At 42.2% G+C, this 70,573-nt stretch overlaps 6 protein-coding genes across 7 annotated transcripts in view; all 6 read right to left on the reverse strand.

The window, feature by feature from the left end:
• The window catches only part of arhgdia (Rho GDP dissociation inhibitor (GDI) alpha), a 35,133-nt gene extending 27,371 nt beyond the window's left edge, over window positions 1–7,762 (reverse strand). Inside the window, exon 1 of the mRNA XM_067382750.1 lies at window positions 7,607–7,762. The gene's annotated coding sequence lies outside the window, so the exon portion shown is untranslated. The remainder of the gene's footprint in view (window positions 1–7,606) is intronic.
• A 3,290-nt stretch (window positions 7,763–11,052) lies between these two features.
• On the reverse strand, window positions 11,053–15,664 carry alyref (Aly/REF export factor). Of its 2 annotated transcripts, none has more exons than XM_067382747.1 (6): window positions 15,286–15,664; window positions 13,452–13,613; window positions 13,225–13,372; window positions 11,736–11,802; window positions 11,444–11,642; window positions 11,053–11,353 (listed from the first exon to the last, which is right to left on the reverse strand). In XM_067382747.1, the coding sequence occupies exons 1-6, from the start codon at window positions 15,532–15,534 to the stop codon at window positions 11,339–11,341; spliced, it is 840 nt and encodes a 279-aa protein (XP_067238848.1). In that variant the 5' UTR covers window positions 15,535–15,664; the 3' UTR covers window positions 11,053–11,338. The 2 variants fall into 2 exon arrangements, with proteins under 2 accessions (XP_067238848.1, XP_067238849.1); XM_067382748.1 differs by lacking the exon at window positions 15,286–15,664 and adding an exon at window positions 14,521–15,279.
• Window positions 15,665–16,223: 559 nt separating this feature from the next.
• Window positions 16,224–26,639, reverse strand: mcrip1 (MAPK regulated corepressor interacting protein 1). Its single transcript, XM_067382752.1, has 5 exons — window positions 26,540–26,639; window positions 26,002–26,084; window positions 23,939–24,054; window positions 18,193–18,297; window positions 16,224–18,047 (listed from the first exon to the last, which is right to left on the reverse strand). The coding sequence occupies exons 2-5, from the start codon at window positions 26,007–26,009 to the stop codon at window positions 17,983–17,985; spliced, it is 294 nt and encodes a 97-aa protein (XP_067238853.1). The 5' UTR covers window positions 26,010–26,084; window positions 26,540–26,639; the 3' UTR covers window positions 16,224–17,982.
• Window positions 26,640–27,606: 967 nt separating this feature from the next.
• LOC137017939 (tripartite motif-containing protein 16-like) lies at window positions 27,607–46,444 on the reverse strand. Its single transcript, XM_067382735.1, has 6 exons — window positions 45,801–46,444; window positions 38,704–38,799; window positions 38,374–38,607; window positions 30,080–30,239; window positions 29,331–29,378; window positions 27,607–29,088 (listed from the first exon to the last, which is right to left on the reverse strand). The coding sequence occupies exons 1-6, from the start codon at window positions 46,377–46,379 to the stop codon at window positions 28,568–28,570; spliced, it is 1,638 nt and encodes a 545-aa protein (XP_067238836.1). The 5' UTR covers window positions 46,380–46,444; the 3' UTR covers window positions 27,607–28,567.
• Window positions 30,311–34,384, reverse strand: LOC137013989 (trichohyalin-like). Its single transcript, XM_067378071.1, has 9 exons — window positions 34,189–34,384; window positions 33,240–33,770; window positions 33,102–33,187; window positions 32,896–33,054; window positions 32,490–32,848; window positions 31,875–32,074; window positions 31,737–31,822; window positions 31,372–31,704; window positions 30,311–31,296 (listed from the first exon to the last, which is right to left on the reverse strand). The coding sequence occupies exons 1-9, from the start codon at window positions 34,382–34,384 to the stop codon at window positions 31,072–31,074; spliced, it is 2,175 nt and encodes a 724-aa protein (XP_067234172.1). The 3' UTR covers window positions 30,311–31,071.
• LOC137013995 (trichohyalin-like) lies at window positions 35,015–37,358 on the reverse strand (the record flags this gene model as incomplete). Its single annotated transcript, XM_067378082.1, is given in 11 exon segments — window positions 35,015–35,206; window positions 35,254–35,384; window positions 35,553–35,983; window positions 36,039–36,075; window positions 36,128–36,282; window positions 36,315–36,381; window positions 36,413–36,578; window positions 36,613–36,694; window positions 36,726–36,867; window positions 36,903–36,965; window positions 37,016–37,358. Coding segments are annotated over 11 exon segments (1,809 nt in total), but the record flags the coding sequence as incomplete, so codon positions are not given.
• Window positions 46,445–70,573: the final 24,129 nt, after the last annotated feature.

Below are 70,573 nucleotides of genomic sequence, written 5' to 3' on the forward strand. Positions count from 1 at the left end.
TAAAATGAAAAAAAAATAAGATTTATATTTAGATTTATAAATGTATATATTTTTTTTGCCATAAATGCCAACAAACTGTGGTTTAAAGTTGGCATAGTGAAAACTCACCAATTTATTTTCTAAATGCATGTTATTGATCTTGTGAATGCATGCTGCTTTTTAATTTTTAATTTAAATACTTTTTTGTTCATTTCACTGTCACAATATGAAAGAGAATATCTGTTGCTGATCTGTTTCATTGTGACTTGATGTTTTTGAAGGTATCTAAAAGTACTTTAAGTAAGAAATACTACAGAAATTCAATAAAGTAAATGAATGCAAAATAAAGACACCCATCAGACAGTGTGAGACAATGCTTTCACAGCTTAATGCACTTGTAATAACATTTTAATATCAAGGATGTCCCAGTTTTGCAACTACAGAATGAATTTTACGACAATCACATGTACGAACTGGTATGAATAATTTGTATCGTTTTTTCCATTTAAACCACCAGTATTGTCCAGAATGTTCCTTCAAAGGCGGATGTAAATGACAGATAAATACATTGCAGTCCTCTGTCTAAATGCTTAACGTTCTTGTACAACTGGAATTAACTTGTGTTTCAAGATTTTCTTCAAACTGTTTACTGACTGTAGATGAGCATTTACGCACAGCACAGCTGCAAATGCAAAATATGAATTTCACTCTGACAATCTGTGAAATCGTTTCACCTTTTTTTAAGTTGTTTCAGAGCAAATATATAGAATATAATCACCCACACAAATATAACACCCACTAGGGCTGGTAACCGTAGATCACTGACAAGCTACGCAACATCGTGTTCATTATCGAAGGCGATTCATCTGCGATATGAATTGAATGATATTGCGTAGCTTGTCAGTGATCTACGGCTCTGTCTATTAAATGCCGCTCCATTTGAAAGCAGGTGATGGCGATTTAGCGATAATCAGGGAACCGGCTTTACTGACGAAATGCGCGTGACAATCGCATGCGATATATTGCCCAGCCCTAACACCCACACAATCTTATTCCTAAATGACAGTGATCCGGCTTTGTCTAAACCTTTGAGAAGTACAATCACTGTGAAAATTCACAGTGATCTGCATTGGCGCTGCCGCTGAGCCAGAGAGAGCCGTTGTCAAAAATAGATCTATAGCTTCAACAACAGTCTTTTCAACCACACAGTAATTCTTACAGTAATTCAAATGATCCCAGAAGTACTTCGATAAAAGTTTATAGTTCAGATATAAACACTGCTGTCTACAGTAGTGATTAAAATAGAGCAAATCCCCTTTTTCAAGTAACTTGGCACTTCAAATAACGATTGTATGAATTACAACATTACACCAGTAGATGGAGACAATTTATAAAAAAAATATTTGTCATTGAATCAATTCAAGAGATTCGTTCACAAACACAGATTCATTCAGTAATGAAACAAGTGAAGTATTTTTAATGCCTAGAGCAAAGACAAATATTTTTAAAAGATCCTACTGCAATTAGACTCCTTAATCGAAAGATGATGTGATGTAGTATCTTTTTTTTTTTTACTCTCTCCTTTGTTGATTTGTGTGAGGTGTTTGTATATGGTATTACTGGTGTGGTCAAAGACAAATTTCAACCACAGCAGACAATAAAGATGTATTATTAGTATTTATAAGTGAGTCATTGATTCAAACCGATTTTTAAAAAAATAATTCATTCAAATTAATCAAACATTTTAAATAGACTGCAGCAATTAACAATTTGTCAGAACCTCTAGTAAATTAAATGTTATTTGGTTTAGTTGTATGTTCAGAATTGCGGGAGAAACATACATCTCTCTTTGAAATGAAAAAAAATTGTGATTCTCAATTCATCCATAATGATGCAGCTCTAATAGTTTGGCCTACATCTACAGAGATCAGACAATGAAAATGAAACACTGGTGTTGGAGGTTTCGCGCTATATATGCAAAGCCTGGTTTTACATTCCATCAGTAAGAGCAGAGAGTGATGGTTGAATTATCGGAGTAATAACACAGCTGTACATAAAATACTGCAATCCACACAACATAATGGGAGACATATCAGAGTTGAAAAGAGGACAAATTGTAGGTGTGCGTCTCTGGCTCATCTGTAACCAGGACAGCAAGTCTTTGTGGTGTATTGAGAGCTATGATATCCAATGCCGGCATACCTCCATGTAGGACAAACCACATCCAACAGGAGTAGCTGTCGACGCAAGAGGAAGCTGTCTGAAAGGGATGTCTGGATACTAACCCAGATTGTGTCCAAAAAACATAAAACCACAGCTGCCCAACTCACTACAGAATTAAATGCGCACCTTGACTCTCCTGTTTCCATCAAAACAGTTTGTCAGGAGCTCCTCGGGGTCAATATTCATGGTCGGGCTGTTATAGCCAAATCTTTGGTCTCTTTTTCAATGCCAAATTTCAGTTTCATTGGTGCAAACAGTGAAAATCTTGAGCTGTGGACAATGTGAAATGTTTTGCAAGTAATAAATTCAGAATTGTGAGAAAAAAGTTAGACTGACTTTATAACACGCAGTTGAGCTAGTAACCATGGATATCAGAATAATACCGTTATTAATGCAGTTAGAGAGAGAGCAAGAGAGATAAAGAATAAGCATATGTGAATGAGCCTACCCGAGTCTGTGCGTCTCTCACTGTTCAGCAGCTGTGTCTATACTAATCGCGGAACTAAGTTTATCGGCTTCAAGAACAGCAGCGTTATTACTGCGCTGGTGAGAAATGTCATAAGTTGCTAAACTATTTTACTACTCAATTTATCAGAGCGTCACTAACAACACTTTCTGTTTGAGTGTGTCCATACTGTATGAGTGAGCATTTGAGTGTGAAAGAGGGAGAGTGGAAGAAAAAGAGTATGTGGTTTCAGGACATAATAAAATGTAATTTGGTGGCAAAATTCATAATAATGTGTCATTTTTATTCTATTGTTTACCATATTTATTTGCTTGGTCAGTGTTGTTGTGGGTTTTGTTTCTTTTGCTGTTTTAGGCTGTAAGTACCTAGTGAAATTAGGGCTGAAACGATTGGTCGACATTATCGACAAAGTCGACAAAAAATTTGACAAATATTTTTGTTGTCGAATAGTATTTTAATCTCATATGATCTATTTGAAGGGCCTGCAATAACAAGGTTTGACCAGTGGGGCGCTGAAGCGCAATACTGTAACGCAGCCCTCTCGGATCGAATCCAATAGAACAAGACACAGTGCTTCGGAGTGCATAGAGCAAACGAAGTTGAACCCATAAAATGTGGCAGTTAAAGAGCGATATCTATTGTTTAAACTTTGTTATAAAATCGACTGAATTTGAAAGTTAAACCTTTTTCATATTAAAACTAACAAAAGCACAAAGAGTGTTGCGATTATTGGGTATCTTCTGATATATACGGTAAGCCTGAAACAGATGATGGCAATATAAAGAAGCAAACTCATAGGATTTAATATGAAGCGTCCATAACGGTCACGTCCGTAACGCTTATTATGGTTGTTCAGAGCAATGTAGTGAAATAAATTGTTGATCCTAATAAGCATAAACATAATTTAGCTTTGCATATAAAGTTTCACGTTATTTGCATTTATAGTTGTTATATGACAAACTTAATCATTAAAACGTTACGGACGTGACAGAGCACTGAAGCGTCCTGACCTCTTTATTCCAGCCCTTATAAATTCAACAGGCAGTGCGGTTATGACCAAATGAGTGTATTTATTTCACACAATGCTTACTGTTAAAATAAAGTTTAAAAAAGGGTGGTCTTTGATCCTTTTTTGAAAGCATGAAATATGGTTGGTTGAAAATTTAATTTAAGCATTGTTGCTTACCACATATATTGTGGATAAACAAGGCAATTTTCTTAAAATTTCTGTTAGAGCACATTATTACAGAATATTACAGACCTAAATGGACAATTTAAAAAGGGTTTTGTTCTTTTGGTTAAAACTTTTTTTTTTTCATTGTAAAGATGACCTTTGCGTGGAACTGCCCATGAACGTTTTGTATGATAACTGGCGCTGTCTGCTTTAGTATTTTTCCTGCTCGCGCTGCTTGAGCTTAAATGCTTTTGTTCTTTAAATTTTAATGCTTTGAACTAAAATAAAACCTAAAGATGTAATTTAAGCTTGTTGTGTATATTGCCTAATCGTAAGCTCGTTCAGAAATGGTTACAAAATCTTGATGAACATTAAAAAAATAACATCTTTCTCATTTAACGTATTTGAATATTAGTTTTTTTTTTTTTTTTTTTTTTTTATACGAGCCCAAATATTCGAATACAATATTTTGGTAAAATGCCAATCCCTAACTTGAACCTATTATCTCTTCCTCTTTTCTGCTATTACAGCATGAAATAAACATGAATAAACATCAAAAAGTATGTTGAAAGATACAGTACAATTTACTGAAATGAATATCTCTCTAATGTAATCACTTCATCTGAGTTTCAACCGCAGAAAGACATCAATAAAACAGCTTGCAAACAAATGTCACAAAATGTAACATTTACCTCAGGAAAGCCATTCATTGACCATAAACAATAGTTAGTAAAAAAAAAAAAAAAAAAAAAAAATCAAGGGGAGCATTTTTCTGAAATTTTTGCACAATATTACATATTCATATTTTTACTCTTATTAATAAGTTATTACAATTTCCGTACTTAAGAACTCAGTACCAGTCATTTTAACAGTATTTTAAACAAATTCATTAAGAAAATCTTAAGTGGTTTACTTGTTTAATTATTAATTAAAGTATTTTAACTAACTGCTAGTGGATAATTGAAAAAAGCATACTGATTAATCGATGATTGGTCGATTAGTCGTTCCAGTAATCGGTAGGTTAATCGATTAACAATACAATCGTTTGTTGCAGCCCTAATTGAAATAACTGAAATCATTTGGCGAAGTGATATGGAACTGTAATGCGGTCAAGACCTGCTAGAACTACTTTAGCCGTGCGTTTCCCTGAAAATAATTGCACACCTCGTCAAACAAACAGATTTAAGCGTTCAAAAGCCCTGTATAAAAGTTGCAATTACCTTTTTTTTTTTACCTTTTCTTTTTTAAATAAGCTTCCATAGTGAAATGATGCTCTACTGGCCACAAAAGGAGGCTCTACACCATACTAATAAACTATTGTGGTCTAAAACCAGGTGTTGCAGTTTAATTATCCAACCCCTGTGTCTACAATGAAAAGCCAAAAGGTTGATAAAAAAAAATAAAAAAAATCAAGCTATAACTTTTTATTGCCCAGCCATAGCATCTAGCTTGACTGGGGTCAGTAAACGCCAGTAGTGCCCACGGGGGCCCTTATAGAGTTGGTCATATCAGTGATGGCCCATCAGGCCTGACCTTTATGTGGCTTCTCATCACAACTCTCTGATGTCTCTCGCACTGCTGTGCTATCAGCCAGAAAGGCTTCATAAAAAGGAAATCTATTATTCATTCAATCGGCTGAACGATACAAAATCAGACAATGACATTGACAAAACCCACTAAGAGACCATGTTTGTTTATTTCTTTACATACGCTTGTATATGTACTTTGGGTGGAAAAATCATTCAGAATATTCCAGTGCTCGCAAGTAGGCAGACAAATTCTGGATATAAACCATAAAGACCATAACATAATAAATTTGCAACCTACTTTCCCTTCAGTTTCCCCTAACAGAGCTGAAATATTGAATTGTGGTCACGTATATATAGGACGACAGTGACAACTCCCTAATTTCACGGCAATGTTTCACTCTCCAGTTATTTTTTATAACAATACAAACCAAAATATTGGTGCACAGGTGAAACATCTGCTCAATCTATGTCTTTAATCTGTAATTCAACTTTAATTAAAACAACATTTCAGTATAGACAAAGGACATTATTATCAAGGCAACATATGAATTACTTTCACACTTTTAAACAGTACTCATTTTTAAAGATTGTATGAGAAGCAAGCTTTGAACAAACTACACAGATTAACAAATGTAACCGTTGAGACAAACACTGTATAATAATCCAAATGGCTGCTCAACACGCTCAAGGACAAAGTTTAAACACTGCAGACACCGCCCTGACTAACTCCCGATAGCCAAAATTACGGATACTATTGCGACGGCTGAGCTCATGAATATTAATTTAATCCTGCCGACGTATCTTTGAAACGCAAGGATGCGTTCGGTCACGTGACCTCATTAATATTCAAAAACCAATCCTTCATTATAATAGAACTCGTTCATTCGTCAGCTGCCTCTGCCTTTCAGCCAATCAGCTAGACGTACATGGCGAACGTCACCTTACGTATTTAATATTCATAAGCCAATTCTTCACCATAGTAGGAATCATAGATTCGCGTCAGAAAAAAAGAAGGAACTAGAATACATCGCGCCGCTCACACACTAGACAGGAAGGAAATCGGGGGTTTCAGCAGAGGGCTTCTTTTGTTAATCAAGTCAGGAGTCTCTGAAGAAAACACAAGAGAGGGTTATGTAAAAATACTTCCTAACATTCAATCTGTGCTCTGGCAAAGATTGCGTTAATCTCCACTTACTGTCAGATTCAGGTAGATTTAACACCCGGTGCCAGGCGCGATTAAATTGACCGGGATTTACACAGGGAAAAAAAAAAATCATGACGATGGACCTTTTTCTACCACCATTAACAGCAACATTAGTCACCTATTATGCCAGGAAATGAATATAGACACAGCAAATTAGCTATATATACACACACACACACACATATTATATATATATATAATAAATATGTGTCAGGCTCAATTTACAGCTCTACAGGAAGTTCCTCCTCATGCTAGCAGGCTAATGCTAGTATTCAACTATAATTTCCAACGGAATTAAGTTCAATAAACCCCAATAAAAGTTCAATATGCTTTCAGTCATACTCCTAACATTCATAAAAATCACGAATTCATGCAAGAAAACAGTCGATTGTGTATCTCAGCAGCAGAAAACAAGTTTTGAAAACTGCTTCCGACTTATTGGCCCTTTCACAGGTCAATATCTAATGTCACAATTGTTTTATACGCCTTTACATCATCTCATTGGTTACTTCAGGGGCACGTCTAGATTTATGAATGATTTCAAAAGACGATCTGAATTGCAACTTTCCCGTGCACGAGATCAGAAAAAACATGCTGTCAAAATATAGATTCTAACGCAATCCCTGATTTAAGTCATTTTGAAGGAAAAAGGCAAAATCTCGGAGTTAGAAATGATCGTTAACTTTGATGTTCCGCCACAGGCTTTCGGACAACGCCTGGCGATCAATTCAGACACAACTGAGAGATCAAAATGAAACTGGAGACACAAAACCCTCCAGTCTGGTCCATAACATTAAATGCATGCTTAATTCGGCATTGTCGTTTTTACAAAGGGCTGTGAATGTGTTTAGTGGATCAGGCAGGAAATGCATGTATCAACTTGCTGTCTTGTGTCAACCTGCCGTTGCTACCGAGCGACGAAAGATGCAAAACTACCCGGAAAAAATCTCAACGCACGCGAAAACGCTGTAGTGTCCTTCCCCGTGAGCGTTATGTGAGATCTGCGCGATGTTTCTGTTGTGAAAACTTACCGTGGACCTGCGGGTACTGCGAGTCAATAGGTTAGAGAAAGCTTCCCTGACTTCTCAATGGCGCGATGAGGGAGCGGCGGCGATGCCAGAGAGAGCGACACACTTCCGGGAATACCGCCGCGCGAGCGCGTCACGCGCCTGACGCTTTCCGCGCATGCGCAAGAACCCGCTTGTTCTTTTCGAACTCAAACGGGCCGTTGTGATGGGAATGAATTCGTTGAGAGTAATATAACAGCAGCACGTTGTAGTTTCTTTGTACACGTCAATGTTATCTACCTTATTTGAAGATATCGTACATGCTTACTGGCCTTTCTATGCTTCGAAACCTTTGCGAATCATTTGTTTCGAGGCAGTGATTCGGAGCGCTTATCAAACTGCCAAAGTCACGTGATTTCAGTTAACGAGGCTTCGTTACGTCATAACTGTTTCGAAAAATTCGCTAGGAGGCGATAAACCAGTGTCTAAATGATTTTTACTTGATCTGGAATCAATTTTATACATTGGTAGACATTGTAATGACACTTTTGTAGAATAAAAAGGAAGAGTTGTAGTTATTAGTCTCTTATTTGTATGATTATAACCAAGCTCGCCAAAAAACAATCAAAACAAACGCTGCAATTTAATAAAATGAGATTAAGACATTTCATTCCAATGGTATTAGACGATTTGTTAAAGGGATATTTCACCCAAAAACTCACCTTCAAGTTGTTCCAAACGTGTATGAATTTCTGTCTTCTGCTGAACACAAAAGAAGATAGTTTGAAGGATATGGGTAAAGAAGAGTTGATGGGCCCCTTTGACTTTCATTGTATGGAGAGGGAAAAAAAAACGATTTAAAGGGATAGTTCTCCCAAAATGAAAATTCTATCATTTACTCACCCTCAGGAGAATACAATGCTGAATAAAGTAGTAGTTTTTGTTATTTTTGGACAAAATGTATTTTAGATGATTCAAAAACTTCTAACCCTCTGATGTCACATGGACTACTTTGATGATGTTTGTATTACCTTTCTGTACATGGACAGTATACCGTACATACACTTTCAATGGAGGGACAGAAAGCTCTCAGATTTCATCAAAAATATCTTAATTTGTGTTCCGAAGATGAACGGATGTCTTACGGGTTTGGAACGACATGAGGGTGAGTCATTAATGACATAATTTTCATTTTTGGGTGAACTAACCCTTTAACTTAAACGTTATCAATAGACTTCCATGCCTGGCCAATGAAAATGCTACAGGAAATCTTAATGGCTAAAAGTGAAATGCACCAGAAAGTCTCAACAAACAAAGGTGGATCTTTTATTTCTTTACAATGTAGATGTATGTTTCAGAATGGGGCATTTGTATGATTTTTACATATAAATAATCTAGTCTGTCTAATAACCTAAACTGTATCACTACATACAGACATTACAGGTCAAACCATTCTGATGTTCTTTTTATCTAAATAAACAACATATTATATGGCTCTTAAAGGGTTAGTTCAACCAAAAAAATGAAATTTCTGTCATTAATTACTCATCCTCATGTTGTTCCAAACCCGTAAGACCTTCATTCATCTTCAGAACACAAATGAAGATATTTTTGATGAAATCTGAAAGCTTTCTGACCCCAGACTGCAATGTAATTGCAACTTTTGCAGGCACAGAAAGATAGTAAAGACATTTTTAAAATAGCCCATGTGACTACAGTGGTTCAACCTTAATGTTATAAAGCGACCAGAATACTTTTTGTGTGCAAAAAACAAAAATAACGACTTTATTAAACAAATTCCTCTCTGTGTCACTCTGACGGTGTTCGTGTGAGCACCACAGTGCATGGCGTGCATGTGATGCTGACGCAGAATCCGGCCAATGAGCCGACGTTCTGACGTATAACCTGGAAGTGCTGCACTGTGTTTACTACGTCAACAGTGTCAGAGGCTGACATGGAAGAGAAGAAATTGTTGAATAAAGTGGGTTTTTTTGTTTATTTTGTGCACAAAAAGTATTCCAGTCGCTTCATAACATTAAGGTTGAACCACTGTTGTCACATGACTGTTTTAACTATGTCTTTTCTACCTTCTGGTAATAACGTTGCAGTCTATGGATGGTCAGAAAGCACTCAGATTTCATCAAAAAAATCTTAATTTGTGTTCTGAAGATGAACCAAGGTCTAATGAGTTTGAAACAACATAAGAGTAATTAATCACAGAATTTTCATTTTTGGGTGAAACTAACCCTTTAAGATACAGGGCATATATATTTAAGATATAGGGTATATAGGGTATATTTCATATACCTCAAATGAATTGAGGTCATTTGTTTTTGTTATTTTATTATTGACTGTTTACTTGTCTTTTTTGTAAATTCAATTCAGTTTGAAATCAAGCTTTCTTGTGCTGCATGTGAGCTAGTGCAACAAAGTTACCCTATTGTAAAGACAGAAATACACAGAGTGAGCAAATATTTAAGTGAGATTACTGTAACGTTATTGGTTTTTAAACTGATTCTGAATATTGATCATTTGTATTGTATTGAAGTTAGAAATTCCAGTATTGTGACTACTAATTCATGCACTTCACGAATAAAGTGAAGAGAAGTTTTGAGAAGAGTACTTTTTCTAGTAATTGAGTACCATTTCAGCAATGTAAAAGTACTTGTAGTGGAGTACAAATTTTCAGTACTCTTTCCACCACTGGTAACCAGGCCGCTTTGGGGCACCATTGACTTCCATAGTAGGAAGAAAAAAAACACTATGGAATTCAATGGACTGAACAGAATTATTCAGTTTCCCACATTCTTCAAAATATCTTCCTTTGTGTTCAACAGAAGAAATTCATACAGGTTTGGAACAACCTGAGTGAGTAAATGATAGAATTTATTTCTGGGTGAACTATCCCTTTAAGTCTACTGTTTGGTTACCCATATTCTTCCAAATATCTTCAGCAGAAGAAACTCATACACAGTAACAACTTGAAGGTGAGCAGAGTTAGTTTTTTTTTTATTTTGGGTAAACTATCCCTTAACAGATAACCCCTTTAGATAACTACTTTTAGCCACTCAAACATGTGAATCATTTTAGTGAATCGCTCTCAGGAAAGTGGCAGCCTAAACTGCAAAACTTACAGTAATAACCTGCTCTTAGTCACATTTGTAAAAGACAAATGTTCTGAAAGCCTCTTACCATTATTTTAGTTGTGTTACAACTGCTATTTTGAGGCAAAAACATTGCATCTTTTTAAATACCCATCAACACTCAGACTTACAAAAGCATTGCAGCCAAATATCATTTAAATAAAGTCAGAGGATAGAGATGTAGACACCTAGTGGTTGGCAGGAGTAGTGTGCCTTGTCAAGATAAATGCTGCAAAAACTTGACTACTAGAGTTGATTATAATAGTTGTAATAGCAAATAGTATAATAGCAAAATGTGTGTACAAAGAGAAAGAGACAGCATGTGGTTACTAAATACTGCAGGTTTTTATTTAAATGATCTACATAAGGATGGGTTAAGATATGCACATCCCTTAAAATCCTACAGTCCAACCAGTTCTCAAAAAAAAACTGAAAACAAAAATAAAACAAGGTAGGTAAAAAACATGAGCATTTTAAAAGGAGAAAGTTTGTTACACAAATTTAAATCACTTTTGAAGACGTGAGTGTAAAACATCCGGCATGTTCAAAGCTATAACAATGATGACCACTCTCCCGTGTAGGAACAGTGGGGAATGCAGCTTGATCTTAGCATTTAGCTGGTATCCATCTGTGTAAAAACAAGAGAGGCAAATAGAGATTACTACCAGATTGTGACAAAAACAGCACTTTAAAAGCCTCTTTGAACGAGATAACACACCCTGGCATTGTAGGCGTCTAGCTGGGCGTCCAGCTCTTCAGCAGAGAGCTGCTGTTTGCTGCTGCCACCCCGACCGCCTCGACCCCGACCTCTGGATCCTCCACCGCCGCCACCACCACCACCACGTCCCCCACGACCTTTCTGTGTGCCAAAGCCACCGATTCGGTTTCTGTTCATGCCACCACCTCCACGATTTAGACTGTTAAGAAGAAAACCAATTCAGCTCCACCAAACAGAAAAAAAAAAAAAAAAAAAAAGGCAACAGACCAAACAAGTCACTTTTTATCCTTACCCCTGCATCGGAGTCCGCCTCTGTGCATCAATCTGTGATGTAACAAGCTGAATGTTCATTGGGCGACCTAGAAGAGAGAGTTTACACAACTGAAAACTGCTGCTAAACTCACAAACCACCAATTTAACAGGCTTTCCCAGGGCTTCCAGAGACTCATGATTATTGGATAAGGATTTCCTTCTAAAGGGTCCAACATGCTTCAAGTGAAGAATGAACTGGTGTGATGTCATTTTGAACAAAATCATACCAAACTTTGGTTTTGTTAGGCATTTGTTTCAGGAGTTCAAAACCTCTCCAAAAGCAAACTTTCCAGAAATGTTCATTCTGGCTATTAAACGCCTTTGAACAAATATTGGTCCCTGACAATGACATAATAGATGTGGCTCTGAGGCTCCGCCTCTTGACATGGAAGTCTTCTTTGGTTCATTTCCTTGAAGTCCGTTGGAAATAAAATTATGAACACACTGGAGAGCTGCTTAGAACCTGATTGGCTATAGTGGAAACTGATTGTAATTTTTAGTTGAAAGCGATACCAACACTTCATGTGATTCGTCATGTTATGTCGTCATAATACTGTAAAGCAATCTATTGTATAAAGAGCTAGGGCTGGGCGGTATATCAAGTTTGTATGATATATCAATATATTTTTCGTATACGATACGGAATGAGGCAAAACCATATATCAATATGCAGTGGTTTTATACAAGCACATCTGAAACATAGCGGTGGATGTCGCAGAATGCTGCTGCGTGGAAAATACATAATACAATTTGTCCTAAACACGAGACATGCTTAATATTAAGGGCTTTAAAAACAGCGCTGTTTAATGCGTTTGTGATGCTGTTTTTCTCAGAGCATTACTTTCATTTCACAAGTGTATTCTCCATCTGTACATGTTAGGAAGTAATACAAATATTTCCATTATGCTGTCAGGAGTGGACAAGCCATCTGCTAGCAAATCTCCAGTAAACTTTGACTACCGTGAATGAGCGCCGCCAAACAGACAAAGCGCAAAAGAATAGGATCGCCATTATTCCGACTAAAATATACATTTTGCTTAGTAGGTTGTAGTTGAATGTAAAATTTTGAATTATGATAGCAGTAAAGTGACTATTTGGGGTAGGCTAATCAAAATAGCCTAATATAGCCAATTAGTCTGTGCTTTTGTTTTTATTTTCCTTTTTAATCAAGTGTTTAAACTTCTGCTTGAAAAAAAGCATGTTTTATTTTTAAATTGACTGGAGGGTGTGAATTGCAGAGCTGGTTCAAAAATATCCACATTCCCAAGATCAGATGTTCTCTTAACTGCAGTTTTATCACTGCTGCTATTTTTGTTGTGTGTGCATATTCATCTAAACATTGCTCTCAGCATCTGAAAGTTCGCCAACAGTAGATCGGTGCCAAGAAAAAAAAGAAAAAAAAAAGAACTTTACCAGGAGTACATCAGGCCTTTAAAAATGTACTGTGGGAGTTTGTAGGACGCACATACCGTCAAGGGGAACACCGTTGTACTGCTTCATGGCTTTCAGGGCGTCTGCTTTCCTCTCAAAGTGAACATCCGCAGTGCCGAGGCTGCGTCCTGACCGATCGTAATGTACTGCCGCTTTCTTTAGAGTGCCAAATTCTGCGAAGAGCTCCTGTAGCAAAACAAACCATACATTAGCTGCAGAAACGACCCAAGACTTTTCAATCGCACAACTTAAAACGGACGCCTACCTGAATGTCTGCATCAGACACGCCAAAGTCAAGATTGGACACAAGGAGTTTTCCTCCCGTCTCCACGCCAGCTCCGCCGCCGCCACCGCCTCCTCCTCCGGCATTCGCACTGTAGCCGTTGTCAAACAGGTCATGCTGCCACTTGTCTGGGAGCTGCTTGGGCTGCAACAGATGAGAGAGAACGCACCTGCTGACTTCGGGTCCCCAGTCTGTCACTGACAGTCCACTCGGCTGGGTGTTGGGGCAAGCAGGGGGCTCCGCTTCAACAAGGCCAGGGGCACCCAGTGCGCTTACTGCAATTTCCAGCAATCCCTGCCCACCCCATCACTACAAACAAGTAAACCATGCCAGCTCCTGAACAGAGTTTGAATAATGTTCTAACTTCACTGGATGTGCAGTTCACTAGATCTCAGTGGAGGCAAGCTTAACCCTCTGGTGGTCTTAAGTCATTTTAGACCAACAACAAAAAAAAAGTGGCTTAATTTGGTGTAGTGTTAAGAAATTAAAGCCTTTGGAATATGGAGAAAAAAAAAAGTTGCTTGTGAATATCAAAAAAATGACCATCATAGGAAGTGACTGGGAAACCCAAAACAGACTTTTGAGGGGGAAAACAACAAATCAGCCACAATGTAGTCCAATAACTCCTATATAGCCAAAATGATATAATCTGATTAAAAACAATTGTATAAAAATACTTAGCAATCAAGAAGTATTTCTAACTTTAAAAACTTTTCTTAGTATCCTATATGAACAACAAAATGTGCATAACTTTGAGGTAAATCATGTAGCATCATGAAACAAACTCAAAACATTAAAGAATAATAATAAAAAAAGTACATTCCATCCAAAAAAGCTTAGGTTTTCTGTGTTTTGAGCTTTAAGTATTAAAAGTAAAACCAGAGGGTTAATTCAAAGAAGTGCACATGCATTATAGCATAAACGGTTACAAAATTAGGTTAACAACAAATGAACCCATTGTGGAAACCACCAATATTCCCCTCAGTAACTTCCCACCCCCTTGGTAGCAAGCTCGCTACAAGCAACCCCAAGAGTCTCTTGCCGTTCATACAAACGAATCCCAGCAGGCCTCCATTAGGTGGGAATAGGTGTTCCGCTGGTCTCCGGTGAGGAGCAGCACAGTAAAGTCCAAAATAGACGATGAAAACAAGGAGGTAAAAAAACAAAAAAGGTCCATGTTGTCGTCTGAAGCCGCTTTAGAGCGTCCATTTTGAGCTCACGCCATTTTGACGTGCTTATATAAATACAGCCCTCACTAAAGCTCAAACTAATAATTAGAAGAAGGGAACCTCCATATTCCCGGACAAAGATGGTCAAAGTCCGTTTTCCTGTACGGCTCGGATACTATAACTATCTTTCTGCTTTAAGTGATATTTGACCATGAAACCCCTCCCAAATAAAAGCCGAATTCCACCGAGGAGAAAGGGCCTTCTTTAAAGTTGGGCCTTAAAGCACAAAAAGGCCGAATCTTCAACCTCTGAAGGCAGACCTCGTGAAGATGGATGTTGTCGAAAACAAAGAAAGGTTAGGCTGAATGAAAGGGATCCGCCGTCCTCAAAATGGCGTCGAGGGTCGTTAGAAGAGCCGCTTCTTCAGACGCGCCACTCCTCGACGCTCACACGGATGGCAAGACAACGGGCTTAGGGAGAGAACACATTATGCACAATATATATCTAACGAGCTTCCCCGAACTACACCGCCAGAGAAGCTCCAGGGGCACGAGCTCGCCGCCATGTCTGCTGGCAGCCTAGAAAGATAAAAACGGGACTTCACCCAGGATGTGGATGCGCCCATGATTTTCTCCGCTTTGTCATACCCTGCTGTACGGCGTAGGTCTGCTTCTTCCGCGGCTCAGGTTCTGGCGGTTCCTCATGGGGCCCGATCCGCCGCGCTGGCCTCCAAAGCCTCCGCCTGTGTTTCCGAGCCGTCCGCCGGCGCCGCCACCTCCTCGGCCGCCTGTGCCTCCGCGGCCGCCGCGGCCTCCTCTCCCGCCGCGCCCGCCGCCCCCGCGCTGCCTGTTTTGCTTGATGATGTCGTCTAAGGACATATCCATCTTGTCTGCCATTGCCTGGCCTTTGTTAACGCTAAACTCTGTAGTCAACTAAAACAAAACCAGCACGTTTGAAGTACTACACTGCCCCTGCGCTACTGCTCGCTCACAAAAGAGGAAAGAAACAACGTCCTGCCGCCGGGTGACGCATTTATAGCGGGAACGCTAATGACGTACATCTGCGCTGCGAGCGCTTCCGGTTTAAATTCCTCACGGCAGGAAAGCAGTGTTTATTTATTAGGATTTAATAGCAACAGTAGGCTTCACTTCACAAAATATTATAGGTTAATGTAAGTTGTTAAGATTTTCTCACTGACTTCCAGGCGTATTGGACTTTCCAAACTTACAAATGTAACTGTAAGCCTCACTAAAATATTTTTTTATGAATGAGTATAATCATTATAACCACTGTATACACCTATATAGATGCAATTTTAATCAAGACCATTGTCATTTGCTCTGTTTTCAAAGTATTCTCTTAATGCTTTTATTCATTAACTTTAATTTAGACAAAGTCTAAAGGCATAAAAGTTTGTACATTCTGCAGTATTTTGAATTTTTTTAACAAAAGCCATGAAAAAAAGTGAAATATTGTAATAACCTTTCAATAACCTCCTCATCACAATTAATGTCTGAAACACCTAAATAGCAATCTAATTTTAATTTTATATATTCTCACTGACTTTTAGGCGTATATTGGCTTTCGACCTTTCCAAACTTACAAATGTAAGCAGAGATGGTCAGTATTTTAAATACATATTTAATTACTTTAGTATTTTGTAATTTGTATTTTCCTTAAAGAAAAAAATCAAATGCAATCCTCACTATTACTAAAATTAGTTTTTATGAAAGAGTATAACCACTATACATATCTATAATGTATAGATGCAATTTTAATCAAGACCATTGCAATTTTTTGTTTTCAAAGTATTCTCTTTGCTTTTATTCACTACCTTTAATTTAGATCATAACAGTTTGTAAATTCTGCAATATTTTGATTTTTTTAAGCCATGAAAAAAAAAAAGTTAAATATTTGAATAACCTTTGTTCATTTTCCCTGAAATGACTTATCCTCATCACAATTCATGTCTCAAACACCTAAATAGCAATCTAATTTAATTTTATATATTACAAATTTTAGCGTATTAATAAATACAGACAATGAATATGCGCCCACAAAATGCATAGTATTTATGACATAACATAAACATATAGTGCTTGTGAAAAGGGCTTTTGAGAAAGAATAATATTCATATAAATCATATCTGCAGACCGGAGAGAATCACAATTACTTACCTGAACTTTTCTCAATTTTACAGTACTTTTTAATCAAAATATAATATAATCACCAAATGTTATGGCTTTACAAAACGTAGATCCTTCCTAAAATGAGTCTTACAAGCAGATGGCAGAAAAAACTAACATGGATTTATGGATAGGGGAACTGAAACATTTGTCAATAATTTTACACTTTCCTTCCTCATTTAATTCATCTCAAAACGGTTAATCCTTTTAGTTTAGTCAGACATGAACCATGATTTGTAGCTTTCCATCCTAAAGAGTGTTTGCATAGACACACATTTGTATACGGCATTGAGATGAAGATGTGTCGAGAGGATTCTCCAATTCATTTCCAGAAAAGAAGAATTCAGATTGCATATTTCAACATTCATGCTGTTAAATGACAGAAAAGCATACAAGCAACCTATAAGTCAGTCAGACAAAAACTCCAGGAGAAATACAATGCAGAGAGTCTGAGATAACATAAAAGTAACCTTTATTTTAATTTTATTTTAAAGTCTGGGAACGATAGATGTGGAAAAGTCTAATTAAAGTTCTTGAAGGTATCAATTCATAGTTAAAAATGGAGGTACATCTACTAAAAATCTTTGCTGAGCCAAACTTACCTGTCCTATCAGACAAAACTTTCTAATTCTTCTATTCAATCAATCAATCTATGACACTAACTGAACAGTCAGTCAGTCGCTCCTCTGCGGTTGATGAAGATGGTTTGAAAAAATGAGTAAATTCCAGGACTGCATCATCTCATTTAGAGAAAGTCTGTGTAGAGTCGGTCCAACAGTTTAACTGTTCTGTGCCTTTCCCGTTTGTCATCTCAACATAAAAAATGCACGTGAAGAATCATCTAAACTCAAAATTAGGGAGAAAGAAAAAAATCCTGAAACAGGTCTTTGTTGTTTTCCCATTTGTAAGATCAGAGAGCCCGGATGAACATGAAAAACAGGGAATGGCCACTCAAACGGCTCTTGAAACTGTAACTCATCAATAGACGTCAGCCTGTAAGTCCAGACCACAGGTCCATGAGGCAGAGAAGAAGCTTCTGGACTGGGATGGCCAAATATTCCGGCTCTTTGTTGGCTGACAGAAGACTGAGAGAGTAAAAAGGTCCCAAATGTAAAATGGAGGACAAAAAACTGCTGGATCAGAAAGAGAGGGAATGGTCTAAGACTTCTTGGAGTCTTGTGTGTTCCTCTTCTTAAGGTCAGTCAGGTCCACTGGTATAAAAGCTGAGAGAAACAATGGACAAGAAATGAAGATGACCGATTTAAAAACTTGGCATGAACTTTGTCTGCATAAATGGGGAAAATGTAAATGCTTGTATTAGTAGCAAATGTCCTGTCTTGAGGAACTTTTACATGAAAATAAACTTACAATGTAGGTTGGGATTTGGGTTTTTCTCCACATACTCCTGTGGTCCACGATCATTACGTTCACTATTTTGTGGGGATTTAATGTCTCTCAAAACACAAAGCCATGCTGGAAAGAAAACACAAAAAAAGTATTGCAACATTTATGTCTTGAAATAAAGAGCTCCAACACATTTTGACCAATGAATTTCCATAACTTAAAGGGTTACCCTTAAATTGAAAATTCTGTCATTAATCATGTCGTTCCAACCCCGTGAACTAATCCATATGAAATGAGTGGTTTAGTCAACATTTTCTGAACAAAATTGATCGCTTGTTATGATGAATAGATTTAATTTAGGCTTTTACTCACATGTAAACATCGATCATGGAACATCAGCAGAAGCTCAACTTAACCTGAATAACACACAAGAACAAACCTCTTGTGCTTCGTAACTAGGGTCGGGTATCATTTTAATGTTAGCGATTCCGATTCCAAATCCGGTTCTTATCAATTCTCGATTCCGATTCCAATATTTTTTTTTTTTTATAGAGAGAAAATAATATTTTTTACCTTTTATTCTTGCCACATTACATTAGGCTAAACCAGTAGGCTGTAACTGTTTTTGTACCCGAGTGTGAGACTCTGCTATTGCTAATATTATCTGGTGCTTCAATCAGGACTGGCGGCTGAGTTGACATGGCGTATTTTGCACGCGAAAATTCGCTATTTCAAATGTAGGCACGTTATTCAAATGTTCATTATTTTGTGTCAAATTGGTGGATTTTGAGGTAAAATCATGCCGTATATATTTTATTGTTATATACTGTGTTGACAACTGATCAATTAAATATTTGTCATCTTACCATTTACCTAGCCTGACTACGTCAGACTTCCTACTTCCGCTCAATTTCATTTCGCTTCTGTACTCAAGGCGTTTCTCAATGTCAAGGAAGGATCCTCGGAAGCCAGAATTTCGAGGATGCTACGTCATCGACATCCGTCAAAGGACTGTTCCAATGTCGAGGATCCTCGGAATTTCAAACAAGGACTGAGTCCTTCGTTCGAAAAATATCCCATACACAGGAAAGGATGCATATGTGTATCCTTCGCGCTCTCAAATCACCCACAATCCTATGCGTGCAACTTTGCAATCTTGTTCAAAAATGTTTTTAAAAAATGTTGGACGTTAGCGGGCAATATGCTTTCAAATGTAAGTATATTTACGTTACCAAACATTTGTTATAACAGTAGTAAATATGTCAGATAAATAAAGTTTAACGTTTAAATGCCAGTACAAATTACTACCGTATTGATATTATAAATTATACAAATACAAATTACGTTATTGATGGCTAACTGAACCGGACCTGTTAGCTTGTTTGCCATCACCGGCATCCTTTATAAATAACTAGTTAAGTTGTCTAAAGTAATTTAACGTTAATATTATACCATTTATACCATTCACAGCGTTATTCATAGCTTTCTCGTATTTTTTAACAGGGACCAAGGAACAAACGGAGGCGTTCATACGTCTCCGTGTAGAAAACATAGACTGTAAAGGTAGAAAACAAGCAGCTGTTTACCGGGGGTAATGACGCAATGACGTGCACTTGCTAGTCTGTTCCATTTACGTGTTCTCTGAATGCTAAAGAGGAGCCTCTCCTAGTCTCTGAAGGAAGTGACTTGGAAGGACCAGTCCTGCCAAGGAAGTATCCTTGACATTGAGAAACGCCTTCAGTCTGATACAGCGTCAGAGCTTTCTGTTTGCCACAGGTCTGGAAACAGCCGGGCCAATCAACGAACAGAGGGCGGGCTGAGAGCCGTGACGTATATGCTAAGCGCCGAGTTTTACATTGTAGGTTAGAGAAATCGAAAACCGAAACGACCGCGGAAATGGGAAACAAGACACGGGATGCAATTCGCTCTGTTATGGAGAACATTCAACTCTTTTTCAAACTGAAGCCAGAACAAGAAGAGTGTTTGATAAACATTTGTTTTATCATGTGTTTACAACAGGTTTACAGTGGAAGTTCAATCATAGATTTGAGTTCGATGCATGATGTCTGTGCTTCGATGCGGCTGTACAGGCACAAAACATACGTCATAACTAAACGTATCTGATTGGCTTACGGGTAACCAATGATTTTAAACTTCAGACAAGCGCCCCCTAGCGAGAGAGAAAACACTTCTCTATTATGCCATTCCAGACTCTGTCTACGAAGCAAAGTGAAGTAGCAGAGTCTGGTATTACCAGGCTACCATTTACCATCAGGCACATATAAATGTCAGGAAACACAATTCCTGGCTGCATGTCAATATCCATGGATTAGGTTTATTTGACAAGATGTAAGGAACACTATCGAGCCAAACCTTTAGTGTAATTCGTTAGTTTTACTGGCGTTTTCGCAGATTCCTCTAAATCCAATCACGCAGCAGGTTCTTTTGCCACTCAGTCCAGCTGAGGGAGCGCGTTCTGGTGGGAAAGTGACCTCGATGCTTTTCAGAATGCCTCAAGCAGGTCATGTGACAAGAACCAACCGATCAGCTTCGGCCTTTCCGTAACGAGATCAAAAGCTCAACCGGGTTTTATTTCTCATCTCCGTAAATACATCTAGTAAAGCTAATGCAAGGGCTAGAAATCAATTAATCCTTTGCTGATACTTCCTCGTCATTCTGCAGAGCGCGTTTCATGGTTGCATAGCAACGACAGACGCCACGGGAGCGAAAGCGCTTTGGAAAGGAGGAGAAAGTGGCGCGGCCGCGATTTCACGTGAACGGCCCCAAACACGGTGCATTCCTTCAGATTAATGCCGTGTTGAAGCAAAAGTCAGTGCCAATTGTAATGAACTGCGTATGTGCGTCCTTGTCGCAGGTCCTAGCAGATAGATACAACTGTAAAATGCTCACTGCTGTTCACTGCATAGACTGTAAAAAAAGATGGAAGACGCGACGCCTCTTCCTTCCATTGTAATGAACTGAAGGTAAAACGGACGATGATGGGCGTTGACATGTTGGAACCTGGGCATGTGCAGAAAGACTCGTCAGTGAAACCAGGAGGCGGAGGCGGAGTCGCGGTATCAAACTTCCGCCCAGACGTCTGCGTCATCAAGATCAGATCACCTATTTGTTTTATTATCTATTGTTTATTATATTTTTCTTTTCCTCCTCCCTTTTTCATTTGGCTTAAACGATGCTAATTACATCTGGCAACAAGGAATTTACATTTATTTGAATGTTTATTAATGCACATTGTTCAGTTTTAAACTAAATTACTCATAACTAGGTCAAAACAACATATCGTAATTGATGTATTTTAAAAAAATAAATTATACACAAATTAATATTTGTAAAAAAATATTCTGTTTCTAGAGCAATAATATTTTTGAAACCTCGGTAAAGCTGAACTAACTCTACAGGAGATCGATTGCTGTAACGTTAGACAGTGCTCTTTAATTAACTAGAGTAGGATTAGTTTTGTCCTGATAATTATTATTTTATACCCATAAAGATAATTAGTAACTGCCAGATTATGATCACCAGCTTTTTCCGTCATTGCTAACATTAGCCGTGTTATCTTGGCTAATAACATTTAGCTTATAAAGCCCACATTTAACGTGACCGGAAAAAACTCAGTGATCCGTCAGATCTGTAGGTCGGTTAGGACAGTTTACTGCTGAACAACAACTTTTGTCAGTGAGAAATAACACAGAAATCGAAAAATAATAGTTATTTATTCATCTTCAATCTCCGACAGTCCTCAGAGAAGCTGTCAATCAACTGTAAATCGTGACGACACGCCCCGTTTCTATAGCACCAAATTGCTTGCAAAAATCAAACTGATCACAAAAATGAACTATTGAATATATATCAGCATGATAACAACTACCTTAAATGACCAAAACCATCTTTCGGAAAATTTTATTGTATGTGTAATTAATTTTTTGTTATTTTGACAAGTGCCATTAGTTTGCATTGAGAGGGCGGGTTTATGACTTGTACTGCATCCAGCCACCAGGGGGCGATCAAAGAGCCCGCGGCTTCACTTTTCAGGACGTATGAGACACACCCGGTTCACTGTGCGAGAATGACTGAAAAAAAGTCAGGAATCGATAAACAGAATCGAAATGCGCGCATCGTATCGAATACCCGGTTCTTTGAAATTTGCAACCAGTTCTCGATACCAAACCATATTCGTAACTCAAGAGAATGAACCTCATTTGTTACGCAGCACAATTGAGCTTTGCTCTTGCACATGTAGCAAGTTTAGTTGAGTTTCTCCTTATGTTCGCTCATTTCATATGGATTTGTTTTTCAATCTCTTTATGAACTTTTTGAAGCGTCAAAGTGTCAGTTGAAAAGGCAGTCAATGGAAGGAAAACTGACAGCATTCTGTCATCTAAGATATCTTAATTTGTGTTCTGAAGATGAACGAAGGTCTTACGGGTTTGGAACGACATGAGGGTGAGTAATAAATAACAGAATATTAATTTTGGAGATAACTAACCCTTTAAACAGTTGCACTATTACAGGATAAGGATTGTTAAAAACGATTTTGTAAAGATTGAATCATAAAGCAGTGGTTCCCAAACCTTTGTAGAGAAAAATATTTTACAGTGTAGACAGCATCACTTATTATAATGGGTTCTTTTTTTATGGCATCACGCCAAACGCGTCTGTGTAGACACGTTGTTTTGGTAGTTGTGAGTTTGAAGTACCTTTATCGTCTGCTTAACATTTATCTTGCACTGGTAATACTTTCACAAACATACATCATTCTTTAATATTTTTACACAGCTCCCTGCGATACTAAATTCTGATTCTTCAATTGCACCATCTAGCGGTCTGTTAAACGTGCTCAGACGATACTGCGAGTCATTTTGAGGTTATAAAATATATCAAATGAATATTTTGTGTTAAATCATGTACTTATATGTGAAGTAGCCGCATAATAAGGGTGGTAATTTCGGGGTCTTGTATCACCCTGCATAGGTTTCTTTTGCATAATCTGCTGACTGTAGCCTACACTGTAGCCTACACTGTCACTATCACTTAGCCATGAGGCACGCCCCCAAGCCATAGAAAAAAAAATTACATAACAGTGGAGCATAAAGGTCCCAATATTCTTCAAGTGAAATCGAATAACGAACTGGTGTGATGTAATTTCAAACAAAATCAGGCCAAAAATGAAGTTCAATTGGTGTTAATTTAAGGAGTTCGGAACGTCTCAGCAAAGCAAACTTTCCAGAAAATGATGTAGTTGTAATTCTAAATGAAAGCGATACTATCCCTTTTTCATGTTTAATACTGTAATATATATATATATATATATATATATATATATAATATATAAAACAGAGCTGGTGTAAACATATCCACATCACTATGATCAGATGCTTTCTTAACTGCTGTTTTCTCACCGCTGTCATTTCTGTTGTGTTTATTTTGTTATTAAGAGGAAACGTGCAGCACATATTTACATATTCATCTAAACATCACTCTCAGCAGTGTGTGCAGCATCAGGATGATTGCTAACTGCATATCGCTGCAAAGGTATTTCCAACTTCTTTTTACCCCTAAGCGAAGAATGAAAAAGAACTTTGGTATGAGTATATCGGGGCATTAACGAACTTCAACAAAAATGACAAATATTCCCATGCTTTTTATAGAATTTTTTAGTGTCAGTGATGTCCTCAGGCCTGGGGATCACACGTTTTCAAGGATAAAATGGTGCTCAGCTATAAAGGTGTGTCATGTGTCGCAATCTTACTGTCATGGATGAAGCGCACATTTTCTTCATGTGCTGGTGTGAAAAGCTCTCCTGTATTCGTTGGTGATCGAGGGCTGGAAGTCCTCTTGTACGTGTGCATTCTAGGGGTGGAGGAGCTGGAAAACACACACAAACCAATGAAAAAGATGTTTCATTATGACAAGATGCTTTATAAACCTAAGAAACTGTATTTAAGTACTTAAGTACTTTCACTTATTTTGTGTAGTATTAAAAAGTTTTGTTTTTTTCCCCCGAGCTTTAAGGTATGTTTACACAACAACAATGAACTAAGAATGGAAACCTGTTTTTTCTTTTGTGTTTTTTCATGTACAGACATCAACATCAGCTGTTAAAATGATCCCCCTTCACACGGATCCGTGAAAATGTTTAAAATCGCTGTATTATTCATACCAGGCCAGTTGTTGGCGATGTCACTTTGTGAAGAAACACTATGCTATGTCAGGGATGACATGTTTTTGTAAGCCAACCTGGAAGTTAGCGGCGCACAGGTTCCCTCGATTGAAAGCCTATGCATTTTTCTCAGACTTTTGGAAAATTGCAACAAAAAAAGCTCTGCGTTTAACAAAGGGTTGTGACACTTACACGTTTTGTCTATCATTATAATCTTTACAAGTTAACACAACATTTACACATTTTGAAGCCTAAATAAAGTGGTCCAATATAAAAAGCTAACAGTAGGCTATAAACGCACTACATCACACCATGGTCGCGGATCAACGTCGTCACCACCAAGCTTCCTCAAACTATATTTAGAAAACAACTCTATTTAAAAACATGCTCACTGATTATGATCTGCGCTGTGTATGAATACTTATCCACTTTTCCATGAGAAATGCTGTCCAAATGTCCTGTTTGTCATGATGACGTTTAAAGTCCCCACCAAAGGAAGTAGTCCCTTTTAGCAACTTGTTAGCAACCGCCATTTTTAAGACACAATTAAAAAATCACAAGTGGGTTATAACTGGTGTGTGTTATGTCATAGATCAAAACGTGAAAATATTAAGAGGCTTTGTTAACCACAGACCTTATTTCAGGTGATTTAGCAAAAACCCATTAAAAAAAAAAAAACATTGACTTCGGGGCGATGGAACCGGAAGTCCTAAAATACTAACTCACTTCTGGGTTTTGCCTACAAAAACACGTCATCCCTGAGGTACTCTATAGACTGAACACATAATACATATGATGTCACCGTTTTCACAAATTCACTTTTTTTTTTTGTAGTTTACATGGAGATGATAACAGTATCGTTTTCAGGCCACCAAAATGCCATTGTCAAGTAGATGAACAGCCAAAACACATAAAAAGTTTTCCTCTTTAGTTGAAAACAGTGTCGTGTAAATGAAACCTTAGAAATGAAGAGCATGTCAAGATGTTAGACTGAAAGTTAAATTCAGCAGAAGCTGCTTTTATAGTAGTTTGACATGAGAATATGAACCGTTTGCAAATTTCCGGGGTTCACAGAAGTCATGATAGAAATTACTATAAAGATAAATATGAGACTACACATATGATTATTGTTCATTTTTTGTAGAACTTTTAAGAACTTTGTAAGAACTTTTAAACTTTTAACTTCCACAACTTTTAAAAACAGGAAAAGAAACAGATGGACTGATTAAAGCTGAAAGAGAAATGTCCAATTTACCATCATTACCTCAGAAACATCCTTGAAGCAGCTTTTTATTTATTTTTTTTTTTTAATGTTACTTGTTCAAAAGTTTGGAATCATTATATGATTTTTTTTTTTTTTTTTGAAAGAAGCCTCTTCTGCTCACAAAAAAAAAAAAAAAAATACTGACCTCAAACTTTGGACCAGTAGTGTAATTTAATGGCAAGGTAATATAACACAAAATACAGTCTTATAAATGTTCATTATTAAAAAATAAAATACAAATAACTGAGGAAACCCATCATTACAGTCTGTGAAAAGGGCCCATTGTTTACCAAATGTGTTTGCTCTCAAGTCAAGTTTGTTTTCAGCAATGGTTATATTTTAATGTCTCTCTTTGTTGTGAAGTGCCTTCAGGAACTAATGACTTTACCTTGTCATTCTGTTACAGTCTCTTGCCTCACAATCTCAGTATGAGGCTTAAAAGGGAAGTTTGCCTGTTCTTCAGTGTGTTTTCTAAGGGGAAAGACACTTCAGTAAGATTAAAGGAATTCAGACGAAACACATCAGTTGCCACAAAAGTGCATTTGAGTAACAGATCCAAACTAAATCAATGGCACACAGGGTTTATTAGCTGATATGATCAGTGCAGCAGCACCATCAATGAATGATATATATATATATTATATATATCAGCAATGTGTACATCTTTGCACAAGGCTGAGCGGAGAAGTGAAACGTGCTACACAAACACCTGATACTATATTTCTGGTACAAGCGAAAGGATCAAAAGGCAATTCAGAGACTCAGTGTTTGTTATTGTTTATGGTAGACTGGCAGCTAGTTATGTTAGCATTGTTTTCATAGCTGTACTGATGCTGACTTCACAAGCAATCAGAGCAATTACACAGCGAATGCATCGCGAAACATTCAGACTAACGCTCACATAATGGAAAACGAGAGTTTCAAACCTGTCTGTTTGTTTCTCTTTCTTCTGCTCTATCTGTATTCAGGCCTGGCTCGGCCGAAACGTTGCTAATGCCAACCAATTATTTCCGGGGCAGCCGAGCAAGCTGAGCGAGAAGCGCATGCGCGAACAGGGCCAAAGTACGTGTTTTGATTTAGTAGACCAGTGTTTTCAAAAAGCCTATTCGCTAATATGAACTGCTAATGATTCTTCATTATAATGATGTATAGCATAGGCCTATGTTTATGTATAATTTGATATCTCAGATTTTCTCTCACCATCACTCAAAATGTGCACTGCAGTCTGCGCAGCATTTTTATTAGGGTGTTTGTTATATGAACTAAATATCCCACTGATGTATATCCCATTTCTGTTCTGTTTATGGGAGAGTACACCCATATTAGTTTTTTTTTTCCGATTGCTAATTAACACACTATGACTGTATGATGATTATCATTCATTCAGTTCTCAAAACAAAGACACATTTCTCAAAACATTTAATTTATTTCACCTGTTTTCACATATATTCCAATTTTCTTAATGATTTCTGCAAAACTCTACACAAAACAAAATGCCCTCATTTTACACAGGTTTAACCATGTTATCGTGAAAATCCGACTCTAAACACACCCATATAAATACCAGCAAGAAGATATAAAATAATGACATGAAATAAAAGAAAAAGAGTAACTATTTTCATGAAGCTTGCACTTTACTTTTCCTCAATTTTATTAGCATCTTTTTTAGCTGGAATCTGTTCTTTTTATCCAGAACTTCAGAGCTCACTGTTGTTGTTTTGTGTTTTGTTTTGTTTTTTTGCAACAAAAACACCTAAATTTATTCATATTCAGAAAGAACTATTTTACATCAACAACATTACTAAACACTGAGTAAAGAAAGTCATTAATTTCTTCTAAAGTGAATGAAAATGAAAATTTGATGTTTATCTGCTTGCCCCCAAGATGTAGGTGACTTTGTTTCTTCAATAGCATGCAAATGAGGATTTTTAACTCCAACCGTTGTGGTCTGTCAGTCGTATAATGCAACAAAAAACCAAACAGTATTTATATAATTTTTACCTCTAAAAACCACTATGTCCAACTGCCTTGAGTATCCATTGTGTGAGCTCTGAAAGCACTCTGACGCCGGACTCACTCATTAAAGTATACGCGCAAAAAATCACTTCCGTCATCTGAGCGTGTATTCAGACCTCACGCACTGGATGTGGTGGGCAGTTGGACATTGATGTGTATTAGAGGTAAAAAATTATATAAATACTGTTTGGTTTCTCACACAAACCGATCGTTTCATGTCTTAGGACATCAATGTGTCGTCACGAGCCGCAGGGTTTAATTTGGATTTGTCTGTGTATGTTTTTTTCTTAACATACTTCTCTTATAGATGGAGTTCCCAATCCCATTGACATGCATTATAAGACTGACAGACCACAACGGTTGGAGTTAAAAATCATCATTTGTGTTCTACTGAAGAAACAAAGTCACATACATCTTGGATGCGCTGGGAGTAAGAAGATAAGCATCAAATTTACATTTTTGGGTGAACTATCCCTTTAAGTGTGATTTTTTTTTCTAACACTATTTTCTCCACTACTAATGTCATTTTCCACATCTTCACTCTTTCATTGTTCACATTGTTTCTGTTATTTCATTATTCAAAATCACACTATCCTCAGTCTGTTCATTTTGTAATGAACTCTGTTTGATAATTTAACTGAAAGGTATTTTTGATAGTAATAATACAAATAAAAATGAATAAACTAAATGAATGTGATTTCCATCAACACAATTAGAGCTTTAAAAAAAAGACAAATACACATCATCACTCAGGCAGATTTGTTTTGCTATCTTAGTGAGGACATTTCATAGGCATAATGGTTTATATACTGTACAAACTTCAGCTCTATTAATGCAATGAAGAGAAAATAGAGACGCTGTATCATCACACTGTTACTGATTTCTCATGCAGCTCAAAGTATTATGGGTAAAATCTCTCTACAGTTTATTCTGAAACATCAACACAGTTTCACTGATGATCTTGAACCAACCCAAAACCCAGGATAGAGTGGCTGAGTGAATGTGGTCTGGACTGTGTGGATGAGGCTCATTGTGTCAGAGACACTGTAGAAGGACAGAGTTCCTGCACTGTGATCCACATACACTCCTATTCTAGAGCTGATGGGCTTTACAGGGAGAGCAGTCTTTATCTTATTGTGTATGAATGAGTAACTGGAGGAATAGCAGTCCAAACTCCAGGACTGATCATTATGTCCAAATGCACTCTCATCACCCCATCCCTTCCTGCTGATGCTCTTATATGACACTGATATAAACACTTCATCTCCACTCCACTCAATCTCCCAGTAAAAGCGTCCACTCACACTCTCTCTACACAACACCTGACGATACAAATCAAATCTGTCTGGATGATCAGGATACGGCTGGACTGTGTCAGTGTTAGTAATCACTCTGTTCCTCTCAGACAGACGGAGGTGTTCATTCACTGTGTTCAGATCCAGAGTGAGCTGATGGGAATCTGATGGAGAGAAACACATCAGAATCAGAAATTATGAATCTGATCCTTTAATGTATCTGAACTCTTCATGACTCAATGTTCAGTGTATCATCAGTGTCTCAGCTGACCAGCTGACCAGATATCCTGAATCATCATTTACATGATCAATTATTAAACTCTTCTATCATGATTTCTTTCACCTTCTACAGGAAGAACATGAACACATTCAGTGAGTTTTTCTGCTTGTTTTCTTAGTGACTTACACTGTAGGAAGTCGTTCCTGGTCTTGGGATTCATGTTGGTGAATGTGACTGTGGAAATAAACAGACATGAACAGTGTGAAGAGTGAATGACAAGATGAAATATATTAATTTCTAAGACATTCATAATATGATGCTCTATGATATTAGATGAAGGATAATTTCTGAGAGCAGATGAATCTCCAGGAACTTCATTTATAAAACACACGTATCGGATTTGATCTTGAATTCCAAGGATTTCATCCTGAATCATGTATATATAAATTTATAAACACTTGAAGACTTCAGATGCAAAAGCCTCTAAGTGTCATCTGAAATTTTCTTCTAAAATGAGCATTTTTATCAAGCTTGTATGTTTATGTTCAGTTATTTCACTTTAATGGCAATGAAAATGACCTATTAATTGCCATTAAAGTGAAATTACTGAACCTAAAAATACGAGCTTGATAAAAATGCGCATTTTAGAAGAAAATATCAGACGGAACTTAGATGATTTTGCATCTGAAGTCTTCACTTGTTCTTGATGATGAGTACCATACTTCTGAACCAAGGGATATTTGTAGCTGTTCTGAAGGTGGATTTGATGAGCTTGTTCACATTGTACTTGAATTTAAGATAAACTTTGAAAAATGTCATTTAAGAATTGTGCACATGGAAATTTTATAAATCACAGGAACATTTCAGAAGCTGTTGTATGTTCACATTTAGGATCTTTCTACACACGTCTGTATAACGGAGGCGCAAGACTTTACCTCTGTCAGAGATCTTCTTGATCTCCTCTTTGCAGAAATCCTCCAGTTTTTCTCTCAGCTGACGGACAGATTCTCTCATGTCATCAAAAGAGAAGAGAAAACTGAAGGGATCGTCGGGTTTGTCTGTAGATTCAGGAGGTGCTGAGAGAGACTGGAAACTCTACAGAAAACACAAATCAAAACTTCAGACAATAACCTGCTCTATATCAGATCTGTGCGGCTCTTGTTGATCTTCAGTAACTCGCCTCAATCCAGGACTTTCACACAATCAGATACTGTCTTCTCATATCCATCATTTAATGCCACAAACTCTAGTATTTGACACTTACAATCCTGGGGAAAAAGAAGTGCACTTTAGCATTTAGCATTATTTAAATTATTACAGAAATAATATAATTTAAAGCTGCAGTCTGTAAGTTTTGCCTCTTTATCCCCATCTCTGTACAAAACCTGCAATTGCAGTTGTTTGTGGAATTATCATATATGGGTTGTGCCATCAGCATGGCTCTTCAGTGCGGATGAATCTAATGTTTGCTGTCAGTCACCACATCGGTATGGATACAGTACTTCAGAATCACAGACTGTCTTGGAAGTATGACCAAAATAAGAATCTCCATTTATCACTGATGATTGTCATTTGGATCTTTCTGGATTACAATCCGCCATCAAAATGATAAGGTTAATTATTGCAGCTGCTGTGAGAAACACTATAAATGATCCGCCATCCTCAAATGATCCCCTGATTTAGCCTACTAGCTGGGACTCATTCTCTATGTAAACAGACGTGATGTAATGACACAAAGGCGAACAGTGACTTGCTTAATTTCCTGCGGAAACCCACCAGTACCACCCGAATTATAAAACATTATTACAAGATTACCGTTGTGAATTGGGCTAAGGTAAGGAGATAGTTTTGAACACTGGCTGGTTATGTCTCAAAAATTGATTTAGGATAATTTTTAACCAAAAAAAGTTACAGACTGCAACTTTAATTAAATGAATGTTTCTCCGCCTTCTCTCTGCCCACCCACTCGCTCTCTGCCTGCCTTCTCTCTGCCTGCCCATGATCCTGCCTTCTGCCTGCTCTCCCTCTGCCTGCCTTCTCTCTGCCCGCCCACTCGCTCTCTGCCTGCCTGTGATCCTGCCTTCTGCCTGCTCTCTGCCTGCCTTTTCTCTTCCTGCCTTCTCTCTTCCTGCCTTCTCTCTGCCTGCCTTCTCTCTGCCTGCCTGCCTTCTCTCTGCCCGCCTGCCTGCCTTCTCTCTGCCTGCCTGTGATCCTGCCTTCTCTCTGCCTGCCTTCTCTCTTCCTGCCTGCTCTCCTGCCTGCCTGCGATCCTGCCTTCTCTCTGCCTGCCTTCTCTCTGCCTTCTCTCTTCCTGCCTTCTCTCTTCCTGCCTTCTCTCTTCTTGCCTTCTCTCTTCCTGCCTTCTCTCTTCCTGCCTTCTCTCTTCTTGCCTTCTCTCTGCCGGCCTTCTCTCTGCCTGCCTTCTCTCTTCCTGCCTTCTCTCTTCTTGCCTTCTCTCTGCCTGCCTTCTCTCTGCCTGCCTTCTCTCTTCCTGCCTTCTCTCTTCCTGCCTTCTCTCTCCCTGCCTTCTCTCTTCCTGCCTTCTCTCTTCCTGCCTTCTCTCTGCCTGCCTGCTCTCTGCCTGCCTGTGACCCTGCCTTCTGCCTTCTGCCTGCTCTCTGCCTGCCTTCTCTCTGCCTGCCTTCTCTCTTCCTTCCTTCTCTCTTCCTGCCTTCTCTCTTCCTAACTGTGATCCTGCCTGCCTGTGATCCTGCCTTCTCTCTGCCTGACTTCTCTCTTCCTGCCTTCTCTCTTCTTGCCTTCTGTCTGCCTGCCTTCTCTCTTCCTGCCTTCTCTCTTCCTGCCTTCTCTCTTTCTGCCTTCTCTCTTCCTGCCTTCTCTCTTCCTGCCTTCTCTCTTCTTGCCTTCTCTCTGCCTGCCTGCGATCCTGCCTTCTCTCTGCCTGCCTTCTCTTCCTGCCTTCTCTCTTCCTGCCTTCTCTCCTGCCTGCCTGCAATCCTGCCTTCTCTCTTCCTGCCTTCTCTCTTCCTGCCTTCTCTCTGCCTGCCTTCTCTCTGCCTGCCTTCGATCCTGCCTTCTCTCTGCCTGCCTTCTCTATTCCTGCCTTCTCTCTTCCTGCCTGCTCTCCTGCCTTCTCTCTGCCTGCCTGCGATCCTGCCTTCTGCCTGCTCTCCCTCTGCCTGCCTTCTCTCTGCCCGCCTGCCTTCTCTCTGCCCGCCCACTCACTCTCTGCCTGCCTGTGATCCTGCCTTCTGCCTGCTCTCTGCCTGCCTTTTCTCTTCCTGCCTTCTCTCTTCCTGCCTTCTCTCTGCCTGCCTTCTCTCTGCCTGCCTGCCTTCTCTCTGCCCGCCTGCCTGCATTCTCTCTGCCTGCCTGTGATCCTGCCTTCTCTCTGCCTGCCTTCTCTCTTCCTGCCTTCTCTCTTCCTGCCTGCTCTCCTGCCTGCCTGCGATCCTGCCTTCTCTCTGCCTGCCTTCTCTCTGCCTTCTCTCTTCCTGCCTTCTCTCTTCCTGCCTTCTCTCTTCTTGCCTTCTCTCTTCCTGCCTTCTCTCTTCCTGCCTTCTCTCTTCTTGCCTTCTCTCTGCCGGCCTTCTCTCTGCCTGCCTTCTCTCTTCCTGCCTTCTCTCTTCCTGCCTTCTCTCTTCTTGCCTTCTCTCTGCCTGCCTTCTCTCTGCCTGCCTTCTCTCTTCCTGCCTTCTCTCTTCCTGCCTTCTCTCTTCCTGCCTTCTCTCTTCCTGCCTTCTCTCTGCCTGCCTTCTCTCTGCCTGCCTGCTCTCTGCCTGCCTGTGACCCTGCCTTCTGCCTTCTGCCTGCTCTCTGCCTGCCTTCTCTCTGCCTGCCTTCTCTCTTCCTGCCTTCTCTCTTCCTGCCTTCTCTCTTCTTGCCTTCTCTCTGCCTGCCTTCTCTCTTCCTGCCTTCTCTCTTCCTGCCTTCTCTCTTCCTGCCTTCTCTCTGCCTGCCTTCTCTCTGCCTGCCTGCTCTCTGCCTGCCTGTGACCCTGCCTTCTGCTTTCTGCCTGCTCTCTGCCTGCCTTCTCTCTGCCTGCCTTCTCTCTTCCTTCCTTCTCTCTTCCTGCCTTCTCTCTTCCTGCCTGTGATCCTGCCTGCCTGTGATCCTGCCTTCTCTCTGCCTGACTTCTCTCTTCCTGCCTTCTCTCTTCTTGCCTTCTGTCTGCCTGCCTTCTCTCTTCCTGCCTTCTCTGTTCCTGCCTTCTCTCTTCTTGCCTTCTCTCTTCCTGCCTTCTCTCTTCCTGCCTTCTCTCTTCTTGCCTTCTCTCTGCCTGCCTGCGTTCCTGCCTTCTCTCTGCCTGCCTTCTCTTCCTGCCTTCTCTCTTCCTGCCTTCTCTCTTCCTGCCTTCTCTCCTGCCTGCCTGCGATCCTGCCTTCTCTCTTCCTGCCTTCTCTCTGCCTGCCTTCTCTCTGCCCGCCTGCCTTCTCTCTGCCTGCCTTCTCTCTTCCTGCCTTCTCTCTTCTTGCCATCTCTCTGCCTGCCTTCTCTCTTCTTGCCTTCTCTCTGCCTGCCTGCGATCCTGCCTTCTCTCTGCCTGCCTTCTCTCTTCCTGCCTTCTCTCTTCCTGCCTGCTGTCCTGCCTGCCTGTGATCCTGCCTTCTCTCTGCCGGCCGACTCTCTGCCTGCCTTCTCTCTTCCTGCCTTCTCTCTTCCTGCCTGTGATCCTGCCTGCCTGTGATCCTGCCTTCTCTCTGCCTGACTTCTCTCTTCCTGCCTTCTCTCTTCTTGCCTTCTGTCTGCCTGCCTTCTCTCTGCCTGCCTTCTCTCTTCCTGCCTTCTCTCTTCCTGCCTTCTCTCTTCTTGCCTTCTCTCTTCCTGCCTTCTCTCTTCTTGCCTTCTCTCTGCCTGCCTTCTCTCTGCCTGCCTTCTCTCTGCCTGCCTTCTCTTCCTGCCTTCTCTCTTCCTGCCTTCTCTCTTCCTGCCTTCTCTCCTGCCTGCCTGCGATCCTGCCTTCTCTCTTCCTGCCTTCTCTCTTCCTGCCTTCTCTCTGCCTGCCTTCTCTCTGCCCGCCTGCCTTCTCTCTGCCTGCCTGCTCTCTGCCTGCCTTCTTTCTTCCTGCCTTCTCTCTTCTTGCCTTCTCTCTGCCTGCCTTCTCTCTTCCTGCCTTCTCTCTTCCTGCTTTCTCTCTTCTTGCCTTCTCTCTGCCTGCTTTCTCTCTGCCTGCCTTCTCTCTTCCTGCCTTCTCTCTTCCTGCCTGCTCTCCTGCCTGTCTGTGATCCTTCCTTCTCTCTGCCTGCCTTCTCTCTTCCTGCCTTCTCTCTTCCTGCCATCTCTCTGCCTGCCTTCTCTCTTCCTGCCTTCTCTCTGCCTGCCTTCTCTCTGCCCGCCTGCCTTCTCTCTGCCTGCCTTCTCTCTGCCTGCCTTCTCTCTTCCTGCCTTCTCTCTTCCTGCCGTCTCTCTGCCTGCCTTCTCTCTTCCTGCCTTCTCTCTGCCTGCCTTCTCTCTGCCTGCCTGCTCTCTGCCTGCCTTCTCTCTGCCCGCCTGCCTTCTCTCTGCCTGCCTGTGATCCTGCCTTCTGCCTGCTCTCTGCCTGCCTTCTCTCTGCCTGCCTTCTCTCTTCCTGCCTTCTCTCTTCTTGCCTTCTCTCTGCCTGCCTGTGATCCTGCCTTCTGCCTGCTCTCTGCCTGCCTTCTCTCTGCCTGCCTTCTCTCTTCCTGCCTTCTCTCTTCTTGCCTTCTCTCTGCCTGCCTTCTCTCTGCCTGCCTTCTCTCTTCCTGCCTTCGCTCTTCCTGCCTTCTCTCTTCCTGCCTTCTCTCTTCATGCCTTCTCTCTGCCTGCCTTCGATCCTGCCTTCTCTCTGCCTGCCTTCTCTCTTCCTGCCTTCTCTCTTCTTGCCTTCTCTCTTCCTGCCTTCTCTCTTCCTGCCTTCTCTCTTCTTGCCTTCTCTCTGCCGGCCTTCTCTCTGCCTGCCTTCTCTCTTCCTGCCTTCTCTCTTCCTGCCTTCTCTCTTCTTGCCTTCTCTCTGCCTGCCTTCTCTCTGCCTGCCTGCGATCCTGCCTTCTCTCTGCCTGCCTTCTCTCTTCCTGCCTTCTCTCTTCCTGCCTTCTCTCTGCCTGCCTTCTCTCTGCCTGCATTCTCTCTGCCTGCCTGCTCTCTGCCTGCCTGTGACCCTGCCTTCTGCATTCTGCCTGCTCTCTGCCTGCCTTCTCTCTGCCTGCCTTCTCTCTTCCTGCCTTCTCTCTTCCTGCCTTCTCTCTTCTTGCCTTCTCTCTGCCTGCCTTCTCTCTTCCTGCCTTCTCTCTTCCTGCCTTCTCTCTTCCTGCCTTCTCTCTGCCTGCCTTCTCTCCGCCTGCCTGCTCTCTGCCTGCCTGTGACCCTGCCTTCTGCTTTCTGCCTGCTCTCTGCCTGCCTTCTCTCTGCCTGCCTTCTCTCTTCCTTCCTTCTCTCTTCCTGCCTGTGATCCTGCCTGCCTGTGATCCTGCCTTCTCTCTGCCTGACTTCTCTCTTCCTGCCTTCTCTCTTCTTGCCTTCTGTCTGCCTGCCTTCTCTCTTCCTGCCTTCTCTCTTCCTGCCTTCTCTCTTCTTGCCTTCTCTCTTCCTGCCTTCTCTCTTCCTGCCTTCTCTCTTCTTGCCTTCTCTCTGCCTGCCTGCGTTCCTGCCTTCTCTCTGCCTGCCTTCTCTTCCTGCCTTCTCTCTTCCTGCCTTCTCTCTTCCTGCCTTCTCTCCTGCCTGCCTGCGATCCTGCCTTCTCTCTTCCTGCCTTCTCTCTGCCTGCCTTCTCTCTGCCCGCCTGCCTTCTCTCTGCCTGCCTTCTCTCTTCCTGCCTTCTCTCTTCTTGCCTTCTCTCTGCCTGCCTTCTCTCTTCTTGCCTTCTCTCTGCCTGCCTGCGATCCTGCCTTCTCTCTGCCTGCCTTCTGTCTTCCTGCCTGCTCTCCTGCCTGCCTGTGATCCTGCCTTCTCTCTGCCGGCCGTCTCTCTGCCTGCCTTCTCTCTTCCTGCCTTCTCTCTTCCTGCCTTCTCTCTTCCTGCCTGTGATCCTGCCTGCCTGTGATCCTGCCTTCTCTCTGCCTGACTTCTCTCTTCCTGCCTTCTCTCTTCTTGCCTTCTGTCTGCCTGCCTTCTCTCTGCCTGCCTTCTCTCTGCCTGCCTTCTCTCTTCCTGCCTTCTCTCTTCCTGCCTGCGATCCTGCCTTCTCTCTGCCTGCCTTCTCTTCCTGCCTTCTCTCTTCCTGCCTTCTCTCCTGCCTGCCTGCGATCCTGCCTTCTCTCTTCCTGCCTTCTCTCTTCCTGCCTTCTCTCTTCCTGCCTTCTCTCTGCCTGCCTTCTCTCTGCCCGCCTGCCTTCTCTCTGCCTGCCTGCTCTCTGCCTGCCTTCTTTCTTCCTGCCTTCTCTCTTCTTGCCTTCTCTCTGCCTGCCTTCTCTCTTCCTGCCTTCTCTCTTCCTGCTTTCTCTCTTCTTGCCTTCTCTCTGCCTGCTTTCTCTCTGCCTGCCTTCTCTCTTCCTGCCTTCTCTCTTCCTGCCTGCTCTCCTGCCTGTCTGTGATCCTTCCTTCTCTCTGCCTGCCTTCTCTCTTCCTGCCTTCTCTCTTCCTGCCATCTCTCTGCCTGCCTTCTCTCTTCCTGCCTTCTCTCTGCCTGCCTTCTCTCTGCCCGCCTGCCTTCTCTCTGCCTGCCTTCTCTCTGCCTGCCTTCTCTCTTCCTGCCTTCTCTCTTCCTGCCGTCTCTCTGCCTGCCTTCTCTCTTCCTGCCTTCTCTCTGCCTGCCTTCTCTCTGCCTGCCTGCTCTCTGCCTGCCTTCTCTCTGCCCGCCTGCCTTCTCTCTGCCTGCCTGTGATCCTGCCTTCTGCCTGCTCTCTGCCTGCCTTCTCTCTGCCTGCCTTCTCTCTTCCTGCCTTCTCTCTTCCTGCCTTCTCTCTGCCTGCCTGCCTTCTCTCTGCCTGCCTGTGATCCTGCCTTCTGCCTGCTCTCTGCCTGCCTTCTCTCTGCCTGCCTTCTCTCTTCCTGCCTTCTCTCTTCTTGCCTTCTCTCTGCCTGCCTTCTCTCTGCCTGCCTTCTCTCTTCCTGCCTTCGCTCTTCCTGCCTTCTCTCTTCCTGCCTTCTCTCTTCTTGCCTTCTCTCTGCCTGCCTTCGATCCTGCCTTCTCTCTGCCTGCCTTCTCTATTCCTGCCTTCTCTCTTCCTGCCTGCTCTCCTGCCTTCTCTCTGCCTGCCTGTGATCCTGCCTTCTGCCTGCTCTCCCTCTGCCCGCCTTCTCCCTGCCCGCCTTCTCTCTGCCTGCCTTCTCTCTGCCTGTCTGCTCTCTGCTCATCTTTGCCACTGTTTGACCATTGCCTGTTTTACTACAAACTTTGCTTTAATAAAAACTTGGAAATGGATCTCACCTCGTGTCCCACTTCGTTACACAATGACATTTCCTCTCTCAAGATTCATTAATGTGCTAAAAACATATTTAAATCAGTTCATGTGAGTACAGTGGTTCAATATTAATATTATAAGGTGACGAGAATTTTAGCTGCGCCAAAAAACCAAACAAAATAATGACTTTACAGTGATGGCCGATTTCAAAACACTGCTTCAGGAAGCTTTGGAGCATTATGAATCAGTGTATCGAATCTGCTGTTTGGAAAGTAAAATGCTCCTGCTGGCAATGGAGGCCTCACTGAGCCATCGGATTTTATCCAAAATATTAATTTGTGTTCTGAAGATAAATGAAGGCCTTATGGGTGTGGAATGACATTTTGGGTGAACTAACCCTTCCATTCTTATTGAGTCTCTCCAACAGTGTGTAGCTTTAGCCACGTTAGCCATGCAGCACGCTATCAAATTAATTCAGAATCGAATGTTAGCAAACATTCTTAAAATACATACCATACCTAAATACATACAGTATGTAATGATCCATTTTGCTGTGTGAGCTTCTGTATTATTTATGGCTCAGTGTATTGGAATTGTATCGCAAACTTGGGGGCAGGGAGCGTGAGCTCATTTGCATTTAAAGATGCACACAACAAATCAGAGCATTTTTTTTCTCCCACCCAAAAATAAGCATTTAAAACATGTTATAATAAAAATTATTTGGGGTATTTTGAGCTAAAAACTTCACAGACACATTTTGGGGACACCTTAGACTTATATTACATCTTGTAAAAAGGAGAATAGGTCACCTTAAAAAGAAGATGATCAGATGAGAGTCTGACTGATGATTATATGATAACAAACACTAGACTGAATTCCAACATCTGAGTCAACGGCTCATTCTGCTCTCATGAAATATTTCTCTTGCTCAAGTCCACTATGATCCTGTTCTTCTAGATCTCTGTTACCTGCAGGAAATGGATGTGATGGTGTGTGTGTGAAAGCTGCTCCAGCTCAGCGTCTCTCCTCCTCAGATCATTGATCTCCTGCTCCAGTCGCTCCTGTCGTCCTTCAGCTCGACGCACTGCATCCTTTTCCTGATCTCTGATCATCTGTGTGACCTCAGAGCATCTTCTCTCAATGAAGCGGATGAGCTCAGTAAAGATCTTCTCACTGTCCTCCACTGCTGTCTGTGCAGAGCGCTGTTAGGACACACATCACAATCACACAGTGGCTTCAGCGGGACTGACAGAGTCCAAACTGAGACGTCTCAAACTTCTCTTCTTCTCCAGACTCACCTTATGAGACTCCACAGCCTTTCTCAGCTGCTGAAGATCTTTCTGCCTCTGCTGGATTCTCTGACGGATCTTCATTTGCGTCTCCTTCAGCTGTTTCTGGAGGACAAACCAATAACAGCAAATGACACGTAAAACTACTATCACTAAGTTACATTAATCCAGAATTGGTAGAGAGTTAAAGATCTAGCATAAGTTTATACTGTAGGTTCAAACCACAGATTCATAGTTTCCTGAAATGAGATCATGAATGAATATGAAACTGAAATGTCAGCAATATTTCATCAGTGTCTAGTTTTATATGAATATTTCACCCTAAAGTTTTAATTACATGACTAAACACTATTATGTCATGACACAAACACCAGTGAAGTTTGATAATTTTGATGTCATCATATTTGAGTTGGGCTCTGTGTACATGAGTTGATCAATGATTCGATATGATCTATGAATCAAAAAGTGTACTTATTATGGAAATAATATACTTTAAAAGAATGTAATTACTGTAAGTGTGAACTGAACATAACGCTTTCAGACACATCATTTCATGTTAATTACCAATAAAGGAAAATGTGTTATATTTAAAGCAATTAGCTGTACTTAAGAGAGATTTTTGACCCACTTAAGTAGGACTGAAATCAAACTAAAGTATAATACCAGAGGGCTGTTTCATAAAACAAGATTAGAAAACAAGCCAGGCTTATTTTACTTAGTCAGACTTGTTGTCAGCAAATTCTGTTCATAAAACAAACTTAACTTTTAAGTTACTCTGGCAACTTATGCTGGGAAACTAGCCTGGTCTGGGGCAGGCTAACTGTCAGGCTAAGCTAAGCTCCTCTAAGAACACAATGATATTACAGCTGACTCTCTCACATACAATTATTTGACTTTATTAACAGGAGAAATACCAGGAAAGTGTTTCAGAGCCAGCAAAAGCTATGAAAAGAGAAGGTACATGTATGGTTGTTGTCCACACTGGGACAACCCACTGTAGTTAAAGCACAATAAAGTCAGCTAGCCTTTTCCAAGGCCCATATTTAATTTATACTCTGGTGGTCTCATATATTCACACACACACACACACACATACACACACACACACACACACACACACACACACACACACACACACACACACACACACACCCCCACAAACACACATATATATATATATGTGTGTATGTGTGTGTGTGTGTGTGTGTGTGTGTATATATGAGACCACCAGAGTATAAATTAATATATATATATATGATAGATAGATAGATAGATAGATAGATAGATAGATAGATAGATAGATAGGGACACTTTTTGCTATTGAAATGACTAGGAAAAAGTGTCCCAATCAACCTGAATTATACATAATGTGTGTGTGTGTGTGTGTGTGTGTGCGTGTGTAACCTACAGGTTTTCTTTTCTTGCTGGCTAAATGTTTTATGCCCAATATTTAATATATGAATACATTTCTCTCTGGTTTTGTTTGGCAGCTGTAGTACTCTTTATGGTTATTAGAAGAGCAGAAATTAAAATCACAAAATTAAAAATAAAAATAAATATGCAGAGACTAAATTTGAATTGGTAAGATGAATCTAAACTCAGTAATTGGCCCAAAGTATATTGATTTACCCCATTACAATAGTCCATTTACAGTTACTATCATAAAAATACACTTACTTGTAGGTTTAAAATTGTACATAAGGCAAATTTACTGTCCAACATCAAATATTTAAGCGAAATGTTTATTTTAGAATTATTGCGCTTCTATTGCGTTCCGCCTGTTTAGCAGCGCTCGTTCACTGTGAAGTTTAGCAGCAAAATGGAAATATTTACAGATGGAGAATAAACTTGTGAAAAGTAAGTTATGCACTGAGGAAAACACCATGTTTTAAATGCATAAAATAGCACAAAATGTATGCCGTTTCCTATGGTGGACTGATTTGATCCATGATCGACATCTAGGGCTGCTTAATAAAAGCGCACACGCGCAATTATCTTGACTAGGTAAACCTGGATCGAATTAGCGGGACTGCGTGAACTTCAATTACCTTTTATGAAACCGCTTTAGCCTCATTTGTTAGGTTAATTCAAGTCAGGTTTTGGAGTTTAATCCTCGCTTTTCTTAGCATCTTTTATGAAACAGCCCTCAGGTTCTGATGTTTGAATTCTAGATGTCAGGCTGATAGGTCCTTGACTGAAATAGAAGTGATCACATCGTTATTGTCAAGGAGTCACAGCCAACACCCACCAACACCAATGCATCGTCACTGGATCATCACGCTCCACCCACTCATTCACAATCCCCTGAGTACTGATCGCCTGCACCTGCACGGCTTTATCAAGGACACTATAAAGAAACTCACTTCATTGTCTGGTCTCGTCTCACATACCTGGACTCCTTATCCACTACTCACCTGAGTTTCTGTGTCTCCAATCCTGTTGCCATCCATCTCCTGTTCTCCGTTCCATGCTGTTCCCACCATCTGCAAAGATACAGTTGCCATCAGCTAAGTGACTGTTCTGAAGTGCATTGATTACATTGACTCACCTGCTTCCACTGTTTACCTGTGTTCATGCCGCTGTCAATAAAAGCACATCTGTTTTCACTTGCCTCCGTCTGTGTCCTGACAGAAGACCAGACCTCATGCAGAGCAACTCGGACACGTGTGGGGATTGTACCGCAGACCCATCTGCCATCTTGGTTGGCGCAGTGCGATCCTCGATCCTAGCACTTCATCCACAATCCCAGCTGACCTCGAGCACAACATCCGCCAAGCACTCCTTCACCCAGCACCCGCTGCTTCTTCTCCAGCTGCCTCTGTCAGTCCCATGGCCCGACCAGCGACATTCTTTGGTGTAGCGGAGGATTGCAGTGGGTTCCTCATTCAATGCTCACTGTATTTGGAAGCTCAATCTCAACTCTTCTCAACCGAGCATGCACGGGTGGCATTTGTTATCTCTCTGTTCTCTGGACGAGCGCTACAATGGGCCCAACCTCTCTGGGAGGCCCCAGTCACAGCCACGATCGCCACCTTCTTCAACCACTTCCGGGAGGTATTCGTACGAAGTACAGCCGATCTCTCCAAATCATCGATCTACGACAAGGTGAAGAATCTATGAGTATGCATGCCCTTCGATTTCATACCCTAGTGGCCGCTAGCAGCTGGAATGAAATGGCATTGATAACAGCCTTTCGCCAGGGCTCGAATCCACACATCAAACGGTTAATGGTTGTTTACGGTGATACTATGGGGCTGGAAAACCACATTCAAAATTCTATCCGTGTGGCTCAACACTATTCTTCATGCACGCTCCATAATCCCACTGTCAATCCTCTGCCCGCCACACCATCTTTCGCCCTTCCAGCACCAGAAGCCATGCAGGTCGAATGCATTCACATCATACACATCATCTGGTCCATCATACAGATGGACCAGAGGAAGGTAGAAACCATCCGCAACTAACCATTACCCACAACCATATTACAACGTTTCCTGGGGTTTGCCAACGTCTATTTGCACTTCATCCATAACTATAGTCCGCTCAGTGCACCCCTCACCTCACTACAAAAGGGCTGCCCCAAGTCTCTGTCCTGGACTCCATCTGCCCGAGAAGCCTTCCAGCTTCAAGAAGCCTTCTTCACCACTCCGATCCTGGTTAACCCAAACCCTGACATCCCATTCGTCGTGGAAGTTGACGCCGCCTCCATTGTGGTCGGAGCGGTGCTGTCACAGTGCCAGGGTGATCCACCATGACTCCATCCATGTGCTTTCTACTCCAAAAAGCTATCCCTGGCGGAGCAAAACTACAACATTGGTAACAGCTGCTGGCCATCAAGTTAGCACTGGAGGAATAGACACTGGCTGGAAGGAGCACAACATCAATTTGAAGTCATCACGGATCACCGAAACCTTGAGTATCTTTGAGAAGACAAGAGACTTGACCTGCACCAAGCCCGCTGGGCCCTCTTCACAAGATTAAACTTTTCTGTCTCCTACTGTCCTGGAACCAAGAACCGTAAAGCCGATGCTCTGTCTCATCTGTATCAACCCGATCCTGAGAACTCTGATCCTGAACCCATTCTCCATCCAGCCATGATCGTCAGCCTCATCCAGTGGGCCATCAACCAACGCGTTGTTCTAGCTAACCAGGCTGAACCAGCTCCGCCAAGAGGTCCTAAGGGGCTTCTCTATGTTCCACCAGCCCACTGTCAGCCCCTCATGGACTTAGCTCACACCTCTCCGGGCTCTGGACACCCAGGTAGTTCACGTACCCTCTCGCTCTTACAACAACACTACTGGTGGCCCTCCGTGACTCAGGATATCTCCCATTACATCAAGAGATGCTCAGTCTGTGCTGTTGCTAACACTCCTAGGAGGCTCCTGGAGGGCAAGTTGGTCCCCTTACCAATACCTCGTTGACCATGGACACACCTTGGAATTGACTTCATGATTTTCCACCATCTAACAACTTCACCTGTGTGCTAGTAATCATGGATCGATTCTCCAAAGTCTGCAAACTCATATCCCTTAAGAGCCTTCCCACTGCGTCTGAAGCTGCCAAAGCCCTGTTCAACAACGTATTCCAACATTTTGGCATTCCTGAAGACATTGTTTCCGACTGTGGACCCCAGTTCATACCTCAAGTGTGGCAAGCTTTCTTCAAGCTCCTAGGAGTGTCAGTCAGCCTATAGCCAGACTGAGCGCAAGATCCAGGAAATGGGGAGATTCCTGAGGTTATACTGCCACCAGAACCAGGACGGCTGGAGCCAGTTCCTCCCATGGGCAGAGTATGCCCAGAACTCCCTCCTGCAGACCACTACAGAGCTCACACCATTCCAGTGTATACTGGGATACCAACCACCTCTTTTCCCTGGTTGGGTGAGCCCTCTGAGGTTCCAGCTGTCAACCACTGGTTCCAGCAGAGTGAGAGAGTGTGGGACTCAGCGCATCTCCAGCAGGCAGTTCGGAGACATGAGGCACACAGATGCCAGAAGAGGCCCTACTCCTCGTTATCAACCTGGTCAAAAGGTGTGCTCTCGACGTAGGACATCCGTCTCCGACTGCCCTGCCGCAAGCTGAGTCCCCATTACATGGGTCCATTCACCATACAGAGGCAGCTCAATGAAGTCACATACCGAATCAACCTCCCTGCACAGTACCGTATCTCACCATCATTTCATGTTTCCTTGTTGAAGCCTCACACTGAACCCATGTCCTCTCCTTCCACAGATCCTGTGGAAGATTATGCAGCATCTCCTCCTCCCGACATCGCTGAAGAAGAGACCATCTACTGGGTGCAGGCGATCCTTGACTCTCGACGAAGGGGTTTCCCAGTTGGAATACCTCGTCGACTGGGAGGACTATGGCCCAGAGGAACATTCCTGGGTTAACCGCAACAACATCCTCTTCCCTCTCAACTCACATAATTCCATGCAGAACATCTGGACTGTCCTACTCCACAGGTTCGAGGTAGACCCCGTCGTCGTCGCCCCATCCTATTGTCAGGAGTCACAGCCAACACCCACCAGCGCATCGTCACCGGATCATCACGCTCCACCCACTCATTCACAATCCCCTTAGTACTGATCACCTGCACCTGCACGGCTTCATCAAGGACACTATAAAGACACTCACTTCCTTCTCTTCTTTGTCTGGTCTCGTCTCATGTACCTGGACTCCTTACCCGCTACTCACCTGAGTTCCTGTGTCTCCATTCCTGTTGTCATCCATCTCCTGTTCTCCATTCCACACTGTTCCCACGCTGTTACCATCTGCAAAGATACAGTTGCCATCAGCTAAGTGACTGCTCTGAAGTGCATTGATTACATTGACTCACCTGCTTCCACTGTTTACCTGTGTTCGTGCCTCTGTCAATAAAACCACATCTGTGTTCACTTACCTCTCTGCCTCCGGCTGTGTCCTGACAGTTATCTACATAGTGCAGCTGATAGGTTGCTGTTGCATCAGCAACAAATGAGCTGCAGCTCAACATTCAAATACTGGTAGTGTTTAGGCTTGTTCGACTTCATGCAAAGATTGGCTGCTGCCTGACAAAAGCAATGTATTCCGGTTAGAAAATTTGACCGACTATGACCGCCTTACGATCATCACACATGCCATCAAAGTACCGTAAGGGCAAAATGAGACCAGCCGCCTAGGTCAGATGCTGCAGTTACTTAAAATTAGATGCAAAATCCTTGATGAGGACACTTTATTTTCATTGGTCAGATTCTGTGATGACAAGGACAAAGTGTTGCGTGTTTTTTCTTAGACAAGTTCCTGTATTTAACCAATCTTGACAATGAATATCTGATTTTCAAAAATGTGAATTTCAATCGCACCCACTTCTTTGGCTACAATCAATGCAAGAATCGCGTGATCTGCCATGAGTGGCATTGGTTCAGCATACAATGGAAAGCATGAAGTGTCAGACCTGATGGCCATCTCTGTACTCCTCCCCACCTGCAACTGGAAGAATTTGCCAGCCAGTGGCAGGCTAATGTAGTTCATCTCGAACAAACCTTTTGCTGTAGCAGTCTGCAGCAAGCTTTCAGAAACCCTCCACCTGTATAGATCTGCTACAGGGGTTAATTCACGTATGTTTTATGTGCAGCAAGAGCATGTCTTACTTGCTCACAAGAAAGTCTAAGAATGTATTGACAGTAGCAAGTGTCAGATCTTTTCCTCCAAGATGAAATACATTAACATTGTCATATCCATTACCATGCCAATATCTCAGAGAGTTGTCATGACAGAACTCTAATAATTAAATTACATTCTATTACATAAATATATTTATATACATTTTTATATTAAATATATTTATACGCACCAAAATTTGAAGTACACTTCAAGTGCATGTCGATTCTTTTATTTTTAACCACTGGAGTTGTTTAGATTACTTTTATGCTTTTGTCTCGTTTTTGGATTTTGACATTTTTGTACCCCACTGGATTTTGATAGACTAAATTAGAGACATTCTTCAAAATATAATATTTTACATTCCAGAAGAAAGTCAGTCAAACCGGTTTTAGAACCACATGACGGTGAGTAAATGAAGACAGCACTTTCATTTTTGTGTGAGCAATCCCTCTCAGTTCATACCTGTTTTTCTGTCCTCTGTGCTGCAGTTGATACAGTGTTGTGGTTTTTATGTTCAGACTCCTTACACCACACACAGATGCATTGTTGATCAGTGATACAGTACATTTCTAGCTCTTTATCATGTTTACGGCAGATCATGTCCTGCAGTCGTCCAGTGGCATAAATCACTTTGTGTGGTTTACGAGATAGAAATTCCTCATGATGGTCAAAATGAGTTTGACAGTAAGACTCCTGACACACCAGACAGGACTTGACGGCTTTGTATTTTCTTCCAGTACAAACATCACACTGCACGTCTCCAGCTCCAGCATAACAGTCAGCAGGAAGTCTAGTCTTCTTCAGTTTCTCCACCATTTCAGCCAGAATGGTGTTTTTACCTAAAGCAGGTCTTGGACTGAAGGTCTGTCTGCACTGAGGGCAGCTGTAGACTCTCTTCTCATCCTCCTGATCCCAGCAGCCTGTAATACAGCTCTTACAGTAACTGTGTCCACAGGGAATGACCACTGGATCCTTCAGGAGATCCAGACACACTGGACATGTGAATGCATTCTGATCCACTGAAATCCTGGCTTCTGCCATTTTACTGCATGAACAAACACAAGACAGCCAAACAATACTTCAGTTTCTGTTTCTCTGAACTGAGCAGTTGAAATAGTTTCCTGCTTCTGTGTTTGAGTGACGTGTGTAAAACAGGCATGTCTGTAAAGCAGCTTCCTCATTCCTGGTCAAGGAGAGTACTTTTCTGCTGTATTTATGTGCTCTTCAAGTGGAGTCATAATTACAAGCTCTGAGTGCATAAATGACCAAGTGAAGTTTTATTTACAAATGAGAAACTTTAGATGATGATCTTCTCCAGACTGGAAATTGGGGCAAATATCTGAACAGAAGTCATGTAGTGTATTCATCTTTAGACTACAGCATTGTCACTTTTTATTTCACTTTTTTTTTTTTTTTAAATGTACATTTGTATAGACCCTTTCACAATGCATATTGTTCCAAATCAGCTTTATAGAAAATGCATGTTTCAACATATTGTGTCAAAATAACATCCATATGTCAGAATGTACAGTTCTACAGATTGTACAGTTCTACAGATCATGCAGTTCAAGAGTTTACACGTACATGAAATCAAATATAGTAATTTATGTGTATTTTGCATGCTGTCTGGGGGAGGGCTCCAAGCTCAGTATTTGACCCGAACCCAGAGTACTCCCCGTCTTTGACTAGGATAGAAACCAGTCATCGGCTGCGATAGCCTAGTGGTTAGCGTGCTCCTCCTTAACTTTGTTAAATAAAATTTTACACTTACTTGAAATCAAATATAGTAATTTATTGCGTATTTGGTGTGCTGCCCGGGGGAGGGCTCCGAGCTCGGAATTTGGCCTGAACCCAGAGTACTCCCCCAGAAAAAGCCAAGTAAGTGCAGGACAGCAATGGTAAAACAATGTGAAAATACCCCCCCCAAAAAAGTGAAGGGCACAAGAAGGTATTTGCAAAACCAAGCTTGACCGTTCGATCAGGAGTGCTTTCGCAGCATCCATCATGAAAATGTCACGTATCCGGGTGAATTGGCGTTACTTTGAAAGCTGATGTGATGCCTACTTTTTCTAATCATGCACCGCAGCCAGTGAATTTAATCATCGTTATTCCTTGTTCCATATTGTGGTAATGAAGAGAATATACCTCAAGGATAAGACTATTGATGCTTGGAAATGGAGTTGTGAGGTGCTGAGAGTTATGTTTTTTCCCTGAAAAATTTCTGGTAGCCACACCAATGGGGCTTATAGGAAAATGCTCAAACGGGGGCTTTTCGAAGGGACTGATCATAAAACCTGATTTGATTTCCCTTTTGATTTGTTTGTCTACAACTTCAGGCTCTGCTAGAGCAGATTAAAGGGAACCCCTGGTGTTAAGACTTGTATGGCTTAATATAATTTAAATTATGTTTCTTACTAAAATATGTAGCAGAAAACCCATGAAAGATTTATGTTATTTAAAAAATCCATGACATATTTGGACCAATTTGGACAATGGGTAGCACCATTTTGTTTAGGTGCACAGTCAATGACTGTGTCACAGTCTACTGACACTGTCCTATTGCTATTTGCTATGTTGCTATTTTATTTGCTATATTGCTATTTTTAACGCAACACAACTCAGAATATAATATACGATGCCACATTGTGCAGCTTTTGGTTGTAATTTGCAGTCGATGAGCCACAAGAGATAGTGATGTAAGTCTTTAGTGCTTTACTAGCAATAAGAAGAGGAGAAAAGAATGGGAAGTTGTGAAGAATGTGGACGAATAAAACTTCCTAAAGATCCGTGTTTTTGTTCTCTTCACTTTAGTCCTAGTGCATTTGAGGCTTTTAGCAGACCACAGCTGAAAGAGCTTACAGTTGCCGATGGATATAAGTGTATGCTTTAACCAAATGCCGTGCCTGTCATGGAGACTGATGAAGGTAAGCCTATAAGACATCTCGAGTGAGACAGACTGCCTCAAAGCTTGCGTGTGCTGAGATGCACGGGATTTCTTTGATCGCATAAACAGTAGCATCTTCTCAGCATGTTTAACTGTGTGTAATGCATTCAGGTGAACAGACGATTTTAACACGTCAATCATACAAGAGTAAGTTCGAATAACCACAGAGACATTGCACATCTTCAATTTTTTCATCCTCACTAATTTTGCGCTCTGGCTTAAATTAAAAAGGCTGATCAGGTTTTAAAAGGAATCTTGTGGATATTAAGACTTTTATGCGTTACTAGATTACCGTTGCACCAAAACATACAGATAAAAAGCCTCAAAGTCATCAGGGCTAGAATGAAAAGAACAAAGACGAAGTTTTATTCGTCCACATTCTTCACCACTTGAGGAGGTTCTGAGGTGATGGCTGTAAGCGAATCAGCTCAAATGAAATAATTCATTTATAGGGAATTTTAAAAGAGTGACTTACTTTTTGACCAGGCAACTGAATCATCCAGCGTTCATTTGCACAGGCTTAATGAAGCTCTCTAGCGGATATGAATATCCAACTATCATGAAAACACTATTATCAAGGTAACAATAGATTGGCAGTTTAAGGCATTACATTTTTAAGCATATAACACAAGACACTTCTCTTTATTGATTATTCTAACACATAAACTAATATCTAACACACACACACACACACACACACACACACACACACACACACACACACACACACACACACACACACACACATTCTTACAAGTTGCAGAAAGAAAGGAAGTGAGAAAGGAAGACTTTTAGGAGAATTAAATTATGAGATCCCAATTAAGTTTCTAGCAAAATATGCACTTCATAAGACCTGACCTGAACGAACCAACAATCATTCATTTAACCCTTTTATTGCTACTTAGGCAGGATTATTATACTTCTTATCAATGCACCAGTTCAGCTATAGAATCTGAAGGTACTTGCTTGTCGTTCATGTCTTTGAATGCAGATTCACTTGTCTGTGTCATTGGCTTGGAGAAAAGGAATTTTCAGAGTTATTTGATTTGTTGATGATCTTTTTGGGTCTGGATTGATGTTGTGGGAAAGCAAATCAAGTTCTGGTGTGCTAACAAATGAATGGAGTCTCCCTCGTGGCTGAAGTTTAAAGTTGAGGCGCCAAAAGACTGTAGAGTCGTTGATTAAACTTTGTGGCAAAACTTGACTTAACTTAACTTAAAGTTAACTTAACTTAAACTGTCCAAAAATAGGTGTGTCAAGCTTGTAGCATCATACTCAAAAAGACTTGAGGCTGTAACTGGTGCCAAAGGTGCTTCAACAAAGTATTGAGCAAAGGCTGTGAATACTTTTGTACATGTGACTTTTTTTCATTTTTTATTTTAATATATTTGCAAATGTCATTATGGGGTTTTGTTTATAGAATTTTGAGGAAAAAAAATTTGTTTAATCCGTTTTGGAATAAGGCTGTAACATAACACAATGTGGAAAAAGTGTGAATACTGTGAATCTGTGAATACTTTCCAGATGCACCATAGATAAGGCTAAGGTTTGGCTCAGTTTTGGGGTTTCTGGTTTACTTAAAGCTGAGAATCGGTACCAACACTAAAACCTATTCAGGCTCAGTGCAGGGCCAGTTATGGGTTAGTAATGGGCTGAGACTCAGGCCCGTTACGGCCCATGTGTGCCATTGTTTTTAATCCAGATCTGGGCTACTCCAGGTCTGTCATTCTTTGCGGCATGTGGGCCGTGGGAAAAGGGGCTGCGTGGACCGGAGCTGGGCCAGAAAAATACTGCTATTTAGTAATGAGCTCATTAACTCTTTTCCCACAAGTGTTTTGATCATTTTCACAAAACTTTCATGGACCCCAGAATATTCTGCAGTAGTTCCATCACCTTTTCAGGTAGGACCTCTCACAGAGATTCCTCCGTATGTATTATTTTCCACGTTACCTCCATACGGGCAGGATGTAGCCTCCATAGCATCCTCCTCCATTGGACTAGGTATGTTTCCACAGTGTTAACAAGTCTGGTCATGTCTTAAAAAAAAAGGGAATTAAGCATTGAAGCACTCTTCCCGTCAAATAAAATATATCTAAAGGAACAGCAGCTACAAATTTATCCATGGTAAGCCCTGTCTCTTCTACCCCGAAACAGGCATTAAAAATTTGGGCTTACGTGGGGCACTGGGTAGGTTAAGACTTAATATCTCGAAATAAATAAGTCAAAATAACGACTTAATCCCTACACTTAATCCCCGTCTGTTGTGAGTGTGATCATACAATACCAACACAATTCATGCTGTTTTCACAAATATACAGTCTATTAACATGTTTCTAAATGTTATTTTCAATCAAGCTTACCCAATACCAAAATCATGGATCTTTCTGGTCTTATTTACAAATGCTGAAACACAACATGCCAGAAATGAAGACCTAATGTTTCAGTCTTAAAATATAGTATAAAACCTCTGCAACAACAGCAGCTCAAAAGTATTGACAAAGATTTGACAAATTTCTCCAAACTTTCTCCAAACAGGTCCCTGTTCTCAGAACAGTTACACAGTAATTTGAACACTTTGTAATTGTCCTAAACAGGTTGTAAATTTTCCTTCATTTCATGCAAATTTTAAATCACATGCATCATTTTCTCAAAACACTGTGTACAAAATTCAAAAATGTTTTCACAGTAGTTCATAACCAAAACTTTAATATATCAGGCAAAAAGAATTGCAGCTCTTTTCATTAGTTTTAAAAAAATCACAATCATTTGTGCACCATTTTTCCCAACACAACAAACAAAACACTGTTATTTGTTGAAATCTCAGTTGTACTTGTTCTCAATTAGCCCCAAATAAATATCTGCTGAGTTAGTAATACACACAACACAGGAAATGCAAAATTACAATTACAAGAGTGGTTTCAGCATCACCCACATTTCAGGTGTGTGTTCCTTCCAGCCTATTCTTCTCTTGGAGATGGAAAGCATATGATCACAACCCTTACAACCAAGTAAGTCTTCTTCAAGTGATAGAAGAGGCTTGTGGAGTAGTTGAGGCACAAGGATGGATCCAACATTCACTGTTTTTTCCCTATGATGCATGACTAGTGAAAATATATGCTGAGATGTTGACTTGCCAAATTCTTTGGCCAGATGTAAATGATAGGCAAAACCTATAAAGTTCATTGATTCAATGATTACAGCACACATACTAATTTAGAACACACTGGTAGGAACCAGTGATCGCTGCGTGGATGGTGCTGGTGTGATGAAGCATGGTGACGGTGATAATCCAATCCAGACGGTGAACGAAGACATGAAGACGAGAACAGGAACTGGAACGACGAACACAGGAATCTCGGTCATGAGCGGACACCACAAGACAGGTCACCAAACAATGATCTGACAATGAATGGGAGAATGAGGTGAGTATTTGAAGGGTGACTGAATGAGCATCAGGTGGAGAAGGTGATGAGTGGCAGCTGGATCCAATGATGATTGTCGTGGCCAGGACACACCCACAAACACACTCGCACACACTCAACACGCGCACAACTGTCAAAACAAAGAACACGTGACAAGAAGGAAACAATGCATCTGAAAACCGTGACAGTACTCCTCCTCCTAGGAAAGCCTCCCGGCGTTCCCCGACTCCCTTACCTGTCAATTGTAATCATCCGCATCCCCTCCGCCTAGAGTCCAGAATCCGATTAACCGAATAAGACTGTTCCCCATCTACCAGTCGCGGGGGTGGAGGAACCGGAACAGGCGGATTAATGGCTGAGTGAAAAACGGGCTTAATTTTGGACACATGGAAGACGGAATGAACCCTCCTGTACGCAGGAGGAAGTTTGAGGCGGACTGCTACCGGGCTAACAATCTTGGTAACAGTGAACGGACCAATACATTTAGGAGCAAGCTTGTTAGAGACGGAGTGGAGAGGAATATCCTTAGTAGAAAGCCACACTTTTTGACCAACGATGTACACGGGAGGTCTTGACCGGGGGCGATCGGCCTTGGCCTTGGTGTGCTCCCTTACCCGGAGGAGAGTCTCACGGGCTCTCGTCCAGGTACGGTGACACCTCTGGACAAAGGCGTGTGCGGAGGGGACCGCGACTTCGGATTCCAGACTGGGAAAGATCGGTGGCTGGTAACCTACGCTACACTCCGGTTCAACGCTGCTCAACGCTGCTGCCTGCCAGCTGTCTGATCTACGCTCGGAGCTTTGTGGAGTTTATCCTAAATCCTTCTCTTTATTCCTATTCACATAATATAACATTCTTATTTTTCACTAGATTACTTAACCTATTGCATAGTATTACTAAACGGAACGATTTATTACTAGCAATCCACCAGCGTAATCACCTAGTGTTAGCCATAGCCTACTAGCTACCGTCTACTTTCTTTTTTTCCTCTAAACCAACCTTCCTTGTCGATTGAATGGCGGATTTATCCGATGTATGTTATTCTGATCTGTCCTCGCCAGATCGGGAAGCTGTGGAGACGTTGCTGCCCGGCATTCATCGATCCACCGCGAGGTACAGCGTCCCGCACATCACCCTCGCCCCAGGCACCGGCAAGCGACCGAGACATCCAGCCAGCGAGTCCCGTGTGCGTTGCAGTTTTTCGGACGGCGTTCATCAAACACACGGTCAGTCATGTCCGACGATTATCATGTGTAGTAAATGCAACATGTACAGCTTAGCTCTTTCTGTCAGCAGTGAGACTTACACATGTGATAAATGCAGGGATATTGTCAGGCTGACAGAGAGAATCTCAGAATTAGAGACACGCATCCAAACTTTAATTGAGGATAGTGAGAATGAAAGGGCCTTAGATACTGCTTTGGATGCGACTAGCCTAGTAAACACTACACATTCGGTTCCGGTTGTAGAAGCCACGCAGCAGGCTAACTGGGTGACTGTGAGGCGGCATAATGGCAAGAACAAACACCACTCTTCCGTTCCGATTAGAACATCAAACAGGTTCTCCCCACTCAGTGACGCACCCACTGAGAATCCTGTTGAAAGTGCCCTAGTAATTGGCGATTCTATTACACGGAACGTGAAAATAGAGACACCAGCCACCATAGTCACATGTTTGCCGGTGGCCAGAGCACCTGACATCAAAGCAAATTTAAAAGTGCTGGCTAATGCTAAACGTAAATATTCTAAAATCATTATCCACGTCGGCACAAATGATGTTCGACTTCGCCAGTCGGAGATCACTAAAATTAACATTAAAGAGGTGTGTGAACTCGCAAATTCAATGTCAGCAAAAGTAATTTGTTCTGGCCCTCTTCCTGTTCGTCGGAGTGATGAGATAGTTAGCAGGTTATCATCACTCAATGGCTGGCTGTCTAAGTGGTGTGTGCAGAATAATATAGGTTTCATAGACAATTGGAAAAGCTTTTGGGGCAGACCTGATCTGTTGAAAAGAGATGGTATTCATCCCTCCCGGGATGGTGCTGCTCTTCTCTCTAGAAATTTGGCAAATAGTCTTAGAGCTGAAACATGACAAACCAGGGCCCAGATCAGGACGCAGACAAACTGGCTAAACCGACCGTCTGCTAGCCGCCTCACATCACAGAACTCAGATAATTCACAGCACATAGAAACACTTTCACCTAGATATTATCACATAGAGACTGTGTCTGTACCTCGAACTAGTAAATACAAAAAACTTCCGAAACCTTTTAAGGGTAAAAATTTAATTGATGTTCAAAAAATGAAAATCACAGATAAATCAGATAAACAAATGATAAAGCTTGGGTTACTGAATATTAGATCTATTTCTTCAAAAGCACTTATTGTAAATGAAATTATCACAGACAATAAACTAGACTTGCTGTGTTTGACAGAAACCTGGCTAAAACCAGACGATTACATTTCTTTAAATGAATCTAGTCCTCAAGGTTATGATTATCGACACAATCCTCGACAGAAAGGCAAAGGGGGAGGTGTTGCTGTAATTTATAGTAATATATTCAGAATCATTCAAAAGAATTTCAAATATAATTCCTTTGAAGTGATGGTGCTTTATGTAACATTATGTAAGTTGACATTTGTGCTGGCTACTGTATACAGGCCACCAGGGCACCATACTGACTTTATCAAAGAATTTGCTGAGTTTCTATCAGAGTTAGTACTGGCTGCGGATAAAGTCCTTGTTGTTGGTGATTTTAATATCCATGTAGATAATAATAAAGACGCATTTGGATTGGCATTTGCAGATATTTTAAACTCTATTGGAGTTAGACAACACGTGTCAGGACCCACTCATTGTCGTAATCATACCCTAGATCTAATACTGTCGCATGGAATAGATATTGATGCTGTTGAAATTCTACAGCAGAGCGATGATATATCAGATCATTATTTAGTCTCGTGTATAATACAATTAGCCAAGGCTACAAAACCACCACCCAGCCATAAATATTGTAGAACAATCACGTCTGCCACTAAAGATTGCTTTATAAATAATCTCCCCGAGCAGTTTCATCGCCTTAGTATACCTGACAACTTAGAAGAACTCGATGCTGCAACAGAAACTATTGGCTCTCTCTTTTCCAGCACATTAGATGCGGTCGCTCCTTTACGTCTAAAGAAGATTAAGGAAACTAATCCAACGCCGTGGTATGATGAGCACACTCGGGCTCTAAAACGAGCTGTTAGAAAAGCTGAACGTAGTTGGAAGAAAACAAAACTAGAAGTTTTTCGCCTTTCGTGGAAAGAAAAAATGATTGAGTACAAGAACAGCCATAAGAAATGCTAGATCTACTTATTTTTCAAATCTCTTAATAGAAAACAAACATAATCCTAGGTATTTATTTGACACAGTGGCTAAATTAACAAGAAACAGAGATTCAACTGCTGACGTTTCCATAGAGCACAGCAGTAATGACTATGAACTTCTTTACTTGCAAGATTGATAATATTAGAGAGAAAATTATAAACATGCAACCGTCTACAGTTTCTCTTCAGACAGTGCACTGTAGTGTCCCTGAGGTAAAACTATAATCATTCGCCGCTATAGGAGAGGAAGAATTATCTAAACTTATCAAATCATCAAAATCAACGACATGTATGTTAGACCCAATGCCGACTAAACTACTGAAAGAAATGCTTCCAGAGGTCGTAGGTCCACTTCTTGATATAATTAATTCATCTTTAACACTAGGACACATGCCAAAAACCTTTAAGCAGGCTATTATCAAACCTCTTATTAAAAAACCTCAACTAGATCCGAGAGATTTAGTAAATTACAGGCCAATCTCGAATCTACCTTTTCTGTCAAAGATACTAGAAAAGGCAGTTTCAACACAACTGTGTTCCTTTTTAGAAAGAAATGGAATCTGTGAGGATTTCCAGTCAGGATTTAGACCATACCATAGTACTGAGACTGCTCTCGTTAGAGTTACAAACGATCTACTCCTATCATCCGATCGTGGCTGTATTTCTCTATTAGTGTTATTAGATCTCAGTGCTGCTTTTGACACTATCGATCATAACATTCTTTTAAAAAGACTTGAAAACTATATTGGCATTAGTGGAATTGCTTTGGCATGGTTCAAATCATACTTATCTGACCGTTATCGGTCTGTGGTAGTTAATGAAGAGATGTCGTATCGATCACAGGTTAAATATGGGGTACCACAAGGCTCAGTATTAGGACCGTTGCTTTTCACTCTGTACATGCTGCCCTTAGGAGAGATAATTAGGAAGCATGGTGTTAGTTTTCACTGCTACGCTGACGATACTCAGCTCTATATTTCCTCGCGCCCTGACGAAACCTACAAATTCACAAAACTAACAGAATGCATAGCTGACATTAAAAACTGGATGACAAGAAATTTCTTATTATTAAATTCAGAAAAAACTGATTTCCTAATCTTTGGACCAAAAACTTCCTCACGAAAAAACCTTGAATACTCTCTAACACTTGACGGGTGCTCCATTAAACCTTCGTCCTCAGTTAGGAACCTGGGTGTGCTCTTTGATACCAATCTTTCATTTGAAAGTCATGTTTCTAGTATCTGTAAAACCGCCTTCTTCCATCTAAAAAATATATCTAAATTACGACATATGCTCTCAATGACAAATGCGGAACAGTTGGTTCATGCATTCATGACCTCAAGACTAGATTATTGTAACGCTCTACTGGGTGGTTGTTCTGCTCGGCTTTTAAACAAACTACAGTTGGTCCAAAATGCGGCAGCTAGAGTTCTTACTAGAACCAGAAAGTATGACCATATTAGCCCAGTTCTGTCAACATTACATTGGCTCCCTATTAAACATCGTATAGATTTTAAAATCTTGCTACTTACTTATAAAGCTCTAAATGGTTTAGCTCCCCAGTACCTAAGTGAGCTCTTAATGCATTATAGTCCTTCACGTTTATTGCGATCTCAGAATCTAGGCCAGTTGATAATACCCAGAATATCAAAATCAACTGAAGGCGGCAGATCCTTTTCCTATTTAGCACCTAAACTCTGGAACAATCTTCCTAGCATTGTTCGGGAGGCAGACACACTCTGTCAGTTTAAATCTAGACTAAAAACACATCTCTTTGCTCTTGCATACACATAACACATTATCAATACATTAACATTTTTCAAATCCGTTAAAGGATTGTTACGCTGCAATAATTAGGTCGGCCGGAACCAGGCCGTATCCAGATCAGATGGAGAACCTGCGTCTGGACCTGACTACAACGTAGCCCAGGAGACAATGGGCCTAAAGATCCAATTCTGGCTGCATCTATAATTCAGATTTTTAATCCCCGTATCCGCTTACATATATTTATATATAATCGATTTTTAATCTCTATAATAAAAATGTACAATTCAGATTTTGATCTCCATATACATTTACATATATATATCTTCCAAGGGGTTTTTTCCCTCCTAGGACTTTTTTTCCAGTGCTAGCACGCTGGGTTTTTCTCCTAGGGGGTTTTTTCCACCCCTGGAAGTCAGCCGACATTGGCTTAATGTAGCACCATCTTGTATATGTTACATATTACCACGCTTGTTTGTACAGTTTTAACCACTTCCCTTTTTTTCTGTGCTTCTAATATGTAAAGCTGCTTTGAAACAATTACCAATTGTAAAAGCGCTATATAAATAAATTTGACTTTGACTTGACTTGACTCAAACGGAGAAAGGCCCGTGGACGACACTGGTAACGTATTGTGGGCGTACTCCACCATTGAGAGCTGCTGATGTAGCACCCTCACCGGCTGATGAGGGGAGAAATAAATGTATATTAATCACACGACACGGAGCTGCTGCTGCTTCACATCAGTCTGTGTATTATTTTTATAAACATTTAAAACAGTTCAAGTATTTTTTATAGTCCAGTGAGTGACAGCATCACTTATAAAACAGAGTTAATTATATACATTTTTCTCATATATTTCTGTAGCCACAATGAAAGACATAATATAATATAATATAATATAATATAATATAATATAATATAATATAATATAATATAATATAATATAATCATTTATAACATATACATAGATAACATTCTGCTGTATTAATCATCTGACACAACCCTGACAATTATCCTTTGAGAAACATTTTTAGCACAAATGCATTTTATCAAGCTAAACTGTTGCATCATTCATCCAAAAAAAAAAAACCACATATAACATTAACAACTGTACCGTCATGCTATCTGTCAGAGCACATGGTCCCCATCGTTAGCATGAACTACATGACTAGCTCAAACTAATCAAAAGGAAATCTGGAACGAACTTTTATACTTATTAAACATGAGATATTTATAACTTTAAACAACATCATATACATTTTTCATGACTCTCATGTGTTAAGAACATATTCTTACTGTTTTATATAACTCATACCTGATGAGGGGAGAAATAAATGTATATTAATCACACGACACGGAGCTGCTGCTGCTTCACATCAGTCTGTGTATTATTTGAGCAGCATGCTTTCAAGGCAAAAGTAATCAAATGATCAGTGATCGATATTCAGACAAAAACAATATATATAATGTAAAATACATTATAAAAAAAAAAACATATTCAATGTCAAATATTTTTATAATTTTATATTATTTTTTTGTAACCACCACACTCTCCCCTTCGAAAATAAATGTCGTCCCGACATTACTCTGTTTCGTTTTAATTGACATATATACACATATATATATATATATATATATATATATATATATATATATATATATATATATATATATATATATATATCTCTTTTTTAAGGTGGCATTGTATAATGCAAATTCAAATTGTAATTTATGTATGCACTGCAGGTTAACTATATTTACAACTCTTCAATAAAGGTATTGTCACGGGGCGAAGAATCACACAACAAATAATTTGATGAAAACCCCCGGAGGGTGGGTTTTTATTGTGATAAAATAGTGCGGAGCTGTAATGTAGAGGTGCAGGTGCGCGGTGCTTCCGTCTCGTGTGGGTCCCGTGTAGCATGTGGCAGTGTCAAACGTGCAGTGCTTCCGGGCCGTCACCAGCTGCTGTCTGGGTAAGAGAGAGAGAGAGGCGTTAGCGCTTGGCTGCATGGAGTGTAAAGCTCAACCTGGTGTTTCACTGTGTGGCGTTTTATGGGGTGCGTTGATCTCCTGCAGCTGTGACGGTCCGGCCCGTGCTGAGTGCTGACAGGTGATCCTTGTTTGTTTCCAGGGCGACGCTGATGAGAGCTCGGGAGACTTGTCACACTCCCCCCCCCCAAGCGTCGCACTATTCCTGGAACGAAAGTTAGTGGTATACATTGGGGAACATAGGGGTGGGTGGGGAGTGCGCCCTGACAGACCTGCGTAAGCTGACCACAGCCTGGAGAGTCCGTCGGCGTTGGCGTTAGCCGTCCCGGCCCGATGTTCCACTGAGAAGTGGAAGTCCTGGAGCGCTAGGAACCACCGCGTCACTCTGGCGTTGGTGTCTTTGGCGCGGGCCATCCACTGGAGTGGGGCATGGTCGGTCATCAGCGTGAAGCGGCGTCCCAGCAGGGAGTAGCGGAGCTCCAGGACTGCCCATTTAATAGCCAGGGCTTCCTTCTCTACTGCCGCATACTTCGTTTCGGCCGGGGTCAGCTTACGGCTGATGTAGGTGATGGGGTGTTCCTCACCCTCCTGGACTTGGGAGAGGACCGCCCCTAGCCCGGTGTCTGAGGCGTCTGTCTGTAACAGGAAGGGGCAGTTGAAATCGGGTGCCTTTAGGACCGGCTCAGTAGTTAGGGCAGTCTTGATATCCTGGAAGGTCTTTTCCAGCGTGTTGTCCCATTTTACCTTCTCTGGCTGCCCCTTCCGAGTCAGGTCTGTCAGGGGAGATGCTAAGGAAGAGAATTTAGGGATAAAACAGCGATAATATCCCGCCAACCCCAAAAAAGCTCGTACCTGAGTCTTCGTCTCCGGGCGGGGAGCTGTCCTGATGGCGTCCACTTTCCTTTTCTGGGGCTGAATTAGCCCTCTACCCACCCGGAAACCCAAGTACTGAGCCTCGGCGAGGGCAAGATGACATTTCCGGGGGTTGGCGGTCAGTCCAGCCCGCCGGAGGTCCAGGAGCACCCTCCGTAGCTGCTCCAGGTGGTCTTGCCAGGTCTCGGAGTGGATAACGACATCATCGAGGTAAGCCGCTGCATATCCCTGGTGCGGCCGCAGGATGATGTCCATCATTCGTTGGAACGTTGCCGGTGCCCCGTGCAGGCCGAAGGGAAGGGTCCGGTATTGCCAGTGCCCACTGGGCGTAGAGAAGGCGGTCTTTTCCTTGGCGGAATCGGTCAGCGGAACTTGCCAGTAGCCTTTTGTGAGGTCGAGAGTTGTGATATACCGGGCCCTCCCCAGCCGTTCCAGTAGTTCGTCGACACGGGGCATTGGGTATCCGTCGAACTCCGAGACCTCGTTGAGACGGCGGAAGTCGTTACAGAAGCGGAGGGTGCCATCCGGCTTTGGTACCATGACGATGGGGCTGGACCAGGCGCTGCGTGATGGTTCAATCACCCCTAACTTCAGCATCTCGCTTATCTCCTTTTCAATGGCCTGTCTCCGAGCCTCTGGGACCCGATAGGGCCGCTGCCTCACGATGACTCCGGGCGACGTGCGAATGTCATGTTGGATGACGTTGGTCTGCCCAGGGCGCGAGGAGAACACATCGGAGAACTGACGGACCAGATGGTTCAGCTCCGTCTTCTGGGCGGCGGCCAGATGATCTCCGACGTCCATGACCAGGGGATCAATGGAGGCTAGCGCGGTGAGCTGTTCCGGGGTCCCCATCCACCTCTTCAGCAGGTTGACGTGGTACAGTTGCTCTTCGCGCCGCTTCCCCGGTTGCCTTAGCCGGTAATTTACGGGTCCCACCCGCTCCACAACGGTGAATGGGCCCTGCCAGGTTGCGAGGAACTTGCACGCGGATGTGGGAACCAGCACCATGACTCGATCCCCTGGTTGGAACTCTCGTGGCTGCGCCGCCCAGTTGTATAGCTGCTGTTGGGACTGTTGCGCCTTCCTGAGGTGTTCCCGGACCAATGGCATGACCCTCTCGATCCGCTCACGCATTTCTCTCACGTGTTCGACGGCGGAGCGGAGAGGTGCCGGCTGCTGTTGTTCCCAGGCTTCACGGGCCACGTCGAGCAGGCCTCGTGGCTGTCGTCCGAACAACAGTTCAAAAGGAGTGAACCCTGTAGAGGCTTGGGGAACTTCTCGGATTCCGAAGAGGACGTAGGGAAGCATCAAGTCCCAGTCGCGCCTGTCTTCAGCGGCTACACGTTTCAACATCTGTTTCAGAGTTTGGTTGAACCGTTCCACGAGGCCATCCGTCTGTGGATGGTAGACAGTGGTCCGGAGCTGTTTTACCCGGAGCAGCCGGCAGAGGTCAGCCATCAGCCGGGACATGAACGGGGTCCCTTGGTCCGTCAGTATCTCTGCTGGGATGCCGACACGGGAGTAGAGCAAGAAGAGCTCGTGGGCGATGTTCTTTGCCGTGGCCTTCCGGAGGGGGACTGCCTCTGGATACCGGGTGGCGTAATCGACGATCACCAGGATGTGTTCATGTCCCCGAGCAGACTTAGGCAACGGCCCCACCAGGTCCATCCCAATTCGCTCGAAAGGTACCCCAATGATGGGAAGTGGAATGAGCGGACAGGGGGGAGGCGCTCGTGGTGCGGTTCGCTGGCAGGTCGGACAGGCTTGGCAGAACCGTTTCACATCTCCCTCCAGACCTGGCCAATGGAAACGGTCCCGGATGCGTTGGATGGTGTTGGCACTCCCCAGGTGGCCGGCCATTGGATGGCTGTGAGCTAGCTCTATGACCATCTCGACTTTGGGCTTTGGCACCACGAGAAGCTCCTTTACCTCCCCCCGACGCTGGGCGACACAGTACAGCAGGCCGTTTTTCACAATGAAGTGCGGGAGAGGATGGGGTGGTGGCTGATGCGTTTGGCCCTCTAATGTTCGAACCTGAGACCAACAGTTTTTCAGCCTGTCATCTTCGCGCTGGGCCTTTGCGAACGAGCCCCCTCTCTGGACCTGTTGAAACACATCAAAGAACACGTTAGAAGCTTGAGAAGGGGACTCACCATCTCTCCCGCTGTCCGTCATCAACAGCGTGGTCTGAGGTGGGTTTTTCCGACGACGGCGCTCGCGGCGGCGGCTCCCGGCCTGGCTGGGCGGCTGAGTGGATGCGCGCAGCAGTTCCTCGAAGCCCGGCCAGTCTCGTCCGAGAAGCACCGGGAGGGGTAGATCCTTCACAATGCCCACTTCCACGGGCCACGCTCCGGGGCTGGCGGAAATCGTCACTCGGCGGGCCGGGACGTGACGAGTATCACCATGTACGCAGGTAATGGGAAGTTGGGCCTTGGAATTCTTCTGCGGAGGCAGGACATCAGATTTCACCAGACTGACCGAACTTCCGGAGTCGAGGATGGCCTGGACAGCACGACCATTAATTTTTATATCCACTCGTGGGGCATTGGGGGGTACCTCTTGATGTACAGTGCACCCAGCCAACCAGGCGCGTGTAGGCGGGGCCGGTTCCTCTGTGGGCATCGGTTCATCGCCTAGGCCGGGAGCCGCTGGCCTGTGTACTGTGCGCGGGGTACCTTCCGGCGTGCGTCGCTCCTGGACCACCCTCCGAGGGAAAAGCAGCGCTCGCTCCCCGGGCTCACGGTGCATGGCCGTCTCCGCCAGTTCGATGGCCTCCACAAGCTCAGCGATGGTGGTTGGATTCGTCATTCCCACCGCCCGCCGGGAGGGCGGCGGTAGAGCCCTTAACATTCGGTCCACTGTGACGCGCTCCGCTACCTGACTCGCCGTGGGTGAGCCCTCAAGCAGCCAGTACCGGGCAAGCTTTAACAATTCCGCGGCCTGGACGCGAGCTGGGCGGCGGGGCTTGAACTCCCATTCATGAAACAATTGGGCCGCAGATATGGCGGACAGCCCGAGGCGGCCGAGGATTTCTTTTTTTAACACATCATAATCATCGCCGTCTTCTGTAGACAGAGAAAAATAAGCTCGTTGTGCCTCACCAGTCAACAAAGGTCCCAGAAGTTGTGCCCACTCGCGTTTTCGCCAATTTTCCCGAGCCGCCGTGGTCTCGAACATCTGCAGAAATAACTCTACATCGTCATGGTTGGTTAATTTCGGGAGCAACTGTGTGGCGCGGACGCGGGGGTCAGGCAGCGGAACATGCTGAGCGGGGCTGAGGCGGAGAGCGGCGAGTTCCTCTTCAAATTTTGCCTGGCGGGCTGCCAAGTGTTCGGTGAGTTGTTGTTGTCGTACGCTCACTTCTGTCAGGCCCTTGAGCAGGTCTTCCATGCCGGGGAGGAGCGCCGCCTTTTTTTTCCGGGGTTCGCCGACTGTGTGAAAAAACAGAGAAAAACAACAAGAGAAAAAAAAATCTTAAGAAACGTTGAATTTGTGTGTGATTCTTCACTGCAATGCCCGCATTCTCCACCAGTGTCACGGGGCGAAGAATCACACAACAAATAATTTGATGAAAACCCCCGGAGGGTGGGTTTTTATTGTGATAAAATAGTGCGGAGCTGTAATGTAGAGGTGCAGGTGCGCGGTGCTTCCGTCTCGTGTGGGTCCCGTGTAGCATGTGGCAGTGTCAAACGTGCAGTGCTTCCGGGCCGTCACCAGCTGCTGTCTGGGTAAGAGAGAGAGAGAGGCGTTAGCGCTTGGCTGCATGGAGTGTAAAGCTCAACCTGGTGTTTCACTGTGTGGCGTTTTATGGGGTGCGTTGATCTCCTGCAGCTGTGACGGTCCGGCCCGTGCTGAGTGCTGACAGGTGATCCTTGTTTGTTTCCAGGGCGACGCTGATGAGAGCTCGGGAGACTTGTCACAGTATATACTGGACATTACAGTCTTTTGTCTTGTTTTAACTTTGAACCCTTTTTTTTTTTTTAACCCCGTCTTTTCAGTATGCATATAAATATACTGGCTGATACTGTGACACTGGGTAAGTCCATGATATAAGGTTCTGCATTTCATATGGTGTGGGGTGAAATGACATTGTGTTTGGATGCTGTGCACTATAACATGCAGGGGTACCCAGGTAATCATAGGTAAATGTTTTCGGTGGTCTCCTCTCTCTCCTAGGCCATCTGTACCCCTGTTCTGCTTCACTGTTACTTTCATCTGGGGCTGCAGAAGCATCTGCTACATCATCAGGTTGTTCTAAAGGTTGTTCCTCATTCATCGCATCTCCTTCCTGTTGAGGTAAGTCTTCATTTTCTGTTTGGGCTGTTGTTTCATCAGCATTCATTATCTCTAGGTTAACTTCTCTTTTTTCCTTTTCAGGTTCTCTGGGCTGGACAAAAGGTAAGTATGGGTTATCTAATTCGCTGTTTTCTTCCACAGGTTGCTGATGCTGCACAGCAGGTAAGTAACAGTAATAGTCTTCATCCGCCCCTTCTTCTGGACTAGACTCATTTTCATCCGCTAACCTTTGTTCGTTCACTGTCTTCTTCGTCTTTGACTCCTTCCTGAGTTCAACCTCCAATGGTAGGTAATCGCAAGACAGTAAGAGATTACGGTGAAGAACACGAGATCTTCCCTTTCCTTGTTCCGGTTTCACTTCGTAAATTAGACTCCCTTCTCCTACTTGACGTACTACTGTGTGTACAACATCTTCCCAGTGGTTGCGGAGCTTCCCAGTCCCACCTCTTGGTGTCAAGTTTCGCACTAGGACACGATCTCCAGGGCACAATATGGAACTCCTCACCTTCCCATCATTATTCTTCTTATTCCTTTCTGCTGACTTCTTCGCTGTCTGTCTGGTAATTTCAAAAGCTTCTTGCATTTCTTGCCTCCATCTCTTTACATGCTCTTTATCGTCGGCAGTTCCTGTTTCATAGATCAAGCCAAACAGCAGATCCACAGGTAACCTTGGGGACCTTCCAAACAGTAAATAAAATGGTGAAAATCCTGTAACTTCACATCGTGTGCTGTTGTATGCAAAGGTAAGTTTGTCTAGGGACTCTTTCCAGTTGGTTTTCTGTTTTTCGGTCAATGTTTTCAACATCTGGAGTAAAGTTTGGTTGAAACGTTCAACCTGCCCATTTCCTTGGGGGTGATACGGTGTGGTCCTTGATCCCGCAACTCCACAACTCTTCTTCAACTGAGCAACCAGCTGGTTTTTAAACTCCGCTCCTTGGTCATGATGAATTCTTTGCGGGAACCCAAACTTTAGAGCGTAGTCATTAAACAACTTGTCAACAACAGTTTTAGCAGATTTTGAGGTAGTTGCGTAAGCTTGTGCGAATCGTGTGAAGTGGTCAACTACGATTAAGATGTATTCGTACCCTCTTTTACATTTATCCAAATGTAAAAAATCAATGGAAACAAGCTCGAACGGGTGAGTAGTGACAATATTTTGCAGAGGTGCTCTGGTCTCTTTACATGGTTTCTTTTGTTTCAGGCAAGCACAACTTTTGGTCACATAATGATCAACATCATAATTCATTTGTGGCCAATAGAACCTGTCTCTGATTAATGACATTGTCCGATCAAGGCCTTGATGACCCATGTTGTCATGTAATTCTCTCAGCACATGTTGCTTATACTTCGCAGGTAAGATTAGCTGTGTTCGGGTATTCGTCTTTCTACGGAAGATGCCATCGTCTCCCAAGACAGGTTTATCCCAACTGCGCAGTAAACATTTACTTTGTGCACTCAAGGTCTTAAACAGATGTCCCGTTGGCTTTTTGTTGGCCAACTTGAACTGTAATACGGGTCCAATGTGGTCATCATTTCACTGTGCTTGTCTGATCTCATCCACAGGCAATGGTTCACATACGTGCTCAGATGTCGGGGTGTCATCAAAAGAAATCATGGCAGTCCAAGAGAGGTTGGAATGCGGTGCCTCTACTGCTTGGATGGTTGCTTCAACACAGTCAGATGGTAATTCCTCTGTGCACACTTTCATTATTGTCTCAATGTCCAGGGGCATTCTGGATAGGCTGTCTGCATCAACATTTTCCTTGCCGGGCCTGTATTTGATGTTAAAATGAAAATCCGCAAATTCTGCCACCCATCTACACCCTGTTGCATTTAACTTTGCACTGGTCAAGACATAGGTGAGCGGATTATTATCACTAAACACAGTGAATGTGGGTGCATAGTGCAAATAATCCTTAACACTAGAAGTCCCAGAGAGCAGCCATTTGGCTTTTCTACCTATAAAACCCGCAGGACAGCCGATGGGCTGGAAGTCTTTAGGCTAATATCCTTAATCAGCTGTGAACAGTTGCTTTTGTTATGTAAACAATGTGGGGCCATGCTGAGCCACTTCAAGGAAACTTGTGTTTCACTTTGCCATCTTAGGGAGAAATCAACACACATGTTTTTTTTTCCCTTTGTTGCTGAGATCTATTGATAAAAATAGTACAAAATAAAATAAAGAAACCAACCATTTGTACACATATTTACAAATAATATTAAAAAGTGAGTGAGTACATTCCAGCAATCACTCACAATCCTGGCACTGCCTGGCAATATATTATAAATACATTTTGTATATATTCATTATATATTAGTCTTATATTTGAAATACATCATAAGTCCATTTTTAAAAGTGTTTGAAAGATGGGTTCAAGTGTACTACAAGTGGTAACTAAATACATTTTTCTATACAGATAGTATGTTAAAAGCACATTTTAGTTCAAATTCATGGTGTCTCAAAATAGCACAGTTGAGTACACTTAGATGTTCTTAAGATTATCTTAAGAAGTACTAAAGAAGAGCTTTTAGTATATTAAGTACAAAATAAGTGCATGGAAATAGAGCACTGTACATTATGGAAGTGTAAAAGTGTACTAAAATAAAGTGTATTTTACTGCACTTTTTTTTTCACCTGGGTAGACACTCCAACACTTTCCGTTTGCATTAAGATTATTTTTATTACCACACTGGCACTTAATTTAGATCCCCCCAGGAAACAAGACTAAATATCATATATAATTTTCTCCTATAGAAAATCCATCTTGATTTAAGATTTTTTTTTTTAGTTTACTTGAAATAGGATAAAAAATACTTAGTATGAAAAGCATTTTTGCAGTATGAATGAGTGAGTTAACTTTTTAAACATCACTTGCACTCCCTCATTTCAGGGTTAACATACTCAGAGTTTTCACTTAACCTCCTTTCTGAAACCGGCCCATGGTCAATCAAGTTCTCTGCTTTTAGTAGCCCTCCCTCCCCCACACATACAAACAAGCCACCAGCAACCATTCACACACACACACACCCCCAACCCCCCTGCAGATTGCTCAGGTAATGACCATATTTACACATGAATTGATGCTAATGATAGCCAAAAGACTAGCCAGTTAGCATCCACTTGGCTAAAGGAGGGTTACAAATCTCTGGGACTTCTAGTGTTAAACTTTTCGGTGATAGCCCATTTTAAGGCCAGGAACTCCAGTTTTCCTGAGTGGAGGTGGTACTTCTTTTCCGCAGCTGTCAATGTTCGGGACCCATACGCGATGACCCTAAGCTTTCCATCTTGTTTTTGATACAAAACAGCTCCAAGTCCCTGATTTGATGTGTCAGTATGAAGTACGAATGGCTGTGAGAAGTCAGGAAATGCAAGAACAGGAGGCTCAACCAGACAGTCTATCAGTCCCTCCAGTATCTCTTGATGCTTGTCCGTCCACACAATTGGCGTCTGAGAAGGTACTCCCCTTTTCTTTCCTTTCCACTGTTGGTTCTTTGTCTCTTTGCACTCCTCTTTGTTTGTCTCAGTTTGTTTCAGTAGGTCATACAAGGGTCCTGCGATTCTGGAGAAATCAACTCTCAGTTGCCCAACCGTACCAGGTCTCTTCTCTTTCAGGTCTGTCACAGCAGCTGTATCGGCCGGATCCATCTTACTCCCTTCTGCAGACACAATCCTTCCAAGGTACCGCACTTCACGTTTAAATAATTCACATTTACTAGGCTTTAACTTTATTCCATACTGCCTCAATCTTTGCAAGACTTTTCTCACATCCTCTACAGGATTTTCAAAGGTGTTACTGAAAACTAACGTGTCACGCAGATGTTATCCCTTAGCTCATCCAGGCACTCCTCCATACAGCGCTGAAAAGCCGAAGGAGCATTCATCAGGCCGAAAGGTATCCGGATCCACTCATACAAGCCCCATGGTGTTACAAAGGCTGTTAATGGTCGACTTTCCTTGGCCATGAAGCCCTGATGATACGCTTTTCCTTGGTCAAAAAGTGAAAACCAGGAGTTCCCTCCCAAACTGTCCATAATGTCTTGTACACGAAGGATGGGTTGTCTATCAGGATGAGTTTTACGATTTAACTGTCTGTAATCGATACACAGACGTAAGCTGCCATCTTTTTTTCGAACGCATACAACAGGTGAGGCATATGGTGAGTTTGATTTCTGCACCCATCCTTGTGCAATGAGATCATGCAGGTAGTTTTTCATTTCTTGATAGAGGGGTTTAGGCACTGACTGGTAAGTGCGTGCAACGGGAGTAGTGTCTTTCAGTGAAATGGCTAGCTGCAGCTTTTCTATGCAACCTATGTCAATCTCAGATTTGGAGAATGAAGCTGCTTCCTGTTTTAACAGTTGTTGAACAATTTGTCTTTCAGGCTCACTGAGATGGCTCAAGTCAACCGGCGGAACCCATTCAATATCGGAGGTATGGCTGGTTTCATTTTTTATTTGGTTGACACTCACAGAAGTTAAACAAGGTCCCTCAAAAGCAGCAGTTGGATAAACGGCCTGTACTGGTTGCACTGTGCCTATGATCATCTTGCCTGCTAACAGTAAGTCATGATCCGTAGGGTTCTGAACACTGACAATTATGTGTGGCGAAGTATGTTGCCGCAGGGTCACGATTGTCTCACAGAACTCCAACCCCTCTGCCCACTGAGGGTTAACATCAGGCTCAAAAATGAGCAATGTCTCCTCTTCCTTTGGTCGATGTGACTGCACTCTGCATTCAACTTGTACAGATGTGTGTTTGGGCACTTTAACATATTCCTTTGTTGTTTTGACTAAATATTCACATGGTGTCTCAGCATGAACTCGCTCAATAAAAGCTTGGACTTTTTCTCTCTCCACACTAGGAAGAACAGTTCTTAGAGATTCAGGGGTAACTGGCTGAATTAATTATTTGTTGTTCATCATTTGCTCAATCACGTTGTATCCGATAATAGGATGACAAAGCTGTCTGCCCCTCATGACCAACACAGGCATGACAAGTTCTTTTGTTGTCAATTAATTTGATGCCAAACCAAAAGTCACTTCCATCCATCCCGTATAAGGTATGTCCTATCCATTTGCTGCCACAAGACGGATTCCCTCAGGCGCATCAATTACCTCTGCAACATATCTCAGTCTGATATTTGGTAAGTGGTCATTTTTCCACTGCTCATCCACTATACACACTTGAGATCCTGTATCCCATAATGCATCAACAAGCTGGCCTTGGATGTAACACTGTACCAGACACTGCTTCCCTACAAAAGATGTACAGGTACCCGTATGCTTTCAGTTTCCTTTTAGGCATTGCAGCATTTATATTTACATTAGAGTACTGATCGCATTGTTCTTTGTGTTTTGTCCAGTGATTAGCTTGACAGGCTTTGGAGCAATACAATGTCTGTTTACAGGCGGCACATTGTTGCAATATGAGGTCAGGATATATGATGCCACAATGTGCACAGCTTTGTGGGGACTTTAATGTATAGCTGGTCACTCCCTGTCCCGCGGTGGTGACCCTGTCCCGTTTAACGACTGGTCTCTGTACATCATTGGCCCTCGCGCTCTGCAACCAGCCAGGAAATGGTCGCTGCTGCCACATCTATAACAATGAGTGCAGTACACATCCAATCCACTTTGCTGACAGGCCAGACATTTCCTCACACGAGTTAAAGGAGGATGGTAGCGTTGTGCAGGGAACCACTGTTGCCATTGGAATGCTCCCCTTCTCCTGTCATAGGGCTGCAGATAACTTGGAGGCGGGTACAGAGATGGAGGAGGTTGCATGCTGGTTTGCTCCCTCACATGGGTGGGACACTGCGTGGACATGATCTGAGGCTGTCGTATGGATTCTTTAATTTGAGACACCTCCACACTGAGATCCTTCAACAATGCCATGTCGGACCGCATTTCTTTTAACTCACTCAAAATGTCAGGTTCATGTTTCTCTGTGTTTTTGTGACACTATGTCTTTCCTTTCTTTTCGACAGCAACTTCATTAGTCTGCACTGGATTCACTTTGATGTGCTGTTGGGATAGAAGATTCTTCTTGTTTTGACGCTCTGTTTCATTTGCGCACGCAGCATTGACCTTGTCTAAGAGAAATTCATCACTCACATCAGTTCTTGCCAAGTAAGGTTGCAGGTCACTTCTAATACTTTCATTTTGCAGGCCAGTTAAAACAGTGTGGAGAAACATGCTCTGGACAAGGATCGGGTCATATTTCAAACTGGATTCCGCTTCCTGAGATGCAAACAGGATCTTTTGCCTCAAATCAAGACACCGGACGAGGAAACTTTGTGGGGTCTCTTTGCTGTTCTGTACTTCTGAGGTAAGCTGCTTGTACAATTCAGTTGCCCCTTTTTCTTGATAATGTGCTCGTAGAATGCGTCTAAGAATGGGCAGCGTTAAGTTTGGTTTTCCCTCCAGGTAGCTACGCAGCTGCATTCCTGGTGCCATTGCTCTTATTACTGCATCCACAATTTCAAGCTCTGAAAACCCCCTGCTCAGTCCATGCTCAATTTGATGAGCCAAACTTGAAAAGGTGAGTTTGTCTTTTTGTCCATGCTCAC

The sequence above is a fragment of the Chanodichthys erythropterus genome, chromosome 3 (assembly GCF_024489055.1).
Source record: "Chanodichthys erythropterus isolate Z2021 chromosome 3, ASM2448905v1, whole genome shotgun sequence".
NCBI classification, from domain to species: Eukaryota; Metazoa; Chordata; class Actinopteri; order Cypriniformes; family Xenocyprididae; genus Chanodichthys; species Chanodichthys erythropterus.

What these genes read in the sequence shown, in the direction of transcription:
- alyref (XM_067382747.1), bottom strand. Translation starts at nt 15,534, where the DNA reads ATGGCAGACAAGATGGATATGTCCTTAGACGACATCATCAAGCAAAAC. An exon ending in GACCTACGCCGTACAGCAGG is followed by an intron (nt 13,614 to 15,285) that starts GTATGACAAAGC and finishes CATCTGTTGCAG; the next exon opens with CCCAAGCAGCTCCCAGACAA. An exon ending in TGTCTGATGCAGACATTCAG is followed by an intron (nt 13,373 to 13,451) that starts GTAGGCGTCCGT and finishes GTTTTGCTACAG; the next exon opens with GAGCTCTTCGCAGAATTTGG.
- mcrip1 (XM_067382752.1), bottom strand. An exon ending in TGTGCGCTTCATCCATGACA is followed by an intron (nt 18,298 to 23,938) that starts GTAAGATTGCGA and finishes TTTTCTTTCCAG; the next exon opens with CATGGCTTTGTGTTTTGAGA. An exon ending in CCCAAATCCCAACCTACATT is followed by an intron (nt 18,048 to 18,192) that starts GTAAGTTTATTT and finishes TGTTTCTCTCAG; the next exon opens with CTTTTATACCAGTGGACCTG.
- LOC137013989 (XM_067378071.1), bottom strand. Translation starts at nt 34,384, where the DNA reads ATGGCAGGAAGAGAGAAGGCAGGAAGAGAGAAGGCAGGCAGAGAGAAG. An exon ending in GGCAGAAGGCAGAAGGCAGG is followed by an intron (nt 32,849 to 32,895) that starts GTCACAGGCAGG and finishes AGGCAGGCAGAG; the next exon opens with AGAAGGCAGGAAGAGAGAAG. An exon ending in AGAAGGCAGGCAGAGAGAAG is followed by an intron (nt 32,075 to 32,489) that starts GCAGGATCACAG and finishes GAGAGAAGGCAG; the next exon opens with GAAGAGAGAAGGCAGGAAGA.
- LOC137017939 (XM_067382735.1), bottom strand. Translation starts at nt 46,379, where the DNA reads ATGGCAGAAGCCAGGATTTCAGTGGATCAGAATGCATTCACATGTCCA. An exon ending in CACAGAGGACAGAAAAACAG is followed by an intron (nt 38,800 to 45,800) that starts GTATGAACTGAG and finishes TTTGTCCTCCAG; the next exon opens with AAACAGCTGAAGGAGACGCA. An exon ending in ATCACATCCATTTCCTGCAG is followed by an intron (nt 30,240 to 38,373) that starts GTAACAGAGATC and finishes TGTTTTCTGTAG; the next exon opens with AGTTTCCAGTCTCTCTCAGC.